The sequence below is a fragment of the Centruroides vittatus genome, unplaced genomic scaffold, assembly GCF_030686945.1.
Source record: "Centruroides vittatus isolate TY-2023 unplaced genomic scaffold, ASM3068694v2 scaffold_1015, whole genome shotgun sequence".
Classification (NCBI taxonomy): domain Eukaryota; kingdom Metazoa; phylum Arthropoda; class Arachnida; order Scorpiones; family Buthidae; genus Centruroides; species Centruroides vittatus.
Window position 1 is genome coordinate 1,057,431 of NW_027122666.1, and position 72,089 is coordinate 1,129,519.

General features: G+C 33.5%; 2 protein-coding genes across 2 annotated transcripts; both read right to left on the bottom strand.

Moving 5' to 3' along the window:
• Nucleotides 1-1,617: 1,617 nt before the first annotated feature.
• LOC136986310 (cytochrome P450 3A41-like) lies at nucleotides 1,618-12,516 on the bottom strand. The gene is made up of 13 exons (XM_067283805.1): nucleotides 12,393-12,516; nucleotides 4,503-4,599; nucleotides 4,381-4,430; nucleotides 3,550-3,646; nucleotides 3,343-3,471; nucleotides 3,036-3,267; nucleotides 2,808-2,947; nucleotides 2,626-2,744; nucleotides 2,441-2,549; nucleotides 2,266-2,354; nucleotides 2,056-2,196; nucleotides 1,834-1,987; nucleotides 1,618-1,751 (listed from the first exon to the last, which is right to left on the bottom strand). The coding sequence occupies exons 1-13, from the start codon at nucleotides 12,452-12,454 to the stop codon at nucleotides 1,671-1,673; spliced, it is 1,500 nt and encodes a 499-aa protein (XP_067139906.1). The 5' UTR covers nucleotides 12,455-12,516; the 3' UTR covers nucleotides 1,618-1,670.
• A 4,112-nt stretch (nucleotides 12,517-16,628) lies between these two features.
• LOC136986273 (uncharacterized) lies at nucleotides 16,629-59,889 on the bottom strand. Its single transcript, XM_067283767.1, has 27 exons — nucleotides 59,766-59,889; nucleotides 51,740-51,836; nucleotides 51,617-51,666; nucleotides 43,479-43,575; nucleotides 43,272-43,400; nucleotides 42,964-43,195; nucleotides 42,750-42,889; nucleotides 42,568-42,686; nucleotides 42,383-42,491; nucleotides 42,211-42,299; nucleotides 42,001-42,141; nucleotides 41,779-41,932; nucleotides 41,620-41,696; nucleotides 41,511-41,542; nucleotides 24,464-24,554; nucleotides 19,515-19,611; nucleotides 19,393-19,442; nucleotides 18,562-18,658; nucleotides 18,355-18,483; nucleotides 18,048-18,279; nucleotides 17,820-17,959; nucleotides 17,638-17,756; nucleotides 17,453-17,561; nucleotides 17,278-17,366; nucleotides 17,067-17,207; nucleotides 16,845-16,998; nucleotides 16,629-16,762 (listed from the first exon to the last, which is right to left on the bottom strand). The coding sequence occupies exons 1-27, from the start codon at nucleotides 59,825-59,827 to the stop codon at nucleotides 16,682-16,684; spliced, it is 3,057 nt and encodes a 1,018-aa protein (XP_067139868.1). The 5' UTR covers nucleotides 59,828-59,889; the 3' UTR covers nucleotides 16,629-16,681.
• Nucleotides 59,890-72,089: the final 12,200 nt, after the last annotated feature.

The following is a 72,089-nucleotide window of genomic DNA, read 5'->3' on the forward strand; positions in this document are numbered from 1 at the left end:
AATTTTATTGGATTTAATATATAATTAGCATTATATGTAATATAGAATATTTTTACAACATAATGATGAAAAAATAAAAATTAAATCATTAGTAATATAATATACAGGATGTTTAAAAAAACTAGATAATACACAACGTAATAACATTTTTCTAAATATGAAAACGTCTCGGTTTTTACAAAAATAAATTCCTTTTTCAGGTTTGACTCCACTGAAAATTTTTCTTAAAAATTGTATGAAGGAAAAAATGTACAGTTCAGACAACGAAAACAAATAACTTGTACAAGCAATTCATACTGCGCAGCAATAGTACGACAGCACCCAGATGTTGGACAACATTCAACATTCATTCATCCGTGTGCTGTGACGGGCTTTCGCAAGAGAAATAGGAATCTTTAGCATTTGCTTTACTCTGGGCTGGCACTACCTTATGGGCAAACTGGACATTTGCCCAGAGCGGCAAATAACAAAAGTGGCAAACTTTCATAAATTTAGACAAAATTTTCAAGTGTATTATTTTTAAAAATTTTTATTTATATTATATACGGTGCGAGTTCAATGTTGATTGACGGAGCAAGATATGGGATTTCAACATAAAATTTTTTCATTTCATGTAGAGAAGTGATTCCCAAACTTTTTTGATCCACCGCCCCCTTTGTTCCATAAAGTTATACCTAACGCCCCCTAGCCCATTTTCTCTTGTGAGAGAAAGGATTGGAAATATTCTTAGGAAAACTTTCCTATGAATCTCAACTTTGTGACCTTACCGTACATTGTTCTCAACATCTGGAAACCATTAAACGCAATGCTTCCTCTTATCCGTTTAACAGAGAAAAGAGAACGGATGTCAGTGACCCTAACTTTTTCTTTGGTCACCGTTCAGTACCCTGCCTCCAGCGCCCCCTAGATTTACTCACCGCACACAAGTGGGCGTTATCGCCCACTTTGAGAAACGCTGATGTAGAGGGATAACGGGCATCAAATGCATGTTTTATCTCCGACGACATAAACCCTAGAGCCGACTCTGGCTTTACAAATTTATTACCAAACGTTATCCAGCATCTCGTGTTAATGAAATACTTTGTCTTGTTACCATAGAGCATTATCAGTAAATTGTTCAATTGTTAATAATTAAGATAAACAAGATGTTGTCTTTACTAAATAGACCTAATAGTTAATACAAGGTGGAAAAGAAAGTCATTTAACACGCCTGTTACAGAATATAGAATGTACTGTACCAAAAGAATGTACATCATATAACTCTGTAAACATTTGATTTAGGTCAATAAAATCTTTCAGCAATCAATTCCTTGTGAAATTTTGACCCCAACATGACCTCCTTCCCATTCGGAGTTGCCTTCAATATGCGGCCATCAAGATGGCGGCTATGCGTGTAACACAAAACAATCTCTTTCCCTTCGGACTAATATGTGTTCCTGACATGAGCGAAGTAACTTTAGATACATTCTCTATTCTGTAGCAGGGACGTTAAGTAACTTTCTTTCCCACCCTGTACAAGTAAACTTTGTATGGATTATTTATGCATCTTAAGCTCTTCTATTACTTCCTGTCCGGTTCACCTTATCTTTTGATACACTCCGTATAAATACAATTAAATAATAGAAAAAAGAAAATTTAATATATTTTCAAAATAATAAGTTCATGTTCAATTACGACGTTAATGGAATTGCTTTGACAATAACACCATTTTTAGGAAGGGAGAAAAATAAGAAATGTTCTAGTTCAATGTCCTATAAAAAATATGATTTCAAAAATCATTAAAAGCAAGTAATATAAGCAATTAATCACTAATATATACGATAATGGACTTACCAAATCCCCGTACGGTTCCAATTTGTATGATCTAATAAGATTTGCCAGAGTTAATTTTATGACTGTTTGTGCTAATCTCATACCAATACAAATTCTGGGACCGGCGCCGAAAGGTTGATAAATATACGGATCAATATGATTTTCTGCAGAAAATCTGTAAATATCATTTAATATTCAGCTCAAAAATTAGCATTCTGCTTATTTCTGTTGTTATTGTTTTACCTTTCGGGATCAAATTTTTCCGGTTCTTGCCAGTAATCAGAATGATTTTGAAGAATGGGCGAACCGACAATGAAGATGGCTCCTTTTGGTATAGTTATATCTTTATATTTAAAATCTTTAGCACAGATCCTGTTGATAGAACTAAATAATAGGGAAAGTTATTCACACAAGTTGGAGATTTGAATTAAGAGCATTAAAAATGTATATTACATCGGTGATAGTGGTGATATACGCAATGTTTCTGATAATACTTGATCTATGTATTTAAAGTTCATCAAATCTGAATATTGAATATCATCCTTTAAAATTTGAAAAAGCACGTATTAAATTAGTCATTTTATTTTGTAAAATTTCATAAAGACAAAGAATAAAAATTTGTATTTACACTTTCTTTAACATTATCATTAATTTCTTTGCGCATTTTGTCCTGAACTTCAGGATAATGGGATACATAATGTATGCACCATGCTAATGATAAACTAGTCGTCTCATAGCTGTTAAAATGCAGAGAAATACTAACAAGTTATATTTTTAGTTTGTAATGTGAAAATAATACGAACAGAATACTACCCAGCAACCATAAATCCTACTGCATTGGCTATTATAGAATCAGTGCTAAGTTTTTTCATTTGAAGACTCGAGTCGCCTTCTGCATCCAATAAAGTTTGTAATAGATCAGGAGGATGATACTAATCGAAAAGATTAAATTAATTTCATTTCGAAATATTTTAAATTGACGAGTATTCACTTACATTAGATTTCTTGCGAGAATCAATGATTTGTCTACAGGCATCGATGAGAATTCTTACGGAAGAACGCCTCATTGCATTCCTGGCAGCATCTAGAAACCATCTTACATAAGTGGGAAAAGGTTCGAATTCCGGAAAACAAACTGCATATCAAAACATTTTTAATGTAGAAATGAAAATACCTGCTTCCTACTATATATACATAAAACGATTTTAGTACATAATATTTACTTGATATTACAGGTAAAATATCAGAAGTATCGACATTGAAAATATTATATACAGCTTTCACAAAATTTGTAATTTCCCCATTTTGTACATTTGTTACAATTCCGAAAGCAGATCGACAGATGATATCAAATGTCAAATTTTTAAAGTGTTGATGAATATTAAAATATTCGTCTTTCTGTTCTTGTATATTTTTTAAAAATGTTTTAATGGGATCATCCATAAGTGTTGTCATCTAAAAATATCAAACGTTAAAAATATATTTTAAATGTAGATAAAATTTTAAAGACAATTAAACGAGAATAATTACCATTTTAATTTTTCCAGAAGTAAACGACATACTAATGACAGATCTCGTATTTTTCCATGTTTCATCTTTTTGTATTTCTAAAAAGTCGAGCATTAACTTATGAGGAATTCCTGCATCAGGTAATAGTAACTAATAGCACAAAAATATTAATTAAATTAATTAATTAATCATTATTATTAAAATAAACATTAAATATCAAACATTTACGTCTTTATTGGAAAAATTCTTGAATTCTTTTACTTGAACGGTTTTGATTAAATCGACGTCAGTACAAAAGATAAAAGGTTTGGCTCCAAGAAAGAATCTGGAATAAATTCATGAACAATAAGTTGCTGTACAGGATATAGACGAAAATATTGCATCAGATTCTGCAAGGCTGGCACGCTCAAAGCAATGCAAGAGAGAACGTGCAAGAAGCTTCATCCTGTTCTCCCTGTCATGTTTTGAAGTCGTCTACCCAATTCTCCTTGAGTATTTTAACCGTACAAAACACGTTATGTTATGTTTTATATAAGCCTAACCTGGTGCAATAATTTCGTCGACATCCCGTAAACATGGTACATTAAATAATTGTTCGATTATGTGGAAAATTAATTTTTTGACGTGTGTATGAAAGCATGTTTCTTTGTATACTCACTGTACACTTGCATTTACATTTTTAGAAATACTACATGTTCGAATTACAGTTTCATAAGCTTATGAATTGTTTCCACGGCTGCTTTTTCGTATTTGAATTCGCTTTGTTTACTACTTGGAAGAAATCTTTATTGAATAGTTACAGATTTCATATAATACGTATTAAGTCTAGTATTGTTTTTAATGTATGCTTAATACTATTTCTAATACATGCATTATTTTAAGCTAATGTTAGATAATGATTAAGAATAGACTAGAAATATATGAAATATTTTTATTATATATAATTTTGTGAAATTGATTATTATTAATTTCGTTATTATTCTATAATTATTAATTTTATAAAATAAAAGAAAACATCGAAAGTTAATTTTTAGTTATTTTACTGTACGTTAAACATACCCGAAGATGTTTCCATATTTTTCTTTCCATTCCTCGATACACTTATTTCTCTGTACAAAATAAACAAAGAAATGGTACAATCATTTGTATTTTTATCAAAATAAATAATATTTAAATTATACCTTTTCGTGAAATTTTTTCATATTTCCTGTTATGAAATGAGGTTTCGGTCCCGGAATACCGTATTTTTGGAATAAATTCATTCTTCTCTTTCTCCATCTAATTTGATATTATTTACATTTCATTCATTAGTATCATGAATATTAGTAGTATTAAACAATAACTAATTAGCATTTGCTAATTGTTGATTCGCTCACCAGTGGCTGCAATGCCATCGCTGGAATATGTTGCTCCTGGTGCTAGTCGTAATTTTTGCGCCCCTTACGAATTAGTGCAAATATATAGTAAATCCCTATTTATCAATCACCAACAAAACGCCTTTGAATTAAGTTTGAATCATCTGGCAACATTGCTATATTAGTTACTCGTCTGTAGAAGCTTAATCTTCGCCGGTGAGTGAGTAGTCAGTGAACGAAGCAACTGAACACTGGTAGTCGGTTACGTGTTTATGCCTGGCTGCATGAAATTTTTCGAGTTTTTCTACACCAGTGGCGTAGCAAACATAATTGGTGCCCGGGGCACGACACTTTATTGGCGCCCCCTCCCCCCTGCAGAAACATATATAGTTTGTCTTGGAGACTATTTGGGCGCTCCTCTGCGAGTGGCGCCTGGTGCATGATACACCTTGCACTCCCCCTCCTCGCTACGCCGCTTTTCTTACCTGTCTGATACATAAGTAGGAACCATTTCCTCATTAAAAGTCTTTCCAGAAGGCATCTCTCTAGGTAAATCGCACCGTGTTGTGTTTCCTTATTACATCAACCCATTACTCATACGAATATATCAATTGTTTCAATAATTAACGCATTTGATCCAAAATACGAAGGAGTTAAAAAGTCAGTTAATCGAGATATATAATTTCAAGAATGGTAACAACTGAGAAATTGAACGAATTAATTTTGAAGCTTGTGCCATTTTAATAAATTGCGCTTTTGCAGTTGATTTTAATATTTCAAGAAACCGCGCAAGTACAGAATAAAAGATTAGATTTAATTACAATAGTTAAACTGACGTTCTCAAGTGGTTAAACTCAGACACCTGAAGATGGTCTACGCATTAGGTTAAAAGCGTTAGTGTATAGCAGGCATGTCAAACTCATATGATATTGTGGCCCAGATGATCTATTTTGTATTAGTCGGGGGCCGCATGTTTTCAATGTTCAAAAACTTAATAAAACACGGTTTTTAGAATGATTATATTATGTATTTATTAGACTCAATGTATTGTATATTATACGTACATAGACATTTTATATTTCATATTATTTTTTGAACTTAAACTATAAATATTTCATATTTTTTATAAAAAACAAAAATAAAAGTTATAATAAAAAATAAACAAAATTACAGTTTAATATTACTTATTAGAAGATATTTGACAACGTTTTTCACAAAGCGAGTCGTCAAAATTTGGTTCAATATATTCAGCCGATGCAATTTTTAAACTTGATGATAAATGTTGATCGGTTAACCTTGACCTTTCTGAATTTTCGTTATTTTTCATTAAAGAAAATAGTTGCTGGCATAAATAAGTGCTTCCGAACATAGCCAGTATACGGGTAACAAACGATAACATTTTAGGAAACCGATCTACAGATAAATATGTATAAAAATCTGGAATTCCGACATCCGTATATTTTTGCTTCAGCAAATTATCACATTGGATTTCAATTAATTTCATTTGTAAGTTTTCATCGACAGTTTCAATATCGATAGATAGAGGCGAAGTAAAAAGACGAAATTGTAATTCACAGCTTTTAAAATCAGAAAACCTTCGATCGAATTTCGTTTCTAACAATTTAATTCGGTGAGCGTATTCTGTAAATTTTAATTTAGCTGATTTAAGAAATAGATATTGACAGCTTTCAAAGTGAGACAGGTTTTCTTTTTCTATTTGTTTTCGCCAAAGTGATAATTTTTGTTTGAAAGCGTTAATATTATCAAATAGCGTTGTAACAACATGATTTTTGCCTCGAAGCTTAAGATTAAGTTGATTAAGATGACTTGTAATATCAACTGAGAAAGCCAGGTCCTTTATCCATTGTCCATCTTTTAATTCAGCACATTCATAATTTTTTGTTTCCAAGAAAATTATGATTTCGTCCAGCAATGTGAAGAATCGTTTTAGCACTTTATGACTCGAAAGCCAACGAACTTCCGTATAATATGGTAGATCGGTGTATTCGCATTCAATATCTTCCAGAAATGAAGCAAATTGACGATTATTAAGTCCACGTGCTCGAATATAATTTACAATTTTGGTGACTATTTTTAAAACATGTCCCATATTTAAAACTTTGGAGCACAGTACTTGCTGGTGAATAATACAATGAAAATGTTCAAAATTATTATTGCCATGCTGCTTGCATGTTTCTTTTAATCTTGCAACAACTCCTTTAGTAATACCGGTCATGGTAGGTCCTCGTTGCGAGACAAACCAACTTTTCCAATGGTAACTTAAACTTCTTCAAAACTTTCATAAGTGCATCAAAAATATCAGCTCCGGTGGTTGTATTATGCATAGGAATGATTTCCAAAAGTTCTTCACTTATTTTTAAATTAACATCGCATCCGCGAATAAAAACGGCCAGCTGAGCGATATTTCGAATATCTGTACTTTCATCAATTGCAATAGAGTAGGCTTGAAATGTTGATATTGTTGAATTATGCTGATTTCTCGAATTATCGGCTATTTCATCAACTCTGCTAGCTACAGTATTTCGACTTAAACTTACACTTTAATTTTTTTTTTTTGTGCTGGACATAATACTTTCGCCGCTTTAATTAAGCATTCACTAATAAATTCCCCTTCGGTAAATGGTTTCGATCTGCTCGCGATTAAATGTGATAATATATAACTAACTTTTACAGCAGCTGTATTGTCTTCAACAGATTTAGTGAATACACTTTGTTGTTTTTGAAGAAGTGATTTCAATTCCGACAATTTGTCTTCACGAAGTTTTGCAACGTATTGGTCATAGTTTCTTTTATGATTTCTGTCATAGTGCCTTTTAAGATTATATTCCTTAGGAACTGAAATAGAATTTTTACATATCAAGCATAATATTTTATTCTTGTTTTGGACACAAAAATATTGCAATTCCCATTTTTCTTGAAAATTACGATGTTCCTCTTCAATTGACCTTTTCTTACTCATTGTTCTTGAAGTTAGTCAAATTTGAAATACCTCTTTTCAAATTAAACAAAACGTTTATGACAACTATTTGACGTTACATGAACTTACAAGGTTTACGAGATTTACAAATCACAAAAATTACGACGTTTACAAAGTAGATTCACACAAACAGTCAAAGTTCCAAAAGTCACCATTCCTAGATCCGTCGAAAAGACACCTTGCGACGTATACTTCGGATACAGTTACTCGGAACACTCCTCCCGTCACTCGTCACGCCAATAGTAGACGAAACACCTTACGGTAGAGCACACAAACGTCCGCCTTGAAGTTCCAGCAAAAATTTGACTTTGGCGCCAAAACCTTTCCTTTTATATAGGATTGTAGCAATCGCTGATGGACCGATCAGCGCGTAGCAGTCTTCCACGATGTTCGCCGGCCAATCATCATTCGTAGATTCAATGCCGCGGCCGTTATCCAACTGTCTTTCGTAGCATCGACGAATTTAAATTGGTTGGACGAAATACGAAACGAACAAACACAAAAAGGGCGGGAATCTTACAGTTCAAAAAAGTTCAAACTTTCCACTTCAAAGGTCAAAGCTTGATACTTGAAAATTTTTAAAAAGGCTTGGCGGGCCGCAACAAATGTGTTGGCGGGCCGCGAGCCCCGTGTTTGACATGCCTGGTGTATAGTATAAGCAAATAAATGTCTCAGTAACCAAAGACGTTTAGTGATGATTTAGTTATCATTTTTTCTACTGAGTTTGGGTTAGATTTACAATGGTTATATTTTTGTCATTATGTGTAGTCCTTATAAAGCCATGTTTGTTTCACTCTTAGAAGTTGGGCTGAAGACATTAGCGAGGTTGAGGCCGAAGTTTTAAATGTGTAAACGTGTACATCGGACGTTCATCGCCGCTTTCCTGTAAGCCTAGAAGTTTGACAATGGCGTTTGGAATGTCGAGCGTGATTCCACTGACTTTCCAAACACCATTGTCAAACTTCTAGGCTTACAGGAAAGCGGCGCTGAACGTCCGACGTACACGTTTTTGCGTTTGAAACTTCGGCCTCAACCTCGGTGTTAACTTTTCGTAATGATACTGGAGCAGATGCTCTCACCGAAGAGTAGCTACAAAAAATAATTGAATCACTAGATCAAAATCAGTCAATTACAAGGGTCCATAAAAATATTTCAGAGAATGTACCAAATATCACTCTTTCTCTTAGAGACTGAGCAAGAAAAATATCAATTTTATGAAGTCGAGAGTACCAGAGGTGTTCGTGTAAAGAAACGTGTAATTTAACCAAACGAAAATGCAAAAAAAAGAAAAATGAAAAATTATGTAACTCAAAATGTTAGTTACAGTAGTTTGCTATGTTTGAATAAGCAATAAAATTATTCAAGTTTATACTTTTCTCAGCAATTTTTCGATAGTTTTGTACACATAATTATAATATTAAGCTTAAATAGATTTTTCTTAGTTTCTTTCTATCCATTAAATTTTTCTAATATTAATAAAACAAAAAATGTAGTTTTGATTCATTTGATTCAAATTTGTTTAAATCCATAAGCTTTTTTATTAAATACAACAAAAAATGGGAAATTTCATGACATTTATGAATTACATTTTGGAAATTATGCAAAAGTCGTCTTACAAGTAATATATTCAGCGATATCTTACCGAATTCATTTGGGAATTATGTAAAATCGCCGAAAAATGTGAGAAATTTAGTGAAATTTAACAAATTCATAAAGATGGTTGGTGATTATAAATAAAAACCGGCGATTAAGCATAATTATTTTTACCATAATACATATATTTATGAAGTAGTGTAACGCAGAGCATATTACAATATGATTTAGTTTCTGAGATCGTTGATGGTGATATGCCACAGACGAGTACATTCACCTTCCTCCATTCAGAACAATTGTTCTGAATGATTGCAATATATCTTATTTATCCACTCATGTGTTCAATTTATAAATACAGAGCAATAATATTTGTAACTCTCTTTACATCGAATAAACTACTGCAGATCTTTACAATTTACACATTTCTACAAATGATTTAGAACCCCGGTCTGATCCTTATGTTTATTAATTGCGATTTTGGTTACTTTTTTATTTACCGAAATCAGTTACTGCAAATTTTGTCCCCGTAGAACTTGGATCTGCATCGTCATCAAGAAGAGGGTCATCAAGGTCTTTTATACAGATTATGGCGCCATTAACAAAGAATACCCTGAGCAATGCGCTAGATTGTGTGCTGCATACCAACTTACCTTTACGTCTCCTTGACAAATGACCCTTACGTTTTATCTTAACCAGAAACGAAACGGGTTTAAACAGTTCAGTGTTGGCTCGTTTCGGAAACTGTTCCAATTCGGTTTTAACTGTTTCTAAAACAATCTTAAAAATATATCTCGGTTGATTTTTGGATCACCGTGTATACAATTTAATCTCAATAAGTTAATTACATTTTGTAACTCTTACATTTAAAAATATGCTGTAAATAGTTCAATTTATTAAGCAAATCTACATTATACATTAATCAGAAATTTACTGGATTATTTACCATCGTGTGAAATACCAGCATGTGTTTAATCACTACGGAAAAATATATTTTTATAGTTTATGATAATCAATAAAATGTTCTTTTATCATAGTTTCCATGACATTAATCAATTTCACGTAACAAAAAAGATAATTTTGTTATTTTCAGATTTAAATATCTTTTATTGTATAATTAAATATATAATTAAAAATTGCATTTACTAAAGCGGTTTTAATACAGTTTTTTCTAATCTTTGACTTTTTCACTCTGTGGGCACAAAAAGGTTCTTTTAATTATACTAATGTGGGTTTTTATTTCATCGGCCAGTGGCCTCCAAGATGACCTTTTTTAGCAGGATATTATTGGTGCGGTCAAAGCCAATATATCCAGTTGGAACACCCCCCAAAAATTCCTGGGTTTCTCGACCTATCTGGATTTGATTTCGGATCCTCCAGAGCAACATGTGACTCCTCAACCGCCTCGACCATCCGACTGTCCTGTTTGAATACAGCTGGAAAAACATGCCAGTGGAATATTATGTTTCATTTCAAGTGGAATTTGCCATTGGTTTACTTATGCAGATGTATTAAAACCGTTTAACTAAGCAACACGCCCATTGATTAATTAATGGAAAAACATGCAAAAATAAAATTATCACACGTATGCTTTTAAAATTACTTTAATGTATTAAAAACTTAAAACTTAACTTTATTTCGATATTTCTAAAATTGTTTTTATATTTTAAACTTTAAAGTGGAAAAAAAAGTCATTTTATATGTTTTGAATACGCAAGTGACAATTTGAAGACAGACGATAGATTCATTCAAAATGCGTGCTAATTAAAGAAATCTGAAAATCAAATCGCAAACTCCGTAAGATTATATCCTTAAATGTTTTTGTTTTGAATTATTTCAGATAAATGAAAGGTCAGAAATGTCGGTTTGTTCAAATTTGGGCCCCAAAATACAAATTCAAGTTTATGGAAAAAGGAAGAAAACAGATTAACTTATAGCATAAAATAATTTATTTAAATATGTTACGAAGGAATGCGAAATTAAAATGTTTATTTGCAAAACCCGCAAGTATACTCATCTCTGCTCCTACACCTAAACATGTTACATGAGTTTAATCAGGGAACTGTCACATCTCATCCACTGTTCACCGCGGATATCTGATAATTACATCCCGTTACAAAACATGCAGACAGCATATTTTGTTTTAATTTTAACTTATATTTTTAAATAGTTTGGGAGATACTTTTTGCATTTACACTTCTTTCTTTTGTTATTATGATATTGACTTTCTTTAAAACATTTTATACTCGGAAACTACTGAAATTAAAGTGGTGTAAGAAATTTCTTGTGTTAAATAATATATATATATATATATAATCATTAGAAATTTTCAAAAATAAAATTGCGAAGTTTCCTCCTAGCAGATATATATGAATATACTTATTTGTCAAAATTAGTATAGTAATGCCAGATTAAAAAAATAAATACTCCCTAATTAACGAGTGTTTAATAAAATGCATCGAATCTAGAGATACAGGCAACAGAAATCAAAATAACTGATACAAGATATGTTGCCATACAGAATTTAAGCACATTTTCTTCCGTATAAAGTGAAGTAAACAAAATCCCACGCACCAGATGAGTTTGTTTTGACCTTCAAACTTAAAACCAGAATAACACGATTTTAATTCGTTCATGGATATTTACTTTAAATCTATAATGTTAAATATATATATTATTAATACACCCGACAATTTTCCTTACGCTATATTAAACTTCCAAACGAAAAAAAAAATTTTTATTTATCCAAAAAAAGAACAATTTTATAAATAAAATTCTGTAATATTTAGTGTAAATTAAAATCTAAATCTAATATAAACAAGGTTTTGAACGATAATTGAAAGGAAATTAGTAATTGAATAAACGTTTAAATAACTGTCACATCTCATCCACTGTTCACCGCGGATATCTGATAATTACATCCCGTTACAAAACATGCAGACAGCATATTTTGTTTTAATTTTAACTTATATTTTTAAATAGTTTGGGAGATACTTTTTGCATTTACACTTCTTTCTTTTGTTATTATGATATTGACTTTCTTTAAAACATTTTATACTCGGAAACTACTTTTAAATAACGCGAAACCACGTTCGTTAATATAATTTAGAGAAAAAATGAATTATTACCTGATCCAGAAGAAAATAATACATATAAAAACGGATATAAGTCCAGCTCTGTAGAAATACATCTTAACTACAACACATAACACTAGGGCGACTGATTATATTTTACTGTGCAAGGTTGTAATATGACGCAACAGGATTAGATTATATATATTGCTGCTTCCTGAACTAATAGAAATTTGAATGCATTTAATTGCTTTTTATTGAATAAGAAATAATTTAAACTTTTCTGAATCTTTTTTTCCTTCTTATGTCATCATTTCATTTGATTTTCTGTAAAATGTACCGAAAGATTAACTTCATTACGGAGCGAAATAATAAATTTTAAATATTACTGTATTATTTGAATACATTGTAAATAATAAAAATAATAACAAATAATTTTACTAATTTTAATTAATAATACAATTAATTAACATTACTTAATATTTATTTTCTTCTGGATCTATTAATTAATATGCTAAAGAATTTAAAAGTTTCAATTAAAATGGCTAACAGTATTTTTGGAAATTTTTCCCTCAGGATAGGGAAAAAACTTGAAAGAGTTATGCATCAGTTAGAAATTACTCGTCTAAAGTATGGTATATTGAAAATACGATTAATAAACTACCTGTTACATTACCTGTAAAATTTATAATGTAATTATTAATGAAATAAAAAGAGACATTTTTTTTCTTTTAAAAGAACACACATTTCGTTATGAAATAATTATTTTCACAGCGCAATACAAAAAAATGCCAGCAATGAGTTGTTTAAGTTACCCAGCGACATCTAGAACTGCGTGTGGCGCCATTTGTTACGATTATTTAAAAAGCTTTTAATATTTTTAATTATTATAAAATGGCAAAAAGCTTAATTTTAAATGTAGGGATGGGTTTTATAAAAAAAACTTGTAAGTACTAATAACGAGTAAAATCGTCATTAAGTCTGACCCTATTCGAGATACGACACACAATCCTCACTTCACTCCGTAGACTTTTACCAAAATTTAATAACATCAATACTCTTATTACTCAAACCTTCCTGCAAAATTTCAGGAATTTTCGACAAAAAGTATAGGAATTATTAAGTTTCAAAAACGGTAAACGAAATCGTGCTTCCCACACACATACACACACACAGCGGTGATATTCGAAATAGTTAACAAAGGGTTCGCTAACAGAAAATTTTTCCCTGACAATTACCGACAAACGAAATAGAAGTTTTGGCTAGAAATAAATACAATACCTTTTCTTGCGATATATCTAATAATCAGTGGCGTATTTGGAATGTAACGAGTCCTGGGCGAAGACCAGGTAACAATAGTATATTAGTGCTGTCGACTTTTTTTTTCTTTTCTTTTTTTTTTGCAGAGAAATTTTTTACCCCGAATGGCACTGCTGATAATAGACAGATGCCATCATCTCTCGAAATACAATATCCTTTTGTGGTACATGTATGTACAGTATGTACAGTACAGTATTAGAAGGATTGATGCTAGTTAAAGATCCATGGGGTAAGGAGATAAGGGGGTCTTATGGATCGAACTTAATGACGATTTTACTCGTTATTAGCATTTACAATTTTTTAAAAAAATAAAAACCATCTCTACAATCAAAATTAAGCTTTTAAACATTTTATAATAGTGAAAAATATAAGAAATTTTAATAATAAAATATGATAACAGATGGTGCCAACAAAGTTTTTAATGTTGCCGGGAAAATTGAGCAACTCGTTACTGGTTTATTTTTTAATACTTATGCAACCATATTTTCAATTTAATTTAAACAAAATTTTATTTTTTATGATAGACTAAATTTTTAGCAATTTAAATAGATTTCTTAAATTTAATTTTTATGTAATTTAAATAAAAAGTTTGTAAGTAACAACTCATAAATAGAATAAACGTCATATTGAAACCTATATTTTAACCCTGATAATGCTTTGAGAAATCAGGGCATATAACTCTGTTATGTTAATTAAATCTAATGAAATGAAAATATTGAAACCTAGCATTCGTAACAAAAATTGGACGAAGTATTGTTTCATATAAAATATTTGCGTTTGTTGTACACATCGCTATTGTTAATTTCACAGATTCTCAACGAAGTTAACAGTAAGACGTTTCAGAAATTTTATAAATTTGTTCTATACTTTTCCGTTATTTTTATAAATGATTGTTTTTTAGTTCTTAAATAACGATTAAACCTAAAATAATCTAAATAATAATAATGTTAACTTTAATTTATATTGAATAGATGCGTAGTGCTTAACAGACACTAAAAAATCTATTACTTTACTTTCAACGTTTAGAATAATTCTTATGTAATGCCCAATATTATTATTAATATTCAGAACAGAAAATTTGATCTAATTTTCTGTTCTGACCGACATTAAAATTTGATGATGGTAGTCTTATGATCCGGGACTGTATTATCTACTTTGGGCCCGGAATGCTATGTTCTATACCTAATAGAATGGATAGCGTTATTTACACTGAGATACTTGACAATTATTTGTTACAATCTGTTGATTATTACTACATTGATATAAGCTCTTTTATTTATCGGCACGGTAATGATCCAACATCCAGGAAGTAAGTATCATGGATTCAGGATCAAAAGCCAAAGGAGGCTATACTGATTATTAAAGTGTACTTTTTCCACAAATATGATACCGATTTTTGTCTGCGTCAAAATTCGCCCAATGCAATGTTCTTTGTATGTTACACTTATTAATGAAATGTTGCCGGGAAAATTGTTCGGATGTTCGGATAATTATAACTATATACGTAAACATATAAGTATGCAAATAAATATAAAGTTCTTCGTACTAAATGTGCCTTGCAACATTTTCCAGTTCTTTAAAATAGTCTCCTGCATTCTTTGGGAAGATTTTGATGCTTACTGTAAATTATGTAGTAATAACTACTTATTTTAATATACTAAATAATAAAAAATACAAAGTTTAATATTTTTACAAACAACCTAATTTTATTGGATTTAATATATAATTAGCATTATATGTAATATAAAATATTTTTACAACATAATGATGAAAAAATTAAAATTAAATCATTAATAATATAATATACAGGATGTTTCAAAAAACGAGATAATACACGACGTAATAACATTTCTCTAAATATGAAAACGTCTCGGTTTTTACAAAAATAAATTCCTTCTTCAGGTTTGACTCCACTGAAAATTTTTCTTAAAAATTGTATGAAGGAAAAAATGTACAGTTCAGACAACGAAAACAAATAACTTGTACAAGCAATTCATACTGTGCAGCAATAGTACGACAGCACCCAGATGTTGGACAACATTCAACATTCATTCATCCGTGTGCTGTGACGGGCTTTCGCAAGAGAAATAGAAATCTTTAGCATTTGCTTTACTCTGGGCTGGCACTACCTTATGGGCAAACTGGACATTTGCCCAGAGCGGCAAATAACAAAAGTGGCAAACTTTCATAAATTTAGACAAAATTTTCAAGTGTATTATTTTTAAAAATTTTTATTTATATTATATACGGTGCGAGTTCAATGTTGATTGACGGAGCAAGATATGGGATTTCAACATAAAATTTTTTCATTTCATATACAGAAATAACGGACATCAAATGCATGTTTTATCTCCGACGACATAAACCCTAGAGCCGGCTCTGGCTTTACTAATTTATTACCAAACGTTATCCAGCATCTCGTTTTGATGAAACACTTTGTCTTGTTACCATAGAGCATATATCAGTAAATTGTTCAATTGTTAATAATTAAGATAAACAAGATGTTGTCTTTACTAAATAGACCTAATAGTTAATACAAGGGGAAAAAGAAAGTCATTTAACACGCCTGTTACAAAATATAGAATGTACTGTACCCAAAGAATATACATCATATGACTCTGTAAACATTCGAGATAGGTCAATAAAATCTTTCAGCAATCAATTCCTTGTGAAATTTTGACCCTAACATGACCCCCTTCCCATTCGGAGTTGCCTTCAATATGACGCCATCAAGATGGCGGCTATGCGTGTAACACACAACAATTTCTTTCCCTTCAGAATAATGTGTGTTCCTGACATGAGCGAAGTAACTTTGGATACATTCTCTATTCTGTAGCTTGGATGTTAAGTGACTTTCTTTCCCACTCTGTACAAGTAAACTTTCTATGGATTATTTATGCATCTTAAGCTCTTCTATTACTTCCTGTGCGGTTCACCTTATCTTTTGATACACTCCGTATAAATGCAATTAAATAATAGAAAAAAGAAAATTTAATATATTTTCAAAATAATAAGTTCATGTTCAATTACGACGTTAATGGAATTGCTTTGACAATAACACCATTTTTAGGAAAGGAGAAAAATAAGAAATGTTCTAGTTCAATGTCCTATAAAAAATATGATTTCAAAAATCATTAAAAGCAAGTAATAAAAAAAATTAATCACTAATATATACGATAATGGACTTACCAAATCCCCGTATGGTTCCAATTTGTATGATCTAATAAGTTTTGCCAGAGTTAATTTTATGACTGTTTGTGCTAATCTCATACCAATACAAATTCTGGGACCGGCGCCAAAAGGTTGATAAATATACGGATCAATATGATTTTCTGCAGAAAATCTGTAAATATTATTTAATATTCAGCTCAAAAATTCGCATTCTGCTTATTTCTGTTGTTATTGTTTTACCTTTCGGGATCAAATTTTTCCGGTTCTTGCCAGTAATCAGGATGATTTTGAAGAATGAACGAGCCGACAATTAAAATGGCTCCTTTTGGTATAGTTATATCTTTATATTTAAAATCTTCGGCACAAATTCTATTGATAACTCTAATAAATACAGAAAATTTATTAACACAAGTTGGAGATTTGAATTAAGAGCATTAAAAATGTATATTACATCGGTGATAGTGGTGATATACGCAATGTTTCTGATATTACTTGATCCATGTATTTAAAGTTCATCAAATCTGAATATTGAATATCATCCTTTAAAATTTGAAAAAGCACGTATTAAATTAGTCATTTTATTTTGTAAAATTTCATAAAGACAAAGAATAAAAATTTGTATTTACACTTTCTTTAACATTATCATTAATTTCTTTGCGCATTTTGTCCTGAACTTCAGGATAATGGGATACATAATGTGCGCACCATGCTAATGATATACTAGTCGTCTCATAGCTGTTAAAATGCAGAAAAACACTAACAAGTTATATTTTTAGTTTGTAATGTGAAAATAATTCGAACAAAATACTACCCAGCAACCATAAATCCTACTGCATTGGCTATTATAGAATCAGTGCTAAGTTTTTTCATTTGAAGACTCGAGTCGCCTTCTGCATCCAATAAAGTTTGCAATAGATCAGGAGGATGATACTAATCGAATAGATTAAATTAATTTCATTTCGAAATATTTTAAATTGACGAGTATTTACTTACATTAGATTTCTTGCGAGAATCAATGATTTGTCTACAGGTATCGATGAGAATTCTTACGGAAGAACACCTCATTGCATTCCTAGTAGCATCTAAAAACCACCTTACATACATGGGAAGGGGTTCGAATTCCGGAAAACAAACTGCATATCAAAACATTTTTAATATAGAAATGAAAATACCTGCTTCCTACTATATATACATAAAACGATTTTAGTACATAATATTTACTTGATATTACAGGTAAAATATCAGAAGTATCGACATTGAAAATATTAAATACAGCTTTCACAAAATTTGTAATTTCCCCATTTTGTACATTTGTTACAATTCCGAAAGCAGATCGACAGATGATATCAAATGTCAAATTTTTAAAGTGTTGATGAATATTAAAATATTCGTCTTTCTGTTCTTGTATATTTTTTAAAAATGTTTTAATGGGATCATCCATAAGTGTTGTCATCTAAAAATATCAAACGTTAAAAGTATATTTTAAATGTAGATAAAATTTTAAAGACAATTAAACGAGAATAATTACCATTTTAATTTTTCCAGAAGTAAACGACATACTAATGACAGATCTCGTATTTTTCCATGTTTCATCTTTTTGTATTTCTAAAAAGTCGAGCATTAACTTATGAGGAAGTCCTGCATCAGGTAATAGTAACTAATAGCACAAAAATATTAATTAAATTAATTAATTAATCATTATTATTAAAATAAACATTAAATATCAAACATTTACGTCTTTATTGGAAAAATTCTTGAATTCTTTTACTTGAACGGTTTTGATTAAATCGACGTCAGTACAAAAGATAAAAGGTTTGGCTCCAAGAAAGAATCTGAAATAAATTCATGAACAATAAGTTGCTGTACAGGATATAGACGAAAATATTGCATCAGATTCTGCAAGGCTGGCACGCTCAAAGCAATGCAAGAGAGAACGTGCAAGAAGCTTCATCCTGTTCTCCCTGTCATGTTTTGAAGTCGTCTACCCAATTCTCCTTGAGTATTTTAACCGTACAAAACACGTTATGTTATGTTTTATATAAGCCTAACCTGGTGCAATAATTTCGTCGACATCCCGTAAACATGGTACATTAAATAATTGTTCGATTATGTGGAAAATTAATTTTTTGACGTGTGTATGAAAGCATGTTTCTTTGTATACTCACTGTACACTTGCATTTACATTTTTAGAAATACTACATGTTCAAATTACAGTTTCATAAGCTTATGAATTGTTTCCACGGCTGCTTTTTCGTATTTGAATTCGCTTTGTTTACTACTTGGAAGAAATCTTTATTGAATAGTTACAGATTTCATATAATACGTATTAAGTCTAGTATTGTTTTTAATGTATGCTTAATACTATTTCTAATACATGCATTATTTTAAGCTAATGTTAGATAATGATTAAGAATAGACTAGAAATATATGAAATATTTTTATTATATATAATTTTGTGAAATTGATTATTATTAATTTCGTTATTATTCTATAATTATTAATTTTATAAAATAAAAGAAAACATCGAAAGTTAATTTTTAGTTATTTTACTGTACGTTAAACATACCCGAAGATGTTTCCATATTTTTCTTTCCATTCCTCGATACACTTATTTCTCTGTACAAAATAAACAAAGAAATGGTACAATCATTTATATTTTTATCAAAATAAATGATATTTAAATTATACCTTTTCGTGAAATTCTTTCATATTTCCTGTTATGAAATGAGGTTTCGGTCCCGGAATACCGTATCTTTGGAATAAATTCATTCTTCTCTTTCTCCATCTAATTTGATATTATTTACATTTCATTCATTAGTATCATGAATATTAGTAGTATTAAACAATAACTAATTAGCATTTGCTAATTGTTGATTCGCTCACCAGTGGCTGCAATGCCATCGCTGGAATATGTTGCTCCTGGTGCTAGTCGTAATTTTTGCGCCCCTTACGAATTAGTGCAAATATATAGTAAATCCCTATTTATCAATCACCAACAAAACGCCTTTGAATTAAGTTTGAATCATCTGGCAACATTGCTATATTAGTTACTCGTCTGTAGAAGCTTAATCTTCGCCGGTGAGTGAGTAGTCAGTGAACGAAGCAACTGAACACTGGTAGTCGGTTACGTGTTTATGCCTGGCTGCATGAAATTTTTCGAGTTTTTCTACACCAGTGGCGTAGCAAACATAATTGGTGCCCGGGGCACGACACTTTATTGGCGCCCCCTCCCCCCTTTAGAAACATATATAGTTTGTTTTAGAGACCATTTGGGCGCCCCTGCGAGTGGCGCCTGGTGCATGATACATTCCTTGCACCCCCCTCGCTACGCGGCTGTTCTTACCTGTCTGATACATAAGTAGGAACCATTTCCTCATTAAAAGTCTTTCCAGAAGACATCTCTCTAGGTAGATCGCACGTGTTGTGTTTCTTTATTACATCAACCCATTACTCATACGAATATATTAATTGTTTCAATAATTAACGCATTCCCGATTCAAAATACGGTGGAGTTAAAAAGTCAGTTAATCGAGATATATAATTTCAAGAATGATAACAATTGAGAAATTGAACGAATTAATTTTAAAGCTTGTGCCATTTTAAGAAATTGCGCTTTTGAAGTTGATTTTAATATTTCAAGAAACCACGCAAGTACAAAATAAAAGATTAGATTTAATTACAATAGTTAAACTGACGTTCTCAAGTGGTTAAACTCAGACACCTGAAGATGGTCTATGCATTCGGTTGAAAGCGTTAGTGTATAGTATAAGCAAATAAATTTCTCAGTAACCAAAGACGTTTAGTGATGATTTAGTTATCATTTTTTCTACTGAGTTTGGGTTAGATTTACAATGGTTATATTTTTGTCATTATGTGTAGTCCTTATAAAGCCATGTTTGTTTCACTCTTAGAAGTTGGGCTGAAGACATTAGCGAGGTTGAGGCCGAAGTTTTAAATGTGTAAACGTGTACGTCGGACGTTCATCGCCGCTTTCCTGTAAGCCTAGAAGTTTGACAATGGCGTTTGGAATGTCGAGCGTGATTCCACTGACTTTCCAAACACCATTGTCAAACTTCTAGGCTTACAGGAAAGCGGCGATGAACGTCCAAAGTACACGTTTTCGCATTTGAAACTTCGGCCTCAACCTCGGTGTTAACTTTTCGTAATGATGCTGGAGCAGATGCTCTCACCGAAGAGTAGCTACAAAAAATAATTGAATCACTAGATCAAAATCAGTCAATTACAAGGGTCCATAAAAATATTTCAGAGAATGTACCAAATATCACTCTTTCTCTTAGAGACTGAGCAAGAAAAACATCAATTTTATGAAGTCGAGAGTACCAAAGGTGTTCGTGTAAAGAAACGTGTAATTTAACCAAACGAAAATGCAAAAAAAAAAAATGAAAAATTATGTAACTCAAAATGTTAGTTACAGTAGTTTGCTATGTTTGAATAAGCAATAAAATTATTCAAGTTTATACTTTTCCCAACAATTTTTCGATAGTTTTGTACACATAATTATAATATTAAGCTTAAATAGATTTTTCTTAGTTTCTTTCTATCCATTAAATTTTTCTAATATTAATAAAACAAAAAATGTAGTTTTGATTCATTTGATTCAAATTTGTTTAAATCCATAAGCTTTTTTATTAAATACAACAAAAAATGGGAAATTTCATGACATTTATGAATTACATTTTGGAAATTATGCAAAAGTCGTCTTACAAGTAATATATTCAGCGATATCTTACCGAATTCATTTGGGAATTATGTAAAATCGCCGAAAAATGTGAGAAATTTAGTGAAATTTAACAAATTCATAAAGATGGTTGGTGATTATAAATAAAAACCGGCGATTAAGCATAATTATTTTTATTATAATACATATATTCATAAAGTAGCGTAACGCAGAGCATATTACAATATGATTTAGTTTCTGAGATTGTTGATGGTGGTATGCCACAGACGAGTACATTCACCTTCCTCCATTCAGAACAATTGTTCTGAATGATTGCAACATATCCTATTTATCCACTCATGTGTTCAATTTATAAATACAGAGCAATAATATTTGTAACTCTCTTTACATCGAATAAACTACTGCAGATCTTTACAATTTACACATTTCTACAAATGATTTAGAACCCCGGTCTGATCCTTATGTTTATTAATTGCGACTTGGTTACTTTTTTATTTACCGAAATCAGTTACTGCAAATTTTGTCCCCGTAGAACTTGGATCTGCATGGTCATCAAGAAGAGGGTCATTAAGGTCTTTTATACAGATTATGGCGCCATTAACAAAGAATACCCTGAGCAATGCGCTAGATTGTGTGCTGCATACAAACTTACCTTTACGTCTCCTTGACAAATGACCCTTACGTTTTATCTTAACCAGAAACGAAACGGGTTTAAACAGTTCAGTGTTGGCTCGTTTCGGAAACTGTTCCAATTCGGTTTTAACTGTTTCTAAAACAATCTTAAAAATATATCTCGGTTGATTTTTGGATCACCGTGTACACAATTCAATCTCAATAAGTTAATTACATTTTGTAACTCTTACATTTAAAAATATGCTGTAAATAGTTCAATTTATTAAGCAAATCTACATTATACATTAAGCAGAAATTTACTGGATTATTTACCATCGTGTGAAATACCAGTATGTGTTTAATCACTACGGAAAAATATAATTTTATAGTTTATGATAATCAATAAAATGTTCTTTTATCATAGTTTCCATGACATTAGATCAATTTGACGTAACAAAAAAAATTATTTTGTTATTTTCAGATTTAAATATCTTTTATTGTATAATTAAATATATAATTAAAAATTGCATTTACTAAAGCGGTTTTAATACAGTTTTTTCTAATCTTTGACTTTTTCACTCTGTGGGCACAAAAAGGTTCTTTTAATTATACTAATGTGGGTTTTTATTTCATCGGCCAGTGGCCTCCAAGATGACCTTTTTTAGCAGGATATTATTGGTGCGGTCAAAGCCAATATATCCAGTTGGAACACCCCCCAAAAATTCCTGGGTTTCTCGACCTATCTGGATTTGATTTCGGATCCTCCAGAGCAACATGTGACTCCTCAACCGCCTCGACCATCCGACTGTCCTGTTTGAATACAGCTGGAAAAACATGCCAGTGGCATATTATGTTTCATTTCAAGTGGAATTTGCCATTGGTTTACTTATGCAGATGTATTAAAACCGTTTTACTAAGCAACACGCCCATTGATTAATTAATGGAAAAACATGCAAAAATAAAATTATCACACGTATGCTTTTAAAATTACTTTAATGTATTAAAAACTTAAAACCTAACTTTATTTCGATATTTCTAAAATTGTTTTTACATTTTAAACTTTAAAGTGGAAAAAAAAAATCATTTTATATGTTTTGAATACTCAAGTGACAATTTGAAGACAAATAGACTATAGATTCATTCAAAATGCGTGCTAATTAAAAAAATCTGAAAATCAAATCGCAAACTCCGCAAGATTATATCCTTAAATGTTTTTGTTTTGAATTATTTCAGATAAATGAAAGGTCAGAAATGTCGGTTTTTTGAAGGCTTCAAATTTGGGCCCCAAAATACAAATTCAAGTTTATGGAAAAAGGAAGAAAACAGATTAACTTATAGCATAAAATAATTTATTTAAATATGTTACGAAGGAATGAGAAATTAAAATGTTTATTTGCAAAACCCGCAAGTATACTCATCTCTGCTCCTACACCTAAACATGTTACATGAGTTCAATCAGGGAACTGTCACATCTCATCCACTGTTCACCGCGGATATCTGATAATTACATCCCGTTACAAAACGTGCAGACAGCATATTTTGTTTTAATTTTAACTTATATTTTTAAATAGTTTGGGAGATACTTTTTGCATTTACACTTCTTTCTTTTGTTATTATGATATTGACTTTCTTTAAAACATTTTATACTCGGAAACTACTGAAATTAAAGTGGTGTAAGAAATTTCTTGTGTTAAATAATATATATATATATATATAATCATTAGAAATTTTCAAAAATAAAATTGCGAAGTTTCCTCCTAGCAGATATATATGAATATACTTATTTGTCAAAATTAGTATAGTAATGACAGATTAATAAAATAAATACTCCCTAATTAACGAGTGTTTAATAAAATGCATCGAATCTAGAGATAAAGGCAACAGAAAGCAAAATAATTTACTGAAACAAGATATGTTGCCATACAGAATTTAAGCATATTTTCTTCCGTATAAAGTGAAGTAAACAAAATCCCACGCACTAGATGAGTTAGTTTTGACCTTCAAACTTAAAACCAGAATAATACGACTTTAATTCGTTCATGGATATTTACTTTAAATCTACAATGTTAAATATATATATTATTAATACACCTGACAATTTTCCTTACGCTATATTAAAATTCCAAACGAAAAAAAAAATTTATTTATCCAAAAAAAGAACAATTTTATAAATAAAAATCTGTAATATTTAGTGTAAATTAAAATTTAAATCTAATATAAACAAGGTTTTGAACGATAATTGAAAGGAAATTAGTAATTGAATAAACGTTTAAATAACGCGAAACCACGTTCATTAATATAATTTGGAGAAAAAATGAATTATTACCTGATCCAGAAGAAAATAATACATATAAAAACGGATATAAGTCCAGCTCTGTAGAAATACATCTTAACTACAACACATAACACTAGGGCAACTGATTATATTTTACTGTTCAAGGTTGTAATATGACGCAACAGGATTAGATTATATATATTGCTGCTTCCTGAACTAATAGAAATTTGAATGCATTTAATTGCTTTTTATTGAATAAGAAATAATTTAAACTTTTCTGAATATTTTTTTCCTTCTTATGTCATCATTTCATTTGATTTTCTGTAAAATGTACCGAAAGATTAACTTCATTACGGAGCGAAATAATAAATTTTAAATATTACTGTATTATTTGAATACATTGTAAATAATAAAAATAATAACAAATAATTTCACTAATTTTAATTAATAATACAATTAATTAAAATTAATTAATTTTTATTTTTTCCTGGATCTATTAATTAATATGCTAAAGAATTTAAAAGTTTCAATTAAAATGGCTAACAGTATTTTTAGAAATTTTTCCCTCAGGATAGGGAAAAAACTTGAAAGATTTATGCATCAATTAGAAATTACTCGTGACGAGTAATTTCTAATTGATGCATAAATCTTCAATGTAAATTTCTAAATTTCTTCTAAATTTTCAACGTACCATACTTTAAACGAGTAACTCGTCTAAAGTATGGTACATTGAAAATACAATTAATAAACCACCTGTTACATTACCTGTAAAATTTAAAATATAATTATTAATGAAATAGAAAGAGACATTTTTTTTTCTTTTAAAAGAACACATTTCGTTATGAAATAATTATTTTTACAGTGCAATACAAAAAAAAAATGCCAGCAGTGAGTTGTTTAAGTTTCCCAGCGACATCTAAAACTGCGTATGGCGCCATCTGTTACGATATTTTATTTTAAAAACTTTTAATACTTTTAATTATTAAAAAATGGCAAAAAGCTTAATTTTGAATGTAGGAATGGGTTTATAAAAAAAATTTGTAAGCGTTAATAACGAGTAAAATCGTCATTAAGTCTGACCCTATTCGAATATGACACACAATCCTCACTTCACTCCGTAGACCTTTATCCACCAAAATTTAATAACATCAATACTCTTATTACTCAAACCTTCCTGCAAAATTTTAGGAATTTTCGACAAAAAGTATAGGAGTTATTAAGTTTCCAAGACGGTGAACAAAATCGTGCTTCCCACACACACACACTCAGTGGGATTAGGGATTGCAATTGCTGGATCCCTCATCCAGCAATCCAGCTGGATCCAGCGCATTCTTCGGCCTGCTGGATCCAGCACCAAGTGCTGGATCCAGCGCTGCGGATCCGCAAATACTCAATTAACTTTCTAAATAATTGCGCAAAAGTCTACGTTGTCGCGTTGCCGCTTTGCTAACTACTAGACTGCTACTAATACTTACTAATTATTTACTCACTACTTTAGTAACACTAATAATTAAATTACTTATAAATAAACTATACCTTAATCAATCCAGCAAAATTTAATAAAATAATAACGTATTCAATCGCTTTTAACGATCTTCCTCAGTTACAAAAAAATACAACATTAACTATAGAACATAAAATGTGTTTCGAATAAATATAAAAAGAATAGTGCTTAATTACATCCCATTTTTTTAAAACAAGATACATAGATGTACTGCCAGGTCTGATAATTTTTGTATTGTATAGCGACGTAATCCCACTGTTTTCAAACTTTTAAGAAACGATAAAAAGAAGAGGATCGGAATTCAACAACGGGTATATACTCGGTGCCTTTACACAACCAACGTTTCAATTTTAAGCTTGTTTATGTGGGTGCAACGATGCGTAGTTTAAAACAAAGGCTCAAGAGCACAAATATACAATCAGTAAGAACCTTGACAACACTGCGCTGGCATCATACGCAAGACAGAAGGATGTTAACGTCCAATGGGATCAAGCGGCAATTATAAAAACGACGACGAATAGGCAAACGGTCAAACATCTTGAGAGATTGGAAATCTGCAAGGCGCACATGACAACTGGTTGTATGAACCATAGAGATGCGGACTCATTGTCTACCATGTGGAGATCTTTTTACATTAATTAATGTTATTAACGGACAATGCTGGTTTCGTTGTTATATCTTATATACAGTTAATACCCCGAACTTACGCGAAAGGTGGGACCGAGCGATAACCGTGTAAGTCGAATTCGCGTAAGTCGGGGTATAACTTCGCATATAAATACATACAAATTATTTTTAATTGGGGCCGGAGACTAAAGAAAACAGAAATTTAGAAAAAAATGTTTAATAAAATCTTAGATAATACATATGTATAACAAATTATATTATTAAAATTGTAAAGTTATTTTGTTATAGAAGGCTTCCTAAAATCTAACAAATTCGTCTGACGGCTCAAAGATTTTTTTCTCCCGCAAAATTTCTTCGTAGCATGCTAATAATTTTTTTATTTTTCGTTTTGTAGAAGAAATGCGCTCTTCGTTGGAGTCTATATTTTCTAAAATTTGTAACCTCTTTTTAATTAAACTGAGGCCTTCTGTCAAGTTTCCAACTGTCATTCGATCATCTGATTGAACTGAGTCTAAAGGATCAAGTTTTGCCAATTTACAAATTTTTATTTTTGTATCGAAGTCTTTGGAATGTAAAGTTAACATTATTAAAGATGAAGTTTTTCTTTTCTTGTTTGATGCAGAAGAATCAGTTCTACTTCGTTTGGATGACACAGTAGAGTCTCAAGTCTCCGTAGATATAACAAACACAGAAATAAATAAGACAAAATAAATTGTAGCTATGCGTCGATTCCGCGCGACACGTCCGAACCTGTAAGCTGAACAATAGTTTGGGGGGAGTGAGTAATCAAGGGTTGCGTGGCGCTCAAACAAAAGACGAATCTTCGAGATTTGAAAATCGCGTAACTCCGGGTTCGCGTAAGTCGGGGTAGCGAAGTCGAGGTATTACTGTACAGGGTGTTTTTTTTTAAACTGACGGTACTCAGAGACATCTGTAGAGCAATCTAACAGCCGGACTGTCGCCAAATTTGAGAGAGTGACTAAGGACGACATGGGAAAGAGATTCCGCGAAGAAAAAAGTAGTACCCAAATTTGCCGGTAGGGGTGGATTTGGCGCTGTTGTAGCGAAACAGCTAAGAATCTGCATAAAATCCAGCTGCAATTAACAAACACACGAATGAATAATCAGACAGAGGTTTCAGTGTAATAACGAAAGTTTAATTAATCAGCAAATAACCTTCTCCCTTCTTCAATGTGATCACCGTCCTGCTGGACAACTCATTGCATCCTGAACACCGTGTTCTCTATGGCCGAACGTAACATGTCCGCAGGAATGTTCATCACAGTTCGAGAAATGTTGTCCTTCAAAGTCATCAAGTTTGGGACACTACCAAGATAGACCTTGGACTTTAAGTAACCCCACAGGAAAAAGTAACATGGGGTTAGATCCGGGGAGCGAGGCGGCCATGCAAGTGGAAAAAAGCGACTGATGACCCTTTCTTCAGTGAAGTGCTGGTAGCTTTTTCGCTACAACAGCGCCAAATCCTCCTCTACCGGCGAATTTAGGTACTACTTTTTTCTTCGCGGAATCTCTTTTCCATGTCATCCTTAGTCACTCTCCCAAATTTGGCGACAGTCCGGCTGTTAGATTGCTCTACAGATGTTTCTGAGTACCGCCAGTTAAAAAAAAAACACCCTGTATATTTTTTTCCGCTATTTATTTTGTTTATTTATCTATATTTTGTCCGTTTGGACGTTTTCCGTTAATTTTTATATTTATTCCGAACACATTTTATGTTCTATATTTAATGTTCTATTTTTTTGTAACCGAGGAAGATCGTTAAAAACGATTGAAAATGTTATTATTTTATTAAATTTTGCTGGATTGATAAAGGTGCAGTTTATTTAACTTATTCTACTTCCAGTACATAGTTTTATATACTTATAAATAACTACAAACTAATATGTAGAGCCTATATATGAAAACTGGTAAGACTGATAGCCACTTAGCCACTGATTATCCGTCCTTACATTATTATAATATATTAATATAAATTAATCAGTAGAATTGCCTTTGCTATTATTTAACTTAAAGATTACATTATAATTATAATCTAACTAAACTAAATATTCAAAGTTAATTATCTCTATCTCAAGTGTTAAACCGAACCAAAGTTAAGTTTACTATCTAAATGTTTAAGAAGTTTTACTGATTTATAGTGACCAGTCTAAATATAAAAGCTTCTTAAGTATTTTTTAAAAATGTTTTATTTCATTAAAAAAACATAAATTGCAGGATAGATAGATAGACAGATAACACTATTGCACCAAAAATACATCCACGCTGGATCCGCGCTGGATCCAGCTGGAATGATTTCAATCCAGCAAAAATCCAGCTGGATTCAAAACACTGCTGGATTGCAATCCCTAGTGGTGATATTCGAAATAGTTAACAAAGGGTTCGCTAACAGAAAATTTTTCCCTGACAATCACCGACAAACGAAATGGAAGTTTTGGCTAGAAATAAATACAATACTTTTTCTTGCGATATATCTAATAATCAGTGGCGTATTTGGAACGTAACGAGCACTGGGCGAAGACCAGGTAACAATAGTATGTTAGTGCCGTCGACCTTTTTTTTTCTTTTTTCAGGCAGAGAAATTTTTCACCCCGAACGGCACTGCTGATATTAGACAGATGTCATCATCTCTCGAAATACAATATCCTTTTTATTTCGCTGTCCACAGCCCGACAGGTGTTCCACAGCCATCTTGTATTATCTCGCGCGCGTGAGATTGTGGGATCTCTCTTATGACTGGATCTAGTTTCAAGAACTCTCTTGAATCGATCGCGATTAAACCTCGTTTCGGTCGAGATTGAAACGGTCGAGAGAGATCGCGCCAAGACATAGTCCCCGACCTTGCTCACAATCTAGATTGAAATGCTTCGTGCGAACGGGGTATAAGGCTCTAGTTTAGTAGTATTACAGAGTATAATACGTATATTTTAATATATTTAAAAAAAAACAAAACCACTGAGAAATGTTTCGTGTGTATAACAAGGTTCGGAAAACTGAAAATTTTAATTAAAAACATACAGAAAAACAACCAAATTTTCTTGCATTTTTGGACATAAAAGTCTTGAGTGGTTAGTATTTGACCGAGCACCATACTTTTTCTCTGTCATAACTGAGCCGGAAAAATAAAAATAAAACAAAAATAACAAAATCCTGCAACAGAAGCCAACTGGGGTGTACATATAGATTACCACCTATGGAATTTCGGGACTTTGAGTATATATTTGAACTCAGAGGACCGAGACGAGTTCAACGGTACCCTACTTTTGGGCCGGAGGCAAAAAATAAGAAAGTTATCATACTTTTTTCGGTGATCGCGCGATGATCGGGAGTCGCGTCGCTCTCTCCACTAAGCCTATCGCGTGTTTAACAGGCAGTCCGGCACTCGGCCATATATATCTTCAACAAAGGCAGATGTTGATCCACAAGCACACTGATCGTGTACAGTTCGAGTTAAGTCCTTTTTACACATCCTCGCACTCGTCGACCTCTGGGGCTACGGCTCCTCAGTCTCTCTATCGCTCGTGGTCGACTAGTACTACGAGCCGACCGCGCTATCGCAATCGGGAGTCGCGATGCTTGAACAAAAAGGAACTAGCGTTCGACCGTTCGTGCTCCCGATGCTCCCGACGGACTCCCCCCGGCAGGGGAGCCGCCGGCAGGCCGCCGATTGCTTAACGTCACTAGTTATTGATTCACAGTAGTTCTTGAACAAAAGAAAAAAAAGGAAGTGGCATTCGACTGTTCGTGCAATTTCTTGCCTTTCAGAGTGCTTTTTTAAATTTGTTTGCAGACTTTACCCGCGAGATGGCAGCACTAGCAACTACAGTGCCGTCTGCATGAAAACATTAAAAAAGTATGATAACATAAAAACTATGATAACTTTCTTATTTTTCGTCTCCGGTTCAAAAGTAGAGTATCGTTGAACTCGTCTCGGTCCCCTCAGTTCAGATATATACTCAAAGTCCCGAAATTCCATAGGTGATAATCTATAGTATCTCCGAAAACTGAGACGAGTCTTGTAACTTTGATTAAATACAAAAAATTATAATATAACAATCTGATGTTTTATATAGAAAATAATCATTACGTGTTTAACTTGCATTATCAGTAGTATTTCGCATATTGGACTTGTTAGAATTAAAATTTATTTAAATATAGCAATGGGCTCCTAATTGAAAACCAATTTGAAACGATATGAAGAATTTAATTATTAAAAACATTTACAAGGTATTTCCAATTAGAAATAAGCAAGCTAATTGAATATCACAAACCTACTGTAGATAGATCACTAAAAATATAAAAAAACTGGAAAAACAGATGTGCAACCAAGATCAGGAAGACCATGTCATGCTAGTATGAAAGGTCATAACAGTGCTCCCCGGGGTCAAAATACTCTGACACCATACTGGTTACACCGGTGAATCGAAATCTCAACTCGAAAACGCGCGAGCGGTTTGAGTTGAGATTTCGTATGAGGACTCGAAGTTAGCGAACGGAGGAAGTTGAGAGACAATAATCTGGAAGTAATTTACTCCGTTGCCAACTTAACATTAACACAACTAAGATTTATTTAAGCATAGCACCATTTACATATCTTTACATATCAGATCAAGAAACGAATCCATTCGCGGTTGCTCATGTACAATTTAAATCAACACAATGTTTCTCATTCCATCCGACTATCATTTAAAGCTATTGATATAAATATATCCAAACCATTTAGATTGCAATTATTCATTGCTATTATCTACTGTTCGTGTAAGCCTATCTAATGTGGTCAGTTGCGGATCATAGAGACTAATAGGGCTTAAACATTGTATGGTCACATCCTACAGTATAACGCACAGAAAAATCATGAAACTTCGATAGAATGCTCCAAAGTATAAGGGGCCGTCCAAAAATTACGTAAGGTATTTTGGGGTGGGTGGGGTCAAGGATTTCTTACGATTTCTTACTGTAAGATTTGCCGACTTTAAAGAGGATTACAATTTCTTGCGTCAGAATGAGCCTAATGTGGTGCGTATGTATGTATGTAGGCGGTTGCGAAGGAGGCAAATGAAAACAAGTGTTTTACATGCGAAAACCGTTTATTTGTAACATAAATGCTTACATCGTCGATCGACAGTCCTTCACTGATCCAGACGAGAACATTGATGTCGGTCGCACCCCGGGGCGGACGAGCAGGATCGCTGGGTGTTGGGGATGATCGGAGATTCACAGAGATGTCTTGGGCGATGGCACAATACATCATAAAGCACACGGTGAGCTTAATCCAAAGGCGACAGTTCTTATTTCGGAGAAAACTCCTTTCGACCTTGAAGTCCCAGTTTTTATACGTTTTTCTCGTGCACTATCCACCTTTCGGATTGGTCCCTCGTCCCTTTTCTCGCTTCCCGATTGGTCTCCCCTTTGTTTTCAAGCGCAAAACGAGACCATCGCGGGTCGCGGGAAAGGTCCGATTCGAGGTATCTATTTGACACCCTTTTCAACTATGCTTGGAGATTGTTGATAGAACCACAACACCTGCACTCATCATTTAATCCGTTGTTTGTAAATGATGTCATTTTGGAATTCTAACGATCATACGCGATATTTTTCTATCCCTCAATTTTTTCCTTTTTCCGAAATTTTTTTCCTAAGTTGATTATTTATGAGTACTTGAGTCAGACTTATACGTATTTATGAGCGCGTGTGTCCGAGTTCTACCTTTGGGTTTAACATTAACAGGTCGTTTAAAACGTGTTGGCGTCGTTTCGAGACTCGTTGTACGCATTTCGCGTCACGTTGTTTTGATCAAGAGATTTTTTTTCTTTCTCTCTCTCTCATATAATTTATCGTTATTTTCACACCAAAGAATTCTGCATTTTACGCGATCTCGGACCTCGTTTGGGTCCTCACACTTACTCAGGTGTAGGAGGTTAATACATCTCGTCTTACGTAATATTCTTATTTTTATTTTTTGATGTCGTTGAGTGGTGGAGTTTTGAATTTGGCTTCAATTTGGCGGTTTCTATTAAGAACGCTCGTTTTACCAATGCCATCTCGTGTGACGTGATAGAATAATAACGCTACCAGACTCACGCTCTACACATTTTTTATCACGGGAGAAAGGCAGTGTGGTGGTTTCTCTCTCATGTTCTGTTTTGTATGACGTTTCTGTTTACACGTGTAGTAGCTAGTCGATCTGTCAAAGTTTTTTGCGTCTTTTTGTAAAAATTAAAATTAATATTAAAATGAATATTATGACGTTGATTAATGATAATAATAACGAAAAGATTGTTGATAATTAAAAAAATAAAGTTTTTAAAATAAATTGTTCATTCGAATTCATTAAATTTTTATATTTTTAAATTTGTTCACATAGTCTTTATAAATAATAGTACATATTAATTAACTAATTAATAATTATATATTTTGGACCTAACGTTTTTAGGGTTTCATAAAAAAAATGTTTTTGTTAAAATTTGATTTTTTAAATCATGCCTAAATATTACGTAAGATAGGAAAGGGGAGGGGAGGTCAAAGAAAAATATTACGGTTTTTTACACAGGGGTGGGTGGGAGTCTAGAATGGCCAAAATCGCCCTTACGTAATTTATGGACGGCCCCTAATCTCTAACGATATAAATCAGAAGTTCTGCATTCACACTTTTTCCAATGTCTATTGACACTGTGCCATGGCAGATCTGTACTAGTATTATGTAGGTCAAGACGCTATGAGCTCTTGACTAAACTGAGTTTTGCTGCCTTCTGTTTTTTAGTGCTAGCACTCTTCTATAAACTATATATATAGTATAAATAACTTTAAAATACATTTACATCACTTTACTGTATTCGACTTATTATTTATTATGTTTTTTTCTTTTAAACATTTTAGACCGCTCACTTTTTCGCTTCTGTCGTTTTGCTACTTAGAGCAGTTGCCTGGTGACTTCACTCATTAAATCTATCCTGGCCTGTGTGTATACCGGAAATGCATCATTTGAAATCTTTTTCTGTTTAGGCAGGTTTCCATTTTGAATAGGTTTAAATAAATAAAAAACATTTTGCTTTTTGTTTATCATTGTTGACTCTTTCTGATATGAAGTTACTAAAGTCAGTTTTTGCATGCCATCACGGGTTTGGCTAAATTCGTAATGAGGCGGATCGAACATATCCAGGAGAGACTACCCATAAAAATCGTCTGAAAGTTTTCGTGAGAATTCCGAGCCCCACCAGGTGACAAATTGGCGCTTTAATCGCATCGGCCATTCGGCGGTCTAAAAGAGAAATATTTTCATTTTATTCTTGTTTTACTTTTGATATAATTTATTATTGAAGATATTTATTGGGTTGCAATTTGAAAAAATTGTAGACTATAAATTCCACTTATTGTCCATCCGCCGTCTTTCCTTAATCTTAAGAACTGAGTTACATGAAAGAATAGACCAGATTTGGAAAACTTAGGAGCAGGAAGCCCCGATTAACTACACACGAATTTCCGATTTGTACTGGAAGTAATGTTATTTCGATGTAAATATTTTTCTCCGAAAGGTGTTAAATGACCGGGACGACTCTACATAAGAGCCTTGCATAAAGAGTATTTCGCATAACGAGTGACCAGGAGAGGGTAAGTCCCGATTGTACGCATGCTCCATCAGTCTGTATTTAGGACTCGTCCCGCTAGCATCTCAGTGTCGCCGCTCGTAATCACACATTTTTCCAAATTTGTGTTCAGACACGGTGTAAGGAGTCAATGTCCGATCGTTATTTTATGTTTTGGGCGTTATTTTTAGTTACAGTTATTTTATTTTCGGGGTCTTTTTAAGGACAAACGCCTAAACCCTCTTTGTGCTAAGTCAAAAAGACAGGAATACTAATTTTGCATCAGTGACTGATCCCGTGACGCCAAATTATGTAAATTAGGCAGAGCGGAGCTGCACTGGACATCGGATAAAAGACGGCACGTTTAATTCAGCTGTGTGGTGTAGCGCCTGGCGATGACTATTGTAGACACGTCTCTGAGAAGGAGATAGATTAAGAAACGTATACTTTGTTCGAGTATTTCTTTTTTTGAGGTGGAGATTGGATTTTGGATGTGTTATTGTATGAAATAAGATTTTCTTTGATTGATTGGTTTTTTTTACTTGCCTATTTGACAAATATACTAACTGTTGGTACAATTAATCAATTGTTGTTTTTTTCGTATTATTCAAGTTAATAAATATTTCATTTAAATCGTTAATTATACGTGTTTTTTGTTGAATTATTATTATTGTTTTTGGTTTTCATAAAAGGGCCTGGCCCTTGAACCCTAACATTGTGTAACCCCCGATTTTTTTGTTACTCGGTGCGTTACATTACATATTTAACATCTACAACATTGTCCAATAAACTTCCCAAACAATATGCCAAATTTTGGGCTATGTAAAGGCTATATTTATATATTAGAAATTAAATAATTTGACTATAGGTAGGCAGTATGCGGCAATCTCGTATTGAATTTAATGACCAATTTCAAATTAAGTTTTATTAATGTCTAAATTAAAATTAATAATTATAAATAATTAATATTTAATACGAAATGGAGACATGTTTTTGCGCATGTTTTGTTTTTTGCAAATCGAATCCCCATACCAGGTTGGTTCATTCCGCGCTAGAAAAAAATCATGAAGATGATTCACGCTCCTTAAAAATGTATATTGTATAATTTTTTTCTTTGAATAAACGTTATACATAAAATATTTGAGTATTAGCGAGGTTGCGGCCGAAGTTTTCATCTCTAAAACGTCAACGTCGAGCGCCGCTATCTTGTAAGCTGCGCTAGACGTTCGACGTTCACGTTTCAGAGATGAAACCTTCGGCCGCAACCTCTCTATTTTTCTGGGCATGGAACACATTATCGTATTTTACATTAATTTATATAGGAAAAATTGTTCCGCTTAACGAGGGTTTCGCATTACGAGTAAGATTCTGAAACGAATTATGTGCATTAAACGAGGTTTAATGCACATAATTCGTTTCAGAATCTTACTCGTATTGTTTATACACTGTATTGTTAAAAAAAGTATGATGCACTGTACGTATACAGGGACAAGCCGCTACTAATTTGAAATGGAAAGTATACATTTTAAACGAAATAATAAAACAAACAATAATCATATTTTTAACTTATAGCAACGCAACACTTGGGCGATCTGAATAGGGGAAATGCCTTCCGGAAGGTCTTTTTAAGAGTAATTGGCCCCTTTAGGCGTTATATAACGTGGAGAAAACCCGGAAAACTCCACGTGGCCAGCCCGTCCTGGCGAGGCTCAAATCTACGACAGAACTCCCCGTGTTCAAGGTTAAATGTATTGTTTTTTTAATTCTTGTGAATAAATGTATTGAGTAGAGATATAGAAAATATATTTTCAGTAATTTTCTTCCTAGTCGATTATTTAAAACAACCATTTATACAATCTTTATAACTGTTTTTTACTTTTGATCTTTTCTTCAGTTTTCTTTCTATTTTTCGGGCTGAAAGCTTCGACCGAAAGATCGCCGAAAAATATTTCGAGTACGTATTTCATTGAAATGCTTTAGAAATGTAAAGTATGAAATTGATGAAAGTAAGTTTAATAGCTGAGATTTATTGTTTTAAATCTTGTGCACCAATAAAATGTTTCATTCGTTAATAATAGGAAAATATGTGGACTTTCATATTGAATATTAACATTTCATATATTTCAATACTAACATTTTCTATGTAAATGACAATTGGAATTTACATAACAGTCACTTTACAGCAAAATTTAACTTTAAAATTAGGCTAATATATTCAATGGGATCGGTTATTTAGTTAAATTGAATAAAAATAACTATGTTTTTCTATATTTTATCTTTTAAAATTTTTAAAAAATAGTCTCTGTGCTAAAACACTCAATCGACGCCGATTCCTAGATAAGAAATTACGACATTTAAACAAGTAACAATAAGAGGTTTAATTTACTCTGATTGCTTTTTTCATATTCTTATCCATTTTAGCACGGGAACTGTTTTTCTGTAATTTATCTATTAAAATTTTTAGAAATATAGTTCTTTTTATTCATTTTGACAAAATTTAAATCTTAATTGAAATATTATCAAATTTCGTGTTTACAATTGATTAGAGTAAGAAATTATTTAAAGATTGTTGAATGAATAAAAGAAAAAATTGATTTCAGTGATACGGTATTTAAGCTCAGATGAATATATTTTGAGTAGGGGAAGGTGGTGCAAGATGGGGCCATGGGGTAAGACGGGGACGTCTGTTTATTCGTGGTTAACGTGCTTTCATCTAGCTGTTATTTGGGGAAGTAAATGTCAACCTCAAAAGAGATCATGAGACGAGAGAACGTTTGAATCGCTCTTTGTTTGGAAGTAAGACAGTTTTCCATGTTTCAGCAATACTTCATGTAATTTTACGCCCGCTACAAAGTTTCTACAAAATAAGTATTATTGTGAACTTTTACATTACCTTTTAGATGAAGATATTATGGTATTCGAAGTAACCTTTAAGACTGAAATTGTTTAGTTTTGAAATAATGTTGACCTGTGTTTGCAGTCAGTATGAAAAGTGCACGTTGGGGCAAGATGGGGTACTTCGTCTTCCCTAGATTGACCATGAATATGTCAATGAATCCAGAAGTATTTTCGGAGGCAGACATTATTGCTGCAGAGACAACAATCAGGCCTCTTCAGCATCAGGAAACACCAGGATGCTTGTTTTGGGATAACCAAAACCATGAAAACGGAGGTATGCCTAATCTGGGTGCAGATCGGTCACTGATTACACCACTACAAGTAGGCCTACTCATTTAATTTTCACTCAAGTCTCTCCCATAGAAATAATGCCAATTCCACATGTTGGAGCCAAGAAAAAAATCGAAAATAGCAGGAGGACAGGAAAAACAGCAATCCTAATAGATACAACGTACAAGTAGCAGCTGATGGAACAACAAAAACAATCAATGACAGTTTCGGCACCTCAGAAAAACTGTCTTTGTTTACCGAAAGAAATTCCGTAAAATTAAAAGTTACAAGCATCAGCAAGGGTAGGCCTAACAAGAAACAAAAGACAAATGACACAGAATGCCTCTATTGTGGATGGTTATAATCTGCATCTACAGAGAGTTGGGCTAAATGTAGTCGTTGTGATAAATAGGCACACTGTTCTTATGCAAATATTAAAGAAAACAACAGTTTAACCATTTAATTTGTCTGCCTTGTATATAAAAATAATATTCCTATCTTACCCCATGGGTGGCGCAAGATGGTGCATTTACATGTAATTTTAAAATATTAAATTTTCTTGTTTTTAAAAACGTTTTTAAAAAAATTAAACTATATGTTATATATTATCAAATGCTGTAGTTGCTGAGAATAAAAAATTATCTTCCTCATCAAAGTGGTTGCCATCTTATGATTTTTCAAACCTTAAAGTCCTCATCTTGCCCCACCTTCCCCCACCTTTTCCTATGTAATGAAATTGGTATAAATAAAAACATCTGAGTTTGTATTTAGAATAGCCTATATACGTTAACTAGAAACTCATCTCACACTTGTTTATCATTGATACTAGCATATTCCATTCGGTTGATATATCCCACTTTGAGGAGAGGGTTTCATTATTGAAACGTATTCAATCTTGTAAATGTAGGATTCGCATACGAAAAGTTATTATTATTTTTTTTTCGGGTAGCTTTAGCTTCTCCCATTCGTTCTTCGCTTGCTGAAAGATTTTCCTCTTTTTCTCAGTAATTTTTACTATCACATCAGTCATTTTTTTTTTGTTTTTCAGATCATGGATTGATTAATGCCTGTCTTCAGCTACAGCAATTTGAAATCGTATATCACTAAAGCGTTGCACATTAGAAAGAGTTCTTTCTCACGTTTTTAACTGTTCATAGAAGAAATGATTGATTTTCAGCATTTTCTGTACGAAACTTATATAGTGACTTCAAGTTTCTTATAAGAGAAAAATTATCGTTAATATATTTACATAACTTTAATGGCTGATTATATATGTACTCTACTCGTCGAAGCTGTACTACTGACCAGTAGACTTCAAATTACAAATAATCAAAACATAAACTCACATTTATGAGCAAGTACTTTTTATTCATACCACGTTTAAGTGAAAACTCTTATATCTAACTAAAAACGACTAGGAGTTCAAGAGGTTTACTCAAGTGAATCTGAATATAATTTCCACATTACCTGAGCGTTAATTTACATTCTGGTTTATTCATGTCATCCTTATTTCGTGTTTTGGGAAACATATAAAAGATATCGGAAAATGAAATAATTTAATCAAATGACAGAAATACAGAATAGGATTCTTATGTATAATAATTACGCTGAATTTGTAGGAGTTTATCACAAGATTTGGTTTTTCTATTTTACACCTGATTTCATAAACATTATAAACACATTTATTTTCTTAATTTTATTAATTTTGCAATCATTTCTTCGATGGGAAATTCTTTCAGCATATATTACATTACTTGCAATTAGCGTTTTTGATGCTACTAAAAAAATTGGCATTAATGATGATTCATACCATTGCATCACGTTAATTCAAATTTCTGCATCGAATTTTGTCACAGCATTAATTTTTCCCTTCTCTTTTTGATTATAAATTACTAATAAGTATAGTAAATTGTATATTAATCTGTACAGATTAATATACAATTTACTATACTTATGGATAATTTTCATTCATAACATTCTGATTGTTTTTGCAAAAGCATAAGTATTTAACATAATTGTACGATATGTTCCTGTATATTACCCGCGGACAATCTCTATTTAAAGAAAAAGTTGAACCAGGTACGGGTTACGTGCCAGTTTTAAACAGTAATTACTAACTCGCAGTTACGGAGTAGATGTTGCTTCATTCGTGAGGATTACATAAAGGTTTTATGTTCGTTTCCGTAATTTTTCATAGGTTCTAAGCCGCCGCGGGTTATACGCACAAAATTACGAGTAATCTCAGAATAACAGCGTAATTGAAATTCGAAATTTGAAACTTTCGTGAAAATAAAAAACTGTTCTGTGAAGTTTACCTTAGTGATATTTCCTGTCTATGCAAAAAATTGTATTGTCAAGAATTATTTTTAACTTTGAAAACTGCGTTAGCCTATGATTGATTTATGTTAATCATTAATATTTAAATTCAAAAAAGTCTAATTTAAATGCAATAATTGGGTTGCTTATACACGTGTTTAAAAAAATAACATATAAATTATGTCATGATAACTATTTTAATATACTGAGTAACAAAAATGTAAAGTTAAATATTTTTACAATCTAATTTTATTGGATTTAATATATAATTAGTATTAAATGTAATACAAAATATTTTTATAACATAATAAAGAAAGGATTAAAAATAAATCATTAATAGTATAATATACAGGGTGTTTGAAAAGGCTAGAAGTTGATGCACGACGTTATATAGATCAAAAACGTATATCATTTTTCTGAATTTGATAAATTTTTTGATTTTCACAAAAATAAATTTCATTTTTATAACCACTTAAAAGAGTTTTTTTGGACGAATAAACTGAAACGTTATGTCCTTCGATTCAGACGCTCACCCGTGTTCAAGAGTTACTGTAATCAAGGGTTGCTGTGATTGATTTCGAAGGGTCCGAAATATCGTTGTAGGGTCTGTCGCAGATTGTATCTTTACTGAAGAGAAATCGGCAAGAATTCCGATCATTCATTCATTTGAAATTCATTTAAATAAAATATCTGCGAATTAATTGTCTTCTGTGTGATTCTTAAATTCGGGTGAGAGTCAGATTCGAACGACATAACATTTCGGTTTATTCGTCCGAAAATCCCTTCTAAGGAATTATAAAAGCAACTGATTATGTCAGAAAATAATACTAATTTTAGCTTCGTATTAAAAATAAATTTCTTTTTCGCACTTGGCACCACTGAAAAATTTTTTTTTTAAAATTGCATGACGGAAAAAATGTACAGTTTAGACAACAGAAACAAATAACAACAATTCATGTTGTTATTTGCACCCAGCACCCAGCACATGCCAGCACCCAGATGTGGACAACATTCAACATTCATTTATCCGTGTACTGCGACGGCCTTTCGCAAGAGAAATAGGAATCTTTAGCATTTGCTTTACTCAGAGCTGGCACTACGTTATGGGCAAACTGGACATTTGCCCAGAGCGGCAAATAACAGGAGTGGCAAACTTTCATAAATTTAGAAAAAATTTTAAAGTGTATTATTTTAAAAAATTTCTATTTATATTATATACGGCGCGAGTTCAATGTTGATTGACAAAGCAAGATATGGGATTTCAACATAAAGTTTTTTTTTTCATTTCATGTACAGGGATAACGGGCATCAAATGCATGTTTTATCTCTGACGACGTAAACCCTAGAGCCGACTCTGGCTTTACTAATTTATTACCAAACGTTATCCAGCATCTCGTTTTGATGAAATACATTGTCTTGTTACCATATATCAGTAAATTGTTCAATTGTTAACAATTAAGATAATCAAAAGGCTGTCTTTACTAAATAGGCCTAATAGTGAATACAAGATGAAAGTCATTTAACACGCCTGCTACAGAATATAGAATGTACTGTACCCAAAGAATTTACATCATATAACTCTGTAAACATTCGATTTAGGTCAATAAAATGTTTTAGCAATCAGTTCCTTGTGAAATTTTGACCCTAACATGACCACCTTCCCATTCGGAGTTGCCTTCAATATGCCGCCATCAAGATGACGGCTATGCGTGTAACACACAACAATCTCTTTCCCTTCGGACTAATATGTGTTCCTGACATGAGCGAAGTAGCTTTGGATACATTCTCTATTGTGTAGCAGGGATGTTAAGTAACTTTCTTTCCCACTCTGTACAAGTAAACTTTGTATGGATTATTTATGCATCTTAAGCTCTTCTATTACTTCCTGTCTGGTTCACCTTATCTTTTGATACACTCCGTATAATTACAGTTAAATAACAAAAAAAGAAAATTTAATATATTTTCAAAATAATAAGTTCATGTTCAATTACGACGTTAATGGAATTGCTTTGACAATAACACCATTTTTAGGAACGGAGAAAAATAAGAAATGTTCTTTTTCTGCGTCCTATAAAGAGTATGATTTCAAAAATCATTAAAAGCAAGTAATATAAGCAATTAATCACTAATATATACGATAATGGACTTACCAAATCCCCGTTTGGTTCCAATTTGTATGATCTAATAAGATTTGCCAGAGTTAATTTTATGATTGTTTGTGCTAATCTCATACCAATACAAATTCTGGGACCGGCGCCGAAAGGTTGATAAATATACGGATCAATATGATTTTCTGCAGAAAATCTGTAAATATCATTTAATATTTAGTTCAAAAATTCGCATTCTGCTTATTTCTGTTATCATTGTTTTACCTTTCGGGATCAAATTTTTCCGGTTCTTGCCAGTAATCAGGATGCTTTTGAAGAATGGGCGAACCGATAGCTAAGATGGCTCCTTTTGGTATAGTTATATCTTTATATTTAAAATCTTTCGCACAGATCCTGTTGATAGAACTAAATAATAGGGAAAGTTATTCACACAAGATGGAAATTCGGATTAATAGCACTAAAAGTATATATTACTTCAGTGTTAGTGGTGATATACGCAATGTTTCTGATATTACTTGATCCATGTATTTAAAGTTCACCAAATCTGAATATTGAATATCATCCTTCAAAGATTCAAAGAGCACTTAAATTAATTATTTAATTTTATAAAATTTCATAAAGACAAAGAATAAAAATTTATATTTACACTTTCTTTAACATTATCATTAATTTCTTTGCGCATTTTGTCCTGAACTTCAGGATAATGGGATACATAATGTATGCACCATGCTAATGATATACTAGTCGTCTCATAGCTATTAAAATGCAGAAAAATACTAACAAGTTATATTTTTAGTTTGTAATGTGAAAATAATATGAAGAAAATACTACCCAGCAGCCATAAATCCTACTGCATTGGCTATTATAGAATCAGTGCTAAGTTTTTTCATTTGAAGACTCGAGTCGCCTTCTGCATCCAATAAAGTTTGTAATAGATCAGGAGGATGATACTAATCGAAAAGATTAAATTAATATCATTTCGAAATATTTTAAATTGACGAGTATTTACTTACATTAGATTTCTTGCGCGAATCAATGATTTGTCTACAGGCATCGATGAGAATTCTTATGGAAGAAAGCCTCATTGCATTCCTGGCAGCATCTAGAAACCATCTTACATACGTGGGAAGAGGTTCGAATTCCGGAAAACAAACTGCATATCAAAACATTTTAAAATATAAAGATATATTTCTATAGTATAAAAAAATCGAATTTAGTGTAATTTACGTGATAATACGGATAAAATGTCAGTAGAATCAGAACTGAAAACATTATATGTGACTTTCGCGATATTTGTAATTTCGCCGTTCTGTACGTTTGTTTCGATTCCAAAAGCAGATCGACAGACGATATCAAAGGTAAGGTTTTTAAAGTGTTGATAAATATTAAAATATTCGTCTTTCTGTTTTTGTATATTTTTTAGAAATATTTTAATCGGATCATCCATAAGTGTGCTCATCTGCAAATATTAAACGTAAGAAATAAATTGTAAATGTAGAAAATCATTTTAAAGACAATTAAACGAGAATAATTACCATTTTAAGTTTTCCAGAAGTAAACGACGTACTAATGACAGATCTCGCATTTTTCCATGCTTCGTCCTTTTGTAATTCTAAAAATTCCACCATTAATTTATGAGGGATCCCTGCATCGGGTAATAGTAACTAACAGCAAAAAATATTAATTAAATTAATTAATAAATTTTTATAATTAATAAATTGCTTTAAATATCAAATACTTACGTCTTTATTGGGAAAATTCTTAAATTCTTTTACTTGAATGGTTTTGATTAAGTCGACGTCGATACAGACGATAAAAGGTTTGGCTCCAATAAAGAATCTGGAATAAATTCATATTTAATAAGTTGTTCTATAGGATGTAGACGAAAACGTCGCAAAGGCAATATCTGGTAGATTGTTTTTATCTACAGGGTGGGGCTTCTTGAACGTTCAGTCGTGCAAGAAGCCTTACTCCGTAGACAAAAACATTGTACCAGGTTGGCCTCAGGCAATGTTTTTGTCGAGATCATATACATTGAATAATTGATTAAGTGTAAAAATTTGTTTTTTGATGTATGAAGAGTGCTTTTGTGTATACATGAAAAATGTAATTTCAGCATGATCGTATTATAGTTTTCATAAGCTTGCAAAGCTACTCTTCAGTGTGAATATCTGAATTGTCTTTATTTTATGCGATACTCGGGAGCAATTGTTACTGAATTGCCACAGATTCTATACAAGGCGTGTAAGGTATGGAATCGCCAAGACGCGCGATTCCCACCTGTTGGTTATAAAGAACTGTCATAACGGAAAAGTCGTTAGGATCGGCCGTTGGAAACGACCGTTAGGAACTTCCGTGGGAAGAACCGTTAAGTTTCGAATCGTCAACCATCGGACGATTGGCCGGCGGGAAGTGACCGTTGGCGGCCGTTGCGGGAACATTCAAATTTGATTGGAGCAGGGTTCGAACGCCGTCGACTATTTAAGCTCGGATCGAGCTCGTATCGGGAGTTCGGATCGTATGGTGTGATCGTATCGGAGGTGATCGGCTGGCATCGGATCGGATCAAGGGAGATCGTCGTTATCGAGGTGCTAACTAACTCTCTCGTTGGAAGTTACGTGTTTGTGTACGAACTTGTTCCTGATTCGGAGGTTTTGTTAATTACAAGTCTGTTTGTTCGTAAGGAGTTCTTTCGACGAATTTGTACGGGAATAGTCGGTTGTCGTTGGATTATTGTTTGTGCATAATTAATTGTAACTCTAATTTGGATTATTTTGTACATTTACTGTAAATATAAAATTTGTGTTTTTCGTCAAACCGACTGAGAGTGGTTATTTTGAACATTACTAGGCGTATGACAGGAGACCACAGGTCGCCATTGCTATATGTAGTGTGGTTATAAGCTCCGTTTTCAACTTGCGATTTCTTTGGATTTATTTGCGATCGGTGAGTGTATTATATTTATCATTTTCTAGCTGTTGACGTGCGCTTACCAACGCCGTCTCACTTTTTAAAATCGGTTTAGTTTTTCGGGTGTTACGGGCCTATTTTGGCCGAGACCACGTGGTTGACTTTCGGACGGTTTTCTTTTCGCCTAATTCGTGTCGTACGTTTTTATGGATCATACCGCTGTGTTCAACTTGCTATCCCGTTTCGATCGTTAGGTTATTTATCAATTTCCGTTAATTATTTCGCTAGTTTTAGCGACCGTTACTTGCCGTATTTGGACTGGTATTTTGGGCACCGTATTAGGCCATAGGCTGTGATTTCCTGGTGGTCTTTAGTAAGGGTCGGTCTGTATATTGTGTTAAAATTTCATGTAAATTGGATCAGTACTTTTCGAGTTAAGGGACGAAAATCCACAAAACGTGAAAGTTCAACGTTATCCCCACGTGCCTGTTGATCCTCTTCCTGACCGTAATTCGTCGCTTGCATCGCTCGCCGCTTCGTTACTTTTGTGTTGTTTTTGACGAACGTTTTCGCTGGTTAGGGTTTATTTTGGCCTTTCTGGTGGCGCAATCGGTTGTTATTTTCCGGAATCTTCGCTCATTCCTTTAACCGATTGGTTTTCGGCCATTTGCCGCCTTGCTTTTGTTTGTAGGGGTGCGTGTTTGGTACCGTTTTGTTCATAATAATCTCCTTTTCTTCTGAGCATCTGTTTTAATGGATCCAGAAGTTCAACAACCTTAAACGGATACTGTTCCTAAGGAGCGGTGTGATTCTCCTGATATTCCTACTGCTACTGGTTCGCTCGAGGAGAATATTCTTGAGGAGGCCAGCAACCAACTGGGAAAGATTCTAAACCTCCTGCCAGAAACTTATAGCCAGGGCCGAATTTAGATGAAAACAGGCCCTAGGCTATTCCACTTATGACGCCCTTTCACCTCCCAAGTCACACAACTAAGGTAATCAACCAATATCTTGGTAGAAAGCTCAACCAAGAAGGGACAAGGAGCAGCCATGCTGTGCTTGTTTTCACAAAGAATAAGAACGACTCTGAGCAGGGCCCAGATATTAAAAAGATCAAGTCCACAATCATGAAATCCATTAAACCACAACAAATCCAGGTCAGTGTAAAGGGGATTAGAGATATAAAAGATGACGGCTTTTGTGTACGGGTCGGATCACAGGAGGAGGGACAAAACCTCATGAACGCTATCAACAGCATCGATAGCATAAAAGAAAAGATCAAATGTACTGTCTCATCTGGAAGGCAACCAAGGATTATCCTCCTGAATGTTCCAAATTCTATTGAAGACGAAGAACTCCTCGTTCTGGCTTATGAACAGAACAAATTTTTACAGATCACCAAAAAATACTAAATCTGTACTAATATACAAATACTAAATCTGTACTAATATAAAAATACTAAATCTGTACTAATATAAAAATACTAAATAAATACTAAATCAAGATTGTACTAATCCTATTGAAAAATAGTAGGATTAGTACAATCTTCAGAAAAGGGAGGATCAAAGAAAATTGCCGGCACGTGGTAATTGCTGTGCCACCTTCCATCAGAAACCTACTAGTGGCAAAGAAACACCTCTCCTTATCCTGGGCCAACATCAAAGCGGACGACTACATTCTTGTAGTCTGCTGCTACAACTGTTGCGGATTTAACCATCATGCCAGTGACTGCCCAAACACCCAGCAGTGTAGTCACTGTGCCAAGTAACATTGCTACACAGAATGCCGCCGTCTCGAAAACGCCCTGTGCTGTACGAACTGCAAGAAGGCCAACGCCAATCAGCCAATAGACATGAAGTTCAGAACTGATCACAATGCCTTTGACCCAATTTGTCCTATAACAACAAGAATCAAATACAACACAGCGAGCCAAACCAACTATGGCCACTAGCCAGCACCCAGTAACCACACAGTCTTCCAGCCAACTGATAATCCTGCAGATCAATCTACAAAGAGGTAAGGCTCCATCATCCCTCCTTATTAAGACCGCCAGGATCTCGATGCAGACATAATTGTCATTCAAGAGCCGTACCTTTTCAACGATCAACTCTCACATTTTGGCAGCTGGGCTACCATCCCCCAAAGCTTTAATTCTGGAACTAAGACTGCAATCCTAATCAGGAATACCAACATAACTGTTCAATTCTTGCCTCAATTGTCCACCGGCTACGTCACTACTGGGCCTATTTATACCCAAAACAACGCCTTCTTTATCTCTTCGATTTACTGCTCTCCTTTCGAGCGCATCGAGCCTCTTCTCGAAGACCTTCATCGGATCAGCAACACTGTGGCAGACCGGCCGTGGATCATTTCTGGGGATGCCAATGCGAAATCCTTCCTTTGGCATAGCCCTAGGGAGGATCCCCGTGGCTTCCTTCTGCTCGAGCTGATAGCAGCTCTCCATCTTACTTCATGCAATTCAAGTCCCCTCCCCACCTACTTCTTGCCAAGGGGTGAAAGCTGGGTTGATGTCACCCTGGCTAACACTCCCATGGCTCCCATGATCAGTCACTGTTCTACTATCACGAACCCCAGTGCGAGTGACCACAGGTATATAGTGACACACCTTGATATCAATGTGAACGACAGCAGGCCTTCCGAAAAGGACTACCGCACCCAGTGGCCACTTTTCCAAGAACTGATTAAGACCAACTTGACTATTGATGTTCCTATCACGAATATGACAATCACTGAACTTGACAACTGTGTTTCTCAACTCAACAGGGTCATACTTCACAGCCATAAAATGGCAAGCAAAAGCACAGGAAATAAGAAATCTATGGCCCCCTGGTGGGACAATGAATTAGCTAGCCATCGCCTGGAGGTCCAAAGGCTACGTAAACTGTATTGCCGACAGACAGACACACACGCCAGAGCGGCCCACAAGGCCTGCTACATTGAAAAATTCAACTCATACAAAACTCTGATCAACCATAAGCGTCACCAGGCATGGAGAAAATTCTGCTGCAGCTTCAACACACCCTGGTGTGAGCCTTACTACATTGTCTTTAAGAAGAAGGGCAAGGCAAACACCCCTGCGGCGGTCATGACGAGCGGTGGCACCTTCACTAATACTCTGCCGGAAACCATGAGGGAGCTTTTCAATTACCATTTTCCTGAGAACACTGAAGACATGGATAGTGAATTTCACCTCAATACTTGCTCCGGCTTCAGAGACCCACCTGATGAACAGGATGATCTTCCGTTCTCTTTTAATGAAGTCGCCCATGCTATTAAACTTATTAAAGTCAAAAAGGCGCCAGGAATTGATCAGATTACAAAGAAAATGGTAATGGAAGCCTTCGCGGCTATCCCAACTACTTTTGTCACCACTTTTAACCGTTGCCTCTTGCTGGGTAATTCATCAGTAAGCGCCCGGGTGACACCCCCACCCATCCTAAGGACTACAGACCTATCAACCTCCTTTCCATCTTGGGGAAGATCCTCGACAGGCTGATAAACAGCAGGATCCTTCGCCACGTTAGAACTAACAACCACCATTGTTCCCACCAACATGGTTTTACCACTGGTAAGTTAACTATCGCCGCTCTTTCTACCATTGTTAAGCATATACAAAATGCAAAAGAATAAGATAAGCACACCCTGCTTATCTCTATTGACTTCCAGGTTGCATTTCACAATTTATAGTGGCCTTTTATCCTTCGGCAACTCCAGGCTTATCACTGCCCACGAAACTTCTTCTCGGTCTGCTGTAGCTTTCTAGAGGACCGCCAGGCAGGTCTGTACTCTCCCACATTCAACTATGTTCATCGTGTCACTAAAGGCTGCCCCCAGGGCTCCATCTCTGGCCCTGGCCTATGGACTATTGTGCACAACGATCTTCTAACCACCCTCAATGGCTTGAATGATGCCCTCGTCCAACGTTACGCCGATGACACTGTCATCCTGGTATCCAACCAAAACAGTGGTAATCTCCCTGTTCTCGGTAAGAACATCCTCAGCAAGGTGGTGGACTGGAGCAACCATGTGAAGCTCCCTATAAATTACAGTAAATCTTCATACATCATCTTCTCTAAAAACACTCCTTTCCAGAAAAGCCCGAGGATCCACATTGATGGGAACTGTCTCCAAAGGAAGACTGAGTTCCCTATTTTGGGTGGTCCTTGAACATCAACTTCAGTCGACAAGACACATCGAGACGGTCAGTGCTAAGGCGGCCCGGGTTTCAAATGCCCTCTCTAGTATAGCCAAGAACACCTAGGGCGTCGGCTATAAGGCTGCCCGGCACATTCATTTAGGAGCTATCGAACCGATTCTCCTTTATGCTGCCCCCATTTGGGCAGCTGCCACCAAGAAAGTACATTCGCAACGTAAACTCCTCGAGGCTCAGAGGATTGCTGCCCTACGTATCTGCAGGGCATATCGCACGGCCCCTACCTTCGCCCTGCTTGTCATCGCCGGCCTTCTTCTGGCCCACATCAAAGCCAGGATGCTCATGTGGCTTTGGCACACTAATAATCACTCAAAGGAATAATGAAGGAAAAGGAAAAGTGCAATAACTGCAAAGACTTCTTACTGACTCTCGACTCACAGCTCAAGGAGGACCTGAATCGCTATAAGGTCGAAAGTAAATCCACCAATCCAAATAGTTATCAAGAATATCCTTGGATTCTGAATCGGGCCTCCCATACCCATCAAATGGACGTCTCTATCTACACAGATGGTTCACTCCACAGTGGCAGAGTTGGTGCCGTTTTTGTTCTGTTTAATCACAGAAACAACACTATGCACAGGTCCGCATTCAGACTGGGACCCCACTGCTCTGTTCCACAGGCCGAGATCCTCGTGATCTATAAGGCTGTGGAACAAGTGTACGAGGAGTGGTTCCCCCATCGAATGGACATTTGTGTTTACACGGACTTATTGACTGCTCTCCACTCCCTCTACAGTCCATACAACAGAAGTGAAAACATTTCAAAGATTCACCACCTACTTTCTACAAATACGCACAGGCTCACGCTTCACTTCAAGTGGATTCGTGGGTACTCTGGTGTCCCCGGCAATGAGGCTGCAGACCAGCTTGCAAAGCAGGCTGCCAGTTCCAGCCTCATCTACTCTTACAGCAAGATCCCCAGATCTAAAGTTAAGCTCTGGGCTTACGACCAGGCCTTCAAACTATGGCAGCGTGAATGGGACAATGGTGATACGGGGAGAACAACTTATGAATTTATCCCGGACATTGGTGATAGGTTAAAGTGGACTTACTTCACTCCGAACTACCAACTGACTCAATTAATCACCGGGCATGGCTGCTTCAATGCATACCTGAAGAGATTTAACATCAAATCTATCGATACCTCCCGTGTGATAACTCTTCGATTCAAGACACCAGGCACCTACTCTGGGACTGCAAGTTCTACGAGCAACAACGGATAAGGCTGATGGGCGGGGTACTCAAGAATAATTACAGCTGGCCCTGCTCACATAGCAAGCTACTTAAGGACCGAAATGTCTACAGTGCCATTATCGCCTTTCTGAGATCAACTGCAACCCTTGACCCTCCTAATGCCCATCAACGAACTAGCACCAACTGAAGACCCCTCCTCAAGGGCTCCTTTTAGTAAGCGGGCTTCGTCCCACCCTGATGGCATTCTGGGTATAATTACTCCGTAACTGGTTTTTTCTGTACTTAGTATCCCTGTTTGTGTAAATCGGTTTATTGCATATCGTGTACTTTAGGTATCCCGTTGTAATAATTTATTCCTATGTTACTTTTCTGTAATTTTGTATGCTTGTAACTCTGTATGAATTTTATACCTTTGTTTTCCTCATGTACCAACTCCCCAATTATTTGTACTGTTTTCCTGGCCATTTATTCTTTTCGGGTTTGTTTTGTAACGGCCGTATTTTTAATCTTTACCTCCGCGATTACCTCTGTATTGTCTTGGTTTTGCCATTTGTACACCTGTATTTGTTTACTCTTCTTCGCGGCATTGTCATGTCTCGGTTCCAGTTTGATGTATATGCATATCCCTACTTCCTTATATTGTACACCTGTCCTCGCGCATTTCTGTTTCATGGTGTCAACGCCGCGACCTCTGTATTGCCCTTAGCTACGCCAATTATGTTTTTGTATATATTATTTCATTATTTCAAAGTTATGTTTCCCTCTACATTGTATTGCATTTCTTCGGTTAATTATCTATGTAACCTCAATTTATATATCCTCTGTATATAATCAATGTATCCTCTGATATCCAATGTAACCCTTACTGTTTATATTTACTTCCCGATGTGGCTCACGACCTCCCCCCTTCATCTCCTAACTTCTGTTTCCACCTTCATTTCCTTGGCCTCTGACATCAATCACTTTCCCTTCCGTCTAAGACCTTCTCACTTCATTTCATCTCCTTAGAGGAAATACCTTTGAGTAACACCTCCTAAACACTTTCCATAACTACTTATATACAAGGCGTATGAAATGACTATTTTTAGCTAATTTTTAAAACTTTAAGTACTGTTTCCCAATTTGCCCAAAGTTGGATGATTGCACAGACCGATGATAAGTCTATGCAATCAGCCAACTTTGGGCTACTTCGAGAAGCATTAACCAAGATATAAAGAGAGAATATTTTAAAGTACTGTTTTCTCTTTTCTCTCCATTTAACTCACGGCTAAGAATTTAATAAAATTGTATAACATATACCAGTATATATATATTTTATATAACATTAGTGATTATTTATTATATATATATATATATATAATAAATAATCCATTAAAAATGTTTTCCATTATTAGATTTATATAATTACAAAGATAGATATATAAAATAGTATTTGTTGTTTATTCATATTGTACAAAATTTTTTCTTTTCTTATTTATTATTCTATAATATTTAATTTTATAAAAAAAAGGAAAAAACATTCAAACTGTACATTAAACATACCCGAAAATGTTTCCATATTTTTTTACCCATTCTTCGGCACATTTATTTCTCTATACAAAATAAACAAAGAAATCGTACGACCATTTATATTTTTTATCAAAATAAATGATATTTAAATTATACCTTTTCATGAAATTCTTTCATATTTCCTGTTATGAAATGAGGTTTTGGTCCCGGAATACCGTATCTTTGGAATAAATTCATTCTTCTCTTTCTCCATCTAATTTGAAATGATTTACATTTTATTAATTGGCATTAATAAATATTAGAAGTATTAAACAATGATTAATTAGCATTTGTTAATTGGTGATTCTGCTCACTAATGGCTTTAATGGCATCGCTAATATGTGTTTCTCCATCCTGCGAGTCTTAATCTTAGCGCCCCTTACAAATTACTGCAAATATACCGTAAATTCCTATTCCTGTCGCCATGAAAAATACTTTGAATTGAGTTTGAACGATATTATGTAAGTTACTAGTCCTAAACAGTTTATTAGGCTACTTGCAGGTCGAGAAACTCATCACCATTAGCCATACGCTCGATTTTGCAAAGCTATAAATCCATATATATAATGCAAATGTTAACAATTATACTGTTGAAGATCTCAGTTTCATTGTTCCATTTTTTCGTTATTTCATAATTAAAACCAGGAGTGCCTTTATGCTTCTTAATTAGGGACGCCTTTGGCCTCTTTGACGACGGCGATAAATTTAATTAAAATAATTCTCGTATCAATATATTTCAAAACATCAAAAATTCTATTACCAAATTTTCTTAGAAACTTTCATGTGTGGGTCTCTCTGAGCGCAAGCTCTGAGTTGGAGGCCCGAAAACCCGACCTCGGAGCCTGCCATAAAACGATTTTAAAAGAAATACAGTGAAACCTTGCTTTACAAGCACCTCGCATAACAAGTGTTTCGCATAACGAGCAAAATAAATTGTAAAAATATGAGTCGTTTAACGAGCGATATTTCGCATAACGAGTGATGAGGAGAGGGAAAGTTTCGAATTGTGCGCATACGTCATGTTCCATCAGTCCGTGTTTAGCATTCGTTCAGCTAGCATCTTACAGTTAGTGTTGTTTGTGATCACACATTTTTCCAAACTTATGTTCACACACATTATTTAGAAACATCAACAACCATAGCCCGTTATATAATAAACACGCCAAACGATATGCCAAATTCTTAGGCTATGTAAAGGCTATAATTACATATTAAAAAATTAATTTGACTAGAGGTAGGCAGTTATGCTTCCATCTCAAATTAAATTTAATGACCGATTCCCAATTAAATTCCAGAAATGTCTAAATTAAAAATTATTTATTTATAATTATTAAATTTAATACGAGATGGAAACGTAACTGCCTACTTCTAGTAAAATTAATTAATTTCTAATATCTAAACATAAACTTTACGTAGCCCAATAATTTGGTATATTGTTTGGTGTGTTTATCGGACAAATTATCTGATTTTTTTTTGTTTTCTGCAAAATTCGAATTCGTATTTCAGGTTGGTTCATTCCGCGCTAGAAGAAAAGATGATGATTCACGCTCCATAACAATGTTTATTGTATAATTTTCTTTGAATAAACATTACACATAAAATATTTGAGTACTTTTTCAGCGTGGAACGCATTATCGTATTTTACATTAATTTATATGGAAAAAATTGTTTCGCTTAACGAGTTTTTCGCATTACGAGAAGACTGGAACGAATTATGCTCGTTAAGCGTGATTCCACTGTATAGTTATACTTATTCTACAGTTGACGGGACTTTCTCTTTAACACCAGCTTGGTGTATAGATATAAATACAGGTAGGCCTCCTACAACGCAATAGAAACATTCCTTCAAAATACCGCGTTGTGAGAAATCGCATTATACGAGACACCAACTTAATACAAAAACTGGCATTCAGTTCTAAAAAGAGAAAAACTGCCTTTTATGGTATAACATTTTCATCATTTTTTAAAATTTATGTACATAAAAGGCTTAAACAAAATTCAACATCATATAAAAACTAAAAAGATTATGATTTCAAGTAAAAATAAAAAAGAAACATGATGTTATGCTCACAAATTCAGTCCTCATCGTCACTTATTATAGTTGTTCGAAAATGTTTGACTGGCCTTATTTTTCAGATCTGAGCTTGTTTCATCAAGTTCCACTGCACTTATGTGATCCGTTGCGATTTTCCTGTTATGTGAAAGATAATTCGTTTCTAAATATCCTAAACCGCGTTGTAAGAAAATTTCCGCGTTGGAGCGAAAACGCGTTGTAACGGTACCGCGTTGTAGGAGGCCTACTTGTACATTCATTGTATAGTTCAAATAGAAAAAGCACATTATGCCTAAAAATTGTTGCGTTCCTTTTTGCACATTGTATGCTGGATCTAAAACTTCTGAAGGATTAAACAATACATTTCATAAAATCCCATCAAATGAAGCACTGAGACAGAAGTGGTTAATGAAGATATTACTTGTTGTTAACATTTATAGCTTCCTACAAAACTCATCTCTACCCTCAAAATTAAGTCGTTTGATATTTTATAATTAAAAATATATAACATTTTAATAAAAAACTCTCATAATAGATGACGCTACATATAATTTTATGTATGTATGTATTATTATTATTATTAATTAAAAAGTGATTTTTAAAATAAAATCTTTAACAGCCGCAGCTCGTTGCTAAATGTTGCTCGTTTCCTAAATGACAAATTTATCGCGTGTAGATCATGTTTACTGACATAAAACTATCATACCAAAGAAGGCGTTACTGCTTTCTTAATTTTTGTCACAATTATACAGTACGTATATCGGATAACACTGAAACGAAATTATTTCCATTCGACCAGTATATATTCTAGGGTATACCTTTAAAACAGTCATAAAGTAACTGTAATATAGTGTAATTAAAGAACACTAAAAATATAATACAAAGTACGTACAAACTTTTATATTTTTCACCAGCACATGCTGATAAAATTTCCACAAAAACATCTTTTAAAAAATACAACCTCTAAAACCATTTTGGAATAACTCTAATAACAGTTATTCCAGTTAACAGTTAACAGTTATTTTCATGTAAAAAAGGAAATTATTTAACAAATTGTGAAGATACATACCAACTTTAACAAAAAATTACCACACATTCACTAATACATCACAGTATATGACCATTACACAATAAGTTACTTTTTTTCTGTCACGCCCTTTATCATATTGTACCAACTGTTGATCAATTTGCATACCATTTGAAACATTTGCCAAATTTTTACTATTAACTTTTATAATTTCAATATGTTCCTTAAATTTACGTTTATATGTATTTTTTTCAGAATGAATTTTTTTTGTTATTTTTAGCAATCTGGCAATTACTATTTTTTATATGATTCAACCACGGAGAATTATTATATTTCAATCTTATTGCTGCTTCATGCTCTTTGATTCTTAATTCTAAGGTCCTACTGGTTTCTCCTATATAATCTTCTTGGTTTAGATAATTACAATTAATTTTATATACTACACCTGATTTTTTTCAATTTGTTAATATTCTTATTGTATCTTTTATTCTAATTATAAACACAATGTGAAATTTTATTGATCAAAGACGGGGCCCAAAACTATATTTTCTTTTTTCAGGATTTTACTACAATCATTAAAAATATTATTAATATAGGGGAAGGTTTTATAATTTTTGTCTTTTTATATTTGGTATTAAATCTGTTTTTATAATACAGTTTGCGCCAAATTTTTAAAATACTCATGGGGTAATCGTTCAATATAAACTTATTGTCCAAATCTATTAATTCAATTTTACGTTCTGTATTATTAGTAGTTCTAGTATATATATATTTTTAAAACCATTATGTATGTGTTCTTTTTTTATAGTATCTGGTATCAGTGCCGTAACTAGAGCGGTGCCAGAGGTGCCCAGGCACAGGCGTTGACCCTGGGGCGCAGAAATGACTTGGACCAAGTTTTGGGTCATAGTTTGGGGGCTCGCATTGGGCGCATAAAAGGCTAGTTACGGCGCTGTCTGATATACAAGAGTGATAATTAATGGTTTTATCTATGTTACAAGATTTTTTTTATACGTTTTAAGTAAGAAATTATTTATTCCATTAGTTATTCTTGTATCTAAAAAATTTATTTGGTTATGTTTTTCTAATCCTATATCAAATTTTATATCTTTTTTATCACAATTCCCACGAGATTAGATGACTTTGATTTGACAGAAAAGATTACATTGTATTCTTATCTTCAGGCTTAAATATCTTTTTATTATTGTGTTATCATATAACAGAAAAATATATTGATGAAAGAATTATAATATCGGGCACGTTGTCTAGTAAAGCAGTTTAAATACGGCCTATTTTTGTCTCTCCGATCTGTGAGCAGTGAAAGGAACTTTCAACCACACACACGATGAGTTTGATTAAAAGGTCCTCTCATGGCCTCAAGGCAGAAAACAGTCAAAACTGACAACTGCAGCGATCGGGTAGAGAGGGATAAAGCACAACATATAACGGACACATTATTTCCGAAAAGTTTTGAGGTTTGTCGACCATCCGAATTCGACCTCGGATCTTCCAGACTGGACGATCCTATTGTATTAATAATACAGCTGGATAAACAAGCCAGTGACATATCCCGTTTATTTAAAGTGGATTTTGACACTGGTTTACTGATCCAGCTATAATAAAACCGCTTAACCAAGCAACACGCTCGTTGGTTAATCAACGGGAAGATAAGCAAAAATAAAATCGTTAAAGACATATTTTGAAAATTACATTAATGTATTAATGTAAACTTATTTCGATAATTCTAAATTTATTTTTATAGTTTAAACTTTAAAAAGGAAAAAAAAATCAATTATGTGTGAAACATTCAAGTGTTATTGATGACAATTTAAAGATAAATTATTCAAAATTCATGTTAATTAAGAAATTTGAAAATCGAATCGCAAACTCTGTAAGCATATGTTCATCAATGTTTCGTTTTTAAATTCAGTCAGATAAATCAAGATGACAAACTAGACCTGCATTGCCTACATTTGTATCATCATATCTAACGTACACAATATTGTTATTTGTTAAATGACATTTTCCTATTACAATAAAGAAAAACTAAATAAAAAGAAAAAATTGTCAAGTTTTTCTCGTTAGCGACAACAAAGAAACAGGTTTTTAAAACTATCGAAAAATTGCAACAAAGTACGACCTCCAATTCGTTTTATCACAGTAACTTTAATAATATTAAAGATAAATTTTATGTTTTTAATGCCAAAATATTCTTTCATTAACTGTCCAAGAGTTTTCTTGTTGGAAGCGATTACAGTACTTTCATAAAGAGCATTTCTAATTTAGAAAATCGCATCAGAAATGACGGTTTAGAAAAGTGCTCATAATTCGGACCCCAAAATAAAAATGGAATGTTTTGAAAATAAAGAAAGCAGGACATATTATAGCATAAAATGATTTATTTAAACATGCTTGTGCATTGAGGAAAGAAAATGTTTATTGGAAAAACTCTCAAGTATATTTACCTCTGCCTCTACTCCTAAACATGCTGCATGGACTCAATCAGGACAACGGCACATCATATTTAGTTATGGAATTTAAACACAATTTTTTTCCCATTAAAGTGAAGTACAAAAAAATTTCATGCACTTGGAGGTAAGTCAGTTTTGGCCTCCAAAGTTAAAATCAAAGTGACTTCAAAATAACACTATGGATATTTATTTTAAATCTGTAATGTTAAATTAATACATCTGACAATTTTCCCTAGGGGCCGTCGATAAATTACGTAAGGTATTTTGGAGTGAGTGGGGGTCAAGGATTTCTTACTCAGGGGTAGGGGGTAATAGATCTCGTCTTACGTAATATTCTTATTTTTATTTTTTAATCTCGTTGAGTGGTGGAGTTTTGAATTTGGCTTTAATTTGGCGATTTCTATTAAGAAAGCTTGTTGTAATAACGTCATTTTGTGTGACGTGATAGAATAATAACACTAGCAGACTCACGCACTACACATTTTTTATCGTGGGAGAAAGGCAGTGTGATGGTTTCTCTCTCTCTCTTTTTTTTATTGGTATAAGTGAAACAATCCTATGGGGGTATAAAACTAAAAATACGGTAACCAAAATACATGATACGAAGTAAACATAATACTATCACTAAAAGCCGAATACTAATAAAATTAGTATTCGTCTTTTAGTGAAAACTAAAATGTAAAACTAGAAATTAGAAATTATAGTCTTTTCTTTTTTATATTTTGAACATAATTGTAAAAAGCATCAAACAGTGGCTTCTGAACAAGAATGTCGAGTGAACATGCTTGATAGATCATATGATCGACAACGTCTAGGTTTTCTGCAGAGCAATAGCAAGAGTTAGTTTCTGCCCGGTTATACATCGCCAGGTAGCTTCTAAAATTATCATGTTCAGTAAGTAGTTGAGCAGTAGAAAACGTTAAATCTTTAAATGGCGATCGGAACCTGCATTCAACACTAGAAAAATAAGGTCTTGTTATTCTACCAGTTTTACTGCTTAACCATTGTTGATTCCACTTTTGCATAGCGTTGTCTTGAATATGTTTTTAAGGCTGCTACGTGAGAGACGGATATGAGTGTAGTCCAAGTCAGTGTCATTTTCAGCTGACTTAGCCTCAAAGTCGGCTTTTCCATTTCTTAGTATGCCAGTATGGCCAGGAACAATTATAAAAGTTATCTTATTTACAAGATTTTTTAATATGGTGCTGGGCATATGTGATTTTATTGTTATTGCAATTGGGATTTAATAGAGCTTTTAGGACAGACTCAGAATCACTGTAAATGTTGATAGACAGAGTTTTGTTTGGTAGTGAAGTGGCCCATGAACAGCTTGGTAGACAGCATCTTCTTCAGCTTGATATGTGGGGGTATCTATACCTTTTAACATATTTTGGGCAAAATATGTCAGTTTGGAGGAAGATACAGATACTTGAGCCGACATGAAGGGAGCTTTTGGACCCATTAATGTCTGCATGGTTATCTATGGAGGAAGCAGATGACACCAAATGTACCCTGGGGATAACCTTGTTTACAGGGTGATGATCAGAGATAGTAGGGTAATTGCAATGTGGGAGCATATGAACAGCCATAGATAGGATTGAGACCGTTGTTGAGCCTTGATATTTGTAGTTCTGATGTAGAGGTTTAGAACCTTTTCTACAATGCTTAGTGGCAAAGGAAGGAGCTCTGCTAGTATCAAAGAGGCATTAGTGGCCAGGAACAATTATAAAAAGTGCTGCAGAACTGTTTCTACTAAGAAACAGTTCTGCAGCACTTTGAAATTCTGATGGCAAACTGTCTTTGAAAAGAGAGTAATTTACTTGCTACTGAAGTTTTACTAGTTACATGATCCCAGCTAGAGGCCGCCTGAAGTAGCACTAGTTGTATTGCCCCATTATATAGAGTTTTACAAGCTTTATGATTCAGTCCCCAGTGCACCTGGCACATTTTAGCAGCATGTAGTTTATTTTCTTGGCCATAGCCAAGATGTAATCAATATGGTAAGGGAATGTGGTTTCGCTCTTGTTTTATTTTGTATGACGTTTCTGTTTACACGTGCATTAGCAAGTCGATCTGTCAAAGTTTTTTGCGTCCTTTTGTGAAAATTAAAATTAATATATAAATGAATACTATGACGTTGATTAATGATGATTAATAATTAAAAGATTGTTAATAATTAAAAAATAAAGTTCTTAAAATAAATTGTTCATTCGAATTCATTAAATTTTTATATTTTTAAATTTGTTCACATAAAGTCTTTTATAAATAATAGTACATATTAATTAACAAATTAATATTAATAATTATATATTTTGGAAATAAGGTTTTTACGGTTTCATAAAAAAAATTTTTTTTTGTTAAAATCTTTCTATAAGATCATGCCTAAATATTACGTAATATAGGGAAGGGGAAGGGGCGGGAGATCAAAGAAAATATTACGGTTTATTACACAGGGGTGGGTGGGGGTCTAGAATGGCCGAAATTGCCCTTACGTAATTTATGGACGGCCCCTTACGCTATATTAAAGTTTCAAACGAAAAAGATAAATTTTATTTATCCGAAAAAGGATAATTTTATAAAATGAATTATTACCTGATCCAGAAGGAAATAATACATATAAAAACGGATAGAAGTCCAGCTCCGTAGAAATACATCTTAACTACAACCTATAACACTAGGGCGACTGATTATATTTTAGTGTTCAAGGTTGTATTACGATGCAACGTGATTAGATTAGTTATATTGCTGTTTCCTAAACGAATGGAATTTTTAATACATTTAATTTTTTTAAATGAATTCACGAGGAATGAATTATAAATAATTTCAATTCTTCTGAAATGCAAAAATAATTAAAATTGATTCATTTTTACGTTTATTATTTAAACTGTATTCAAATAATAATATTTAAAATGTATTATTTTATTTCTCTGCCATCTAGTGAATCTTTCAATATACCTTACATCAAATTAAATGAAATACAGTGGTGCCTCATATAACATACAGTACTTAATCCGTTCCAGGTGCACGTCCGTTAAGTGAAACGTCCGTTATACGAAACGCATTTTCCCATAGAAATACATGTTAAAACATCTAATTCGTTCCGCAGCATAAAATAACTGTATTATAAAAAATGGGGTGCGTTCTTTTATTCCTTTGCAAAACTCTGCGCGAGCGACATTTGTTTAAAAATTCCTGCGGAACGCGTTCCTAAATTCCGGTGGGAGTGCGCGCCGTCGAACGGCAAAAACGGCCGCTTGTAGCAGTAGTTTACGGTGGAAAGCAACATGGCGTCCTCCATGGCTCAGATAGTTCGTTTCCGGGTTTATTATGTGGTTTTATGAATGAAAATTTAGAAATTGTGAAAGCGCGAGTCAGCGCACGTGGTGATGTGTCTTTACAAATTTTTTTGAATGGTAGCCGGCATTCTAATTTTTTTCGTAGCTATTTTGAATGCTCTTTCAACAAATAATCCATTTTATGGTTAAATTTTACAATTAGGACCCTTCTTTTGCCTTTAAAAGCTCATATTTTAGAATTATATATTCCTCCATCACAATACTATCGATTGTGCGGGCGCTGCCATCTTTCTTTTTTTCACCGTCGTTCCTAAGTGCCTACAAACAGCAGCGCACTCCCGTAGTAGCGGAGACGCAGAGCGACCGCTATTAAAGAACGCACCCATGGAGCAGTCACCAATTATGCCGGAAAGTCCGTTGTTCGCAGCCAGTCCGTTGCTCGAGTCACGTAACGGCCAAACAGAAAGTTCGTTGTTCGCGTCTCAACGTCATAATATTCATTTTTATATTAATTTTCACAAAAGGACACAAAAAACTTTGACAGATCGACTAGTTACTACACGTGTAAACAGAAACGTCATACAAAATAAAACAAGAGAAAGAAACCACTACACTGCCTTTCTCCCGTGATAAAAAATGTCTAGAGCGTGAGTCTGCTATCGTTATTGTTCTATCACGTCACACGAGATGGCATAGGTACAACGATCGTTCTTAATAGAAACCGCCAAATTGAAACCAAATTTAAAACTCCACCACTCAACGACATCAAAAAATAAAAATAAGAATATTACGTAAGACGAGATCTATTACCCACCTACCCCTGAGTAAGAAATCGTAAGAAATCCTTGACCCCCACCCACCCCAAAATACCTTACGTAATTTATGGACGGCCCCTTAGAGATTTGCAGCATAAAATAAATTCTTACAGAACGAATTGGCTTTCTAACTAATTCTACGTGTTGTGGTTGTATAGACAATTATAATTAGTGCACGCATTTGGTAGATTATTATCATTTTAACAGTCGATTTATTAAATTAATATCGAAAAATTATGTTTACGACATGAAGCGCGGTGTTTCCAACCCTACATGTAGGCCGACATTTAACAACCGTGATGATGTAATAGTGTTGTACTTGATTTATGTACGTGTCAATAAATTATGAAAATTACTTTCTTTAGGCTCTTCAACACGATCTTTTCGCATTATCATTACTGTTCAGTGATACTCCGACACACAAAACGCGTAGAAAGAACACTATGATCTACAAAAGGGGTACTCTCGGGTTCGTATTGGGTACACGACTACAAGATTGAGGATCACATTACTACAAAAGTCATAAAATACTAAATTAATTTTAACCAATAAATAAATATATACTGTATTTTTATATATTACATAACACAATTTTCATCCAGCAACGCATTATTTATGTGAGAGTTGCAGACGATGTCCGTAAATCACGAAATTCTTGTATTTAAATCATAACAATAGATTATATAGAAGAGAGAAAGAGAGAAAAAGAAAAAAAACTCTTGATCTAGACACGCGACGCAAAATGTAAACAACGAGTGTCGGAACACGTTCCAAAACACGTGTTAAAAACGATCCGTCTATGTGAAACGGAAGGGTAGAATTCTGACACGAAAGCCCATAAATAAATAGAATTGTGACACAAAAGCTCATAAATAGGTGAAATTCTGACTCGAGTGCTCATAAATAGTCGATCTCTAAGAAGACAACTTCGGAAGGGGGGAACAGTTTAATAGATAGAAAAACATCGCGCTTGAATCGTAAAAGTTCCTAGATGACAGAAATCGCAATTAACGGGCTAAATTATGAGTTCGAGTCTTGTAAATTTATCAACAATCTCCGAACACAATGGTCAAAAAGGCGCCAGATGGACACTCCGAATCGGACCTTTTCCATGACCCGGGTCGTCCCGAGTTTCGCCTAGAAACAAAAAAGAGACCAATCGGAAAACGGGAAAGGGGATGAGGGCCCAATTGGAAATTGGAATAGCGAACGAAGAACTATAAAAATCGGAATCTCCAAGGTCGGAGAGAGTCTCCTCCGCATCCCGCAGAGAGCCGTGACCTGTGTCGTGTCGTGTCGCCGCCAACAACGTAGGACGCCTCAGCACCTCTGCGAGCAGCTGTCCAGCGATCTCATCTCGTCCGCCCCGGGGCTTCGACTGAAGGGAAATCCTCGCCACTCCGAAGGACTGTAGAGAAGTGGACTGTCAATTGTGGATGTAAGCATATATGTTATCCAATAAACGGATTTCCTTATGTAAAACACTTGCCATCATTTGCCTCCTCCGCCACACCCACATGCAAACGTCCCTAAGGTTCAGCCTGACACGGGATTAACTTATCCCCACCTGTCGTAAACCTTACATTTATCATTCCCAGCCGTTAAGAGATTATTTCAAAAACAACTTTCGACCATTGTGTAAGATTTTTTCGGATGGTTATCGGTTTGAGTTTGTTGGGCTTTAGCCAAAAACAGATTTTGGCTTAAAAAGCCCTCTTAGTCCCCACAGGGCTGAAAGTGTTAAAAAAAAATTATTTGTAGCTTTAATCATTATCATTATTTATAAGCAAAAGAATAATTAATATTAGTTTAAATATAATAGTAACTTATAGAATACAATAATCTTTACGTGATGCAATAATTTACGAAATTTTAATGTTGTCTATATTAATGGCTTTCAACGAGAGCACACGCTAAGAAAACTATAAAATATTTTATTGATCATGAATGAGTTTTAATACAAGTCACAAAAAATTGTATGAGATGCAATTCCCTTTTAAAATTTCCTAAATCTAGATTTTCATGTCTAGAGTCGGCACCAGACACGAAAATTGTAAGAGAAAGAGAACTAGTGAGTGTTGAGCACAAGATTGTGTTATCAATTAAACACTTGGCTTTTTTCCCATCTTTATTCAGTTGATACGGGTACTTCTACTCGTTTCGGGCACATTCCCTCATCATTCAATTAAACAAGAAAGAGTATATACAGTATTCTGAATATCACACGTCATACAAAGGTAAATTATACAGAAATTTATATAAACACATGTACATTTTCTTAGACATACCATTAACTCGCTATGTACACAAGGACGCGTATATGTTACAGTCAAAATGCCGTTTTTAGTTAGAACGCGTTTTAACTAGTTGAAACCAGTTTATACTGGATGTCTTTGTTAAAACTAGTCTTAACTCATATTCATTTTGACTAGCAGTAAATTCTAGTTTTAACTAGACAAAACGGGTTTTAACAAAGATATCCAGTATAAACTAGTTTCAACTAGTTAAAACGCGTTCTAAGTAAAAACGGGTTTTGACTGTAACATATACACTACAAGTTCAAATTCTTTCAATTAGGACAATAAAATGACTGCATCAACCTTATAAAATCTACGTCCATCTAATTAAAACATAAAACAATATATAAATATACAAGCCTATACAGTTATAAAATAAAGGCGTATCAAGACAGATCCGATATTGGGTCTTACTTTAAAATAAACGCAATATATTTTCCATCTTCTTATCAAAGTCGATGAATATACTTGGCTAACTTCTTTCTAATTTCCACCCTGGTACATCACAGGGTCAGAAAAATCTCTCTTAATCTACTGTGATATATTTTTTACATTCTATTTCTTGTTGGTCCATTACACATTATCGTGCTGGGTTGCTGTTTAACATTGATTTGCATGTTCAACTATTTGCGACGGTCGGAATTTGCATAATTATTTGAATAGCCAAGAATAGCCAAACAATTCAAAAATTTCACAAGAGATTATATTTATAATATTCTTAACCAATTTTCGCTTATTTTTACTCTTAAATTTCTATTCATACAATTTTTGGAGTTTAAAATAGCCACACTTTCTTTAATTTTTCTATTATATGTATTCTTTTCTTTATATAGAATTTTTGCATTAGCTTTATTTATATTACGATTATTTAGTAGGCAATGAACGTGAAAGACAGAATTTAATCGATGATATTTCAAATCCGCAATATGTTCTTTCAATCTTATATTTAACTTACGTTTTGTTTCACCTATGTAAATACTGGCGTTATTACAAGTACTTGGAATTTCGTAGACTACATGCTTGGCTTCTTCTTTCGCCTCTTTATTTTGTTTTGTACATTTTTTATTTTTTAATCTAGATTGCAGTTTTTCATATTTAGGCGCAAGTTTTATGTTTACTTTTCGCATTTCTTTATTAATTTCTTCATACGCTTTATATTTAGTTAATTATTTTGTTAATTCTATATATATAAATGAGAAAGTTTGTTTGTTTGGATGTTTGTTCGCTATACACTGCTACGCCGTTCGACCAATTGCTACGAAAATCTCAACAGTTATGTTTATATACTCATAACTGAAATAATGTCGTACATCCCATCTCAAAATATTTATTGGATTTCTGTAAATCAATTAATTTCTATCTACATTCGATTTGCTGGCTTTACATGAAGCGCCACCTATTAGCAAAAAATTAACAAAATAATAAAGTACAGTAAATATAATTCTTATAAAATAGAATGTAACTTTATAAATATTATATTCACTTAATTACTGCGGCAATGATACTGCACGAAATAGACGCGCTATATAATTTTTCACATCTAATGATTCGGATTTTTCATTTCTGAACGGCACTTTTTTAATTCTAATAAGCTCCCTCCAGTAGCCGTGTGCATAAAACCAGTGGTTTTATGCCCCACGGCTCTGGTTATTTAGTCGTGTTCGGGCACGGAAAACGGGCTGGCTACGTGGAATTTTCCGGGTTTTCTTCACCTTAGTAAGACTTAAATAGGGGCGTCACGTGTCGTCAATAAACCAAACTAATCCTAACGAACGATTATTTAATCGCTCGTTAGGATTAGTTTGGTTTAGGCAACGCCACATTTGAGCGATCTACCGAGAGGAATGCATACCGGGAAAGACTTTTATGTAAAGCTGGCTCTTATTTAAGTCTTACTAAGGTGAAGAGAACCCGAAAAAGTGCACGTGTCCAGCCCTTCTGGGCGAGGCGCGAAACCACGATAAACTACGGTGTACATTAATTAATAATCATAGTCAATTTTCTAATTCATATAAAAATATATATCTATGATATATATATATATATATATATATATATATATATATACAGTCAAACCTGTTTTTATGCGCTCTTTTTATGTGCGATTTTTATTTGTGCGATTTTTTTAATGCGAATTTTTAATTTGTGCGGTATAGTTGGCGACTAGTCTCGTGCGATTCGTCATGTCTTACGTTGACTTATTATAGCTAAATAAACTTATTATAGCATAAATGCACTTATTATAGTAATATTATTGCATGAATATGCGAAAAATGAAATAATTTACTTTTTAAGTCAACAAAACACCACCTGGACAAAAATATGTAAAACAGACGATAGACCAGACGATGCAGTCAAGTGCTGACATCTGTTGTCAATAAATTCTATTTCGTACGGTTTTGAGTTATTTTCTTGTGAGACTTTTTTATGCGGTCCCTATTGACCGCATAAAAAATATTTTTTTAATTGTGTTGCGAAAACTATTATTTACAGCCATTCGTGAAGTTTCGTGAGATTTTTTTTAATGCGTTTTTTTTAATGCGGTCCCTATCCACCGCATAAAAACAGGTTTGACTGTATATATATATTTAAATATATATAATTAGAGTGTATTTTAATATAATATTATATACATATGTACGGTTCTATCAGTTGATTTATTATAAGACATTAAATTTAGTAGTGAATATCTTTCGATGGAAAGATATTCAATTTAATTTCTAAATATCCTTGAACACGGTAAATATACCGTGTTCAAGTATATTTAGAAATTTTGATCCGATAATGAAATCTTCGGTTTCGGCACTAAAAGAAACTTTGGTTGCTACCAAACTTTTCGAAACAGTTCCCCGTTATTTGAATTATATTCTTATTTGATCAATTTGCTGCTTTACTTTAATATTTTCTTACTCGTAACAATGAAATTTACGGATAATGCACCTTGCCGGAAATGGCGCGAAATGTTTGCCGGAAACGAAAATTTGTTTATTTATTTATTATTATTATTTTTTTTTTTGCTGTGGTAATTTTCTGTAGTCTTTTTAGTTTAGATTCTCTAAGCGAGTAAAGTTTCTTATTCCCAGCAAGAAAAGCTCTTACGTCGGAGAATATAAATTATTTGCTACTGTAGAATGTCTGTATCGTATTATTTTTCGTTTTTTTTAGTCTGGCTATTGATGACTTTTTCTATCTCGACGTTTTCTTCTACGAAGCACTCAAAGGCAAATCGAAATTCGAGATCATATTTTGTTACATCGATTTTCAGTTTTCTCACTCATAACTGGACAATTCTTTATGTAATTCATGCTGTTTATGTATTTCCTTTTGTTACAATAATGTTTTACAGATCGTAACATTATTCATCGAAATTTGCCCAAATTAACTTTTAATCTAAACACTTGCAACATGAAATTCAAATGATTATTCAGTAACATTCTGATTTATGGTGTTGCATTCAGACAATCAACGAATTGTATGGTTTAATTGCAGCAGCCATATACTATTTTTATCTTTATATTGCCTGCTTTATTATTGCCGGCATCCTTTTTCGGTTTTTCTCTATTTCAAATCTTTGCATTATCGGTAATTGTTGGAATTAGGCTATATTAATTAATTTTATTATGTTCTCATTTTGTGCGTCGAAATTTTCCTTATCGGTAAGACTTGTTTTTTCTTGTGTTTTTGTTCCTATGAACATTATAATTTATATTTGATGATTTTTATATAGATTTATGGAAAATTTAACGAAATGAATCTATTTTCCAGCAAGAAATTTGGACTTGAATATAAGCTGAAGGTAATATAATAGGGAGTTTATTTGTAAACTCAAGTTATTTACTTACTTTCTTACTATTTATTATTGATTTTTATTTTCCAGATGTTGAACTTTATGAAACGATTTGGAAGAACGCCACTCGGAAACTGTTTGGGTGGATTTTTTTATATCAAAAGAGATCTTTCCGTTAGGGTAAGTTATAGAACTGTTGGCGCGACTATGCAAACGCGAGATAGCAAATTTGCCAAGCGATAGGCGTGCGAGCAAGAATATGTGGGTGGAATGGAATGTCGACGTTTCTGGCTGTCGTTGAGTGCAGTACGACCACATCGACGCAAACGAACGGGAGAAAGTGGCGTGAAGATGATGCCGTCACACGTTTGTGTCGAACTCGTCACAGAAGCGTGAATTATTGCACTGTATGGAAGTAAAAATCAAAATGATTCGACTATGACGCTTACTACTAGAAAGGGGGAAAAACATTTGCTATTAATTTTATTTTGTAATTAACATATACAGTAAAAATAAAACGAAAATAGGGTATTCCGCTTCTCTGAAAACATCGAAAGAATAAAGGACTTTATTATATTTTGTTAAGAGAACAGAATTTAAATGACTTTATGATATCAAAACATAATTTTTTTATTTATAGGCGAAACATATGAAAACTATTCGTGCCAAGGCGTATGCGCAGTATTCAGCGTGAAGATGCGAGACGCGATAAATATAAAAACCTGTCAGATATTTGCGAGAACCAGAAATTTTCTCTCGGGAGCCAGATTTCTGGCTTCTCGCTTATACATGTTTTTTTTTTTTTTTTTTTTTGCGAGAACTATGTTGCTCGCTACTGGATTCGTGTCTGCATAGTCGCACACTTAGTTTGTCGCATTTTATCTATTAAATGTTTTCCTACCGTGTATAGCGTATTTTATTTGTGTATGTATTTTATATTTATTTTATTAAAACGACTTACTATTGCATTATATTTTTGCAATTCAGGATTAGGAAAGGAAGTGAATGAAATGTGAATTCTTTATTAAAATTTCTTTTTCAGAACTGATGTTTTTTACGCGTTGTGCTTGTCTAAACTGACCTTTGTCGAGCTTTTTAAATCACGCTCGTTTGAAAAAGAACAACTTTATCACTTTTATTATTAGTCTACGTTAAAGATTGTTCTTTCCCGTTTAATTTGATAAGTAAGGATTTGCTAATGTAGGTTTGATTTTAGATAATTTGAATTTAATGTAAACAAATGAAAAATTAATTGTTCTGTTTAAAATGTTTGCACTTGAATCCGATTGACAAATGCTTTATTTTCTAATAGAAGACAACTAATACAATCAATAGAAGCAATTCCATTGCTTATATTAGTTCATGCTCATCTACGTTTCATTAGTACTAGGTAGGCAGTTAATTAAAACTAAAAATAATAAAATAATAATTAAAACACTGGTCTTCACACCGAAATCGAAACTATAGACATAGATAATGTTATATTGCATTTGTGGCCATTTTTATGCATGTGTGAGGCCCACGAATTGTTATTTACATTATCTGTATAATTTTAGTTTTAATCACTATTTTTGCTAATAATGTATTCGCTTTAATTAATCAGTTAGAAATTTTATTGTGTTTTAAACTCTATGTGTATTTTATATCCTTCATTTTTGTTCTGTCTGGTTGTGTAAAGAACAACTGTTAGCTATCAGACAGGACGCCCTTTGGGCCCACATCTCGAAGATGCGTATGTAAATATGACACCAAGATTGTTTATCTCTCAACCAACATTGTAAAGGAATTTCGTCTACTTTTCCGATTTTAGGGACCCCCTTTCCAAATTTTCAGTAATATCGATTTAAAATAATTTAGAGAAACAAATTAGAATAAAAAATTTATCAATTAACTGTTATAAATCTCACAACATGCAAAGGAAAAGATGAGGGAGATGCCCGTCGTTTCCTCCATTTTCGATGGTGTTATATGACCGAGGTATGCTATCCACGTCACATGGACGCACATCATTCTTCATTGACAAGAGAGGAGGAGGACGACTAGATGACCAATCATACATTTTACAAATTAATTCACCTTCCACCAGAAGAAAAGCATGATTGGTCAAAAACAAAGAATAAAATAGAAAGAAGTGACGAAATTAACAGACTGAGACAGGATTAAGAGACTGACTGACTGACTGACTGGCCGGACAAGAGACAACCGACCTAGTGAAGGACCAAGTAAAGGAGGAAGAAGAAAAAGAAAGAAGGGGAGAGAGAGAGAGAAAAAAAAAAGAAAAGCAGACAACTCTTTTCCTGGTATGTTGTGAGTCGTGCAGTTCGGATACCATCTATTAGGTACCCCCTCGTTTTATAGATAGAAATAGACAAATTTCCTAAATCGGATTTTATAATTTTGTTCAAAACTTTGTTTTTCGATAATAAACTCTTGTTATTTGTACTTGACTCTGCATTCATCCTCTTGAGAGGCTCATTCCTGGACTTTGAAGTGACTCTTACCCTCGCGCCTTAGCTATTTGTTTTTTTGTCCAAATCGGAGGTGTCCGACAAAACACACCTGGTGGCAGGACCCTACCCTAAACTTGCGTACTCTAATTTTTGACGGCCCTTGACCCCCACACATGAAATACAACTGAAAAGGTAGAAAAGGCTGTTTTGGTGGTCGGAACGGATTATTTTATTTTATGCTGTTTTTTATGGGAAAATTTGTTTCCGTTAGAGAACAAATCGATTTTCAAACAACTTTTAGAAAAGAATTAAGTTTGAAAACCGAGTTGACTATACATTATAACCGCAATTATTGTGATGTTTTTGCTTATTTGAACTGCTTTCTGATCAAAGTCTTCCGTGTGTTCGATAAATGTCATACTCCCATTGTCACGTAACCTCATAGGTCTTCGTATGAATTCAGAAATAAACATCAATGAATAGTTTAATAAATTTAAAATGTTGAAACTTGTTCATTTCAAAGCTGAACAAACCAGTAACTAGTGACATAGCATATAGAATTTTCATTGGATAAATTTTAAAAACCCTTTTTCTACTGGAATGATGGATTTAAAACTAATTTTTAAATGTCCTCACAGTTTTTATGAATTTATAGCACAGAAAATACTAATAATATAAAAGAACTAAACTGTTATCCTCTGTTAGCCACGCTGAGTCTCACAGACGCACTTCCTTTTCAAATTTTTTATATATAATTTGCGTAAAAAATTAAAAAAACCAATACCTTCCTAACTTCTCAATCCTTATCACATGCTGTTAAAATTTCTTGTAGCCCAAAAATTTTTTTATACAGGAAAAATTTTCCTGGGTCTGTGAGACCAACTGCAACGAACTACATACAGTGGAACCTGGAATTAGTCAGAGGGAAATTGGGATTTTCAAGATAAAAAGTTTCGAGCTATGGCTAAACATCAAGATTTTGTGCATTGATTTATCACTGACCCATAATAAACTATCCATACAATATTTCTACGAATCTTACGATGCAGAATCGACGTGTCAATGTAAACCTGTCGATTTTGTCCATAAACTCAAAAATGCTTAACGAATGGTTAATCGAATAAGCTACTGAGAAATTCTCTCTCAAATGGTTGATCTGTTTACCCCTAAGTGTTTTGTAAGGACTTTTTTAAATTGCGATATTTCGCGCCTAGAATAGATCTGTTATTTATTTTTTTTATTACAATTGTACCAGTCTACGATTGTTACACAGTATTTTGCATAGAATTGAACTATAATCGTTATTTTTTTCAATTAATTTATCAAAAATTAGTTTATTTATTATGTCAGCCAGCAGTAGTAATTCATCGTCAATTAAATAAAACAAAAAGAAGTGTGGAAAAAGCAGGTTTGAATGGCAGTGATATTATTTGGAAATCACACGCCGTTTTAGTTTACGTAGTTCCTATCCTTTATAGAAAGTTTCTGATTAGTCTATTCGGAAGATGAACATTAATTAGATTCTTTAAATTAAAATTTCCGAGTTTATGAAAATACCACATCAAAAGTCCATTCAAGTTAACAGTTCGATGAATTCGGTTAACCGATTTAACGTGTAAATATCTATGCTAGACGATCGGAGAAAAGAATATGACTTTTAGTTATCCTGGTTCAAGTTAACCAGATTCCGCTGTAGTATAAAATTTACAGGAAATGCGTGGGCCCAGCCAATTGCGACTGCGGATTCCTTTCCAACTTAGCTATCTATATGAGTTTGTTTGTAGAGATAATTTTTTTATTTTTTTGATGCGTTTGTAAAATGGAATAACTAAATAATTTTTCGATTTTCAATTGAAATGTGAAATTATTTGTAACATTATCAAATCACAAATCAATTCGTGAGGAATGAACGAGTTTCGTCGCATGGCATCTATGAAACATGGATCGCTGCGTTTGCTTGAAACAACGCAATTTTTTCGCGTCACGTTGTCACGTGAAACACAGCGTATCGAAAACGTAAAATTTAATTTTGATAATACAAACTGTGAATATTGTAAAATTAAGTAATTTACTTTCCGACTTTTATATATTATACAGTATATATCGTCTTAAACATTCTATGTTTACATCATTCATCTGAAAGAAAAGAACGAAACTTCGATAGAATGCTCCGAAGTATGACCTCTGACGATAAAAATCAGAAATTCAATTTTTACGCTTTGTCCATCGTCTGATGACACCGTGCCACGGTCTGTAGAAGTATCACATAAA

Excerpts from the sequence above, each read along its gene's own strand:
- LOC136986310 (XM_067283805.1), bottom strand. The coding sequence starts at position 12,454 with ATGTATTTCTACAGAGCTGGACTTATATCCGTTTTTATATGTATTATT. Across the intron at positions 4,600-12,392 it reads ATTATTTTCTTCTGGATCAG|ATGGAGAAAGAGAAGAATGA; the intron begins GTAATAATTCAT and ends ATATCAAATTAG. Across the intron at positions 4,431-4,502 it reads TGAAAAAATTTCACGAAAAG|AGAAATAAGTGTATCGAGGA; the intron begins GTATAATTTAAA and ends TATTTTGTACAG.
- LOC136986273 (XM_067283767.1), bottom strand. The coding sequence starts at position 59,827 with ATGTATTTCTACGGAGCTGGACTTCTATCCGTTTTTATATGTATTATT. Across the intron at positions 43,196-43,271 it reads CTTCTGGAAAACTTAAAATG|ATGAGCACACTTATGGATGA; the intron begins GTAATTATTCTC and ends TAATATTTGCAG. Across the intron at positions 41,543-41,619 it reads AAAGCAATTCCATTAACGTC|TGTATCAAAAGATAAGGTGA; the intron begins GTAATTGAACAT and ends AATTATACGGAG.